The 71,482-nt window shown below is 40.5% G+C and overlaps 3 protein-coding genes across 12 annotated transcripts in view; 2 read left to right on the top strand and 1 right to left on the bottom strand.

The window, feature by feature from the left end:
* Positions 1 to 13,907: 13,907 nt before the first annotated feature.
* Positions 13,908 to 45,391, top strand: eea1 (early endosome antigen 1). Of its 5 annotated transcripts, none has more exons than XM_066705391.1 (31): positions 13,908 to 14,071; positions 17,370 to 17,447; positions 19,987 to 20,133; positions 21,165 to 21,292; positions 21,833 to 21,887; positions 22,188 to 22,253; positions 22,968 to 23,007; positions 23,108 to 23,221; positions 23,332 to 23,387; positions 24,042 to 24,197; positions 26,605 to 26,619; positions 27,669 to 27,785; positions 32,257 to 32,595; positions 32,806 to 32,955; positions 33,360 to 33,479; positions 33,868 to 34,071; positions 34,222 to 34,422; positions 34,778 to 34,891; positions 35,266 to 35,421; positions 35,616 to 35,755; positions 36,381 to 36,711; positions 37,145 to 37,246; positions 37,516 to 37,710; positions 38,551 to 38,733; positions 39,203 to 39,388; positions 39,730 to 39,861; positions 40,261 to 40,446; positions 40,561 to 40,799; positions 40,905 to 41,025; positions 41,482 to 41,580; positions 42,046 to 45,391. In XM_066705391.1, the coding sequence occupies exons 1-31, from the start codon at positions 14,048 to 14,050 to the stop codon at positions 42,166 to 42,168; spliced, it is 4,317 nt and encodes a 1,438-aa protein (XP_066561488.1). In that variant the 5' UTR covers positions 13,908 to 14,047; the 3' UTR covers positions 42,169 to 45,391. The 5 variants fall into 5 exon arrangements, with proteins under 5 accessions (XP_066561488.1, XP_066561485.1, XP_066561489.1 ...); XM_066705388.1 differs by having other exon boundaries at positions 23,332 to 23,453; XM_066705392.1 differs by lacking the exon at positions 19,987 to 20,133 and having other exon boundaries at positions 23,332 to 23,453.
* On the bottom strand, positions 37,718 to 65,383 carry plekhg7 (pleckstrin homology domain containing, family G (with RhoGef domain) member 7). Of its 2 annotated transcripts, XR_010816860.1 has the most exons (18): positions 65,202 to 65,383; positions 63,577 to 64,250; positions 62,599 to 62,621; positions 56,540 to 56,658; positions 56,072 to 56,112; positions 55,609 to 55,704; positions 55,117 to 55,266; positions 54,620 to 54,715; positions 53,888 to 53,989; positions 52,958 to 53,071; positions 51,867 to 52,041; positions 50,121 to 50,236; positions 49,247 to 49,334; positions 49,063 to 49,142; positions 47,816 to 47,969; positions 46,343 to 46,440; positions 45,998 to 46,163; positions 37,718 to 37,793 (listed from the first exon to the last, which is right to left on the bottom strand). XR_010816860.1 is itself a non-coding variant. In XM_066705394.1 (17 exons), exons 2-17 carry the CDS (start codon positions 64,228 to 64,230, stop codon positions 46,053 to 46,055), a joined length of 2,217 nt encoding a protein of 738 aa, XP_066561491.1. In that variant the 5' UTR covers positions 64,231 to 64,250; positions 65,202 to 65,383; the 3' UTR covers positions 45,719 to 46,052. The 2 variants fall into 2 exon arrangements, 1 of the variants encoding a protein (XP_066561491.1); XM_066705394.1 differs by lacking the exon at positions 37,718 to 37,793 and having other exon boundaries at positions 45,719 to 46,163.
* A 2,865-nt stretch (positions 65,384 to 68,248) lies between these two features.
* ints13 (integrator complex subunit 13) overlaps positions 68,249 to 71,482 on the top strand; it is a 15,654-nt gene continuing 12,420 nt past the window's right edge. For 2 of the 5 annotated variants that reach the window (XM_066705387.1, XM_066705383.1), the window contains exons 1-2: positions 68,250 to 68,567; positions 70,231 to 70,479. In XM_066705387.1, coding sequence (XP_066561484.1) covers positions 70,255 to 70,479 — 225 coding nt within the window. In that variant the 5' untranslated portion in view covers positions 68,250 to 68,567; positions 70,231 to 70,254. Of the gene's footprint in view, positions 68,573 to 70,085; positions 70,153 to 70,230; positions 70,480 to 71,482 lie in introns of all 5 variants that reach the window. The other 3 variants (XM_066705385.1, XM_066705386.1, XM_066705384.1) reach the window with 3 other exon arrangements.

Here is a 71,482-nt window from a genome sequence, read left to right as displayed (position 1 = left end):
CACCATCTGCACTCTTTTCAGCCTCTCCATTTTGCTCCCCCAGACAAACCGAAATATAATTCGGGTCACTAGTTTTGCGATGACCTTGTCTGGGGGGGAAGATCATTCCTACGTAGAGGAGTATCGGGAAGAGGATGGCCTTTACGACCAGCACCTTACCAGCCATCGTCAAGGTCCTTGTGCTCCAGCCGTGGATCTTCCTTTGGACCTTTGCTATGGCCTCCTCCCAGCTCCGGGTGCCCGTGTTGGTCCCGTCGATCGTGATCCCCAGAACCTTGATAAACGGCTTCACAGGGAACACGGTCGGCGGGCCCCGGCCGACAGGCCATGCCCTGGAGAGGTAGACCTCGCTCTTGGCCTTGTTCACAGCGGCCCCCGTCGCCCCGCAGAAGCCGTCCAGCAGTTCCTCGACCCTGGCCACGGACGGAGCGTCCGTGCAGACCACGGCCACGTCGTCCATATAGGCCAGGGCCTTCAGTTGCTCTCCGCCGGAACCCGGGAGATGGAAACCTGTCACCCGGACGTCCCGGCGGATCGCCTGCATGAACGGCTCCAAGCAGAGGACGTACAGCAGGGCCGACAGGGGGCAACCCTGCCGGACCCCCGACCTGACCGGAAATGGTTCGGTCAGGTGGCGGTTCACAAGGACCCTGCTGCTTAGGCCGCTGTAGATGATCTTGACCCACTTCCTCAGGCCAAGAGCGAGACCCATCCTCTCCATGACAAGCTGCAGGTATTCGTGGCCCACTCTGTCGAAGGCTTTCTCCTGGTCCAAGCTGATTAGGACCAGGGGAAGCCCTCTCTCGTTCGAGTAGGCCACGACATCCCTGAGCAGCATGGCGTTGTCGGCCGCCGATCTCCCCCGGGCACCACAGACCTGGTCGGGACCCACGACTTGAGGGAGTGGCCGCTGCAGCCGGAGCGTCAGTGCTTTGGCCAGTATCTTGTAGTCGGTGCACAGGAGGCTGACTGGCCGCCAGTTCCTCAGATCTTTTGGGTCTCCCTTCTTGTAAAGAAGGGAGAGGATACTCTTCTTCATCGAAGGGGCCAATCTGCCCTCTCTGTACATCGACCCCAAGACCTGGCCCAGATCTTCCTTAAGCACCTCCCAAAAGATCTTATAGAACTCAGCAGGGATCCCGTCGGGACCCGGTGTCCTTCCAGAGTTAAGACTCTTTATCACCTGGGAGAGTTCAGTGGTGGTGATCTCTGGATCCTCCTCCTCCTCCTCGTCCCCCTCATTGCGGGACTCCAACAGGGACAGAAAGTGATGGATCAGATTTTGATCCACCACCTTCTGGTCGTACAACTCCCTGTAGAAATCCCGCACCACTGTCTCAACAGCCTCTCTGCCCTCCACCTCTTGCCCCGAGGAGTCGATCATGGAGGACAATGCAGGCCGCCTCTCCTTCGTTTTCTTGAAGAAGAAGCGGCTGCATTTCTCATCGTCCTCCATGATGCGGACCCTGGAAAGGACCTTGATCTTCTCTTGCTCCTCCCGATAGAGGGCGGAGAGACTCAGTTTGACCCGGGCCACCTCCTCAGCTAGGTCGAAGCCTCTGAGCTGTAAAAGACTCAGGCGCTGGAGGCGGGCGTTTAGATGGGAATATCTCGCCCGCCTCTCGCGAGCTTTCCGTTTCCCCAGCTGAATGAAGTAGCCCTTGGTTCTTTTCTTCATCATCTCCCACCACTCTATGGGAGAATCAAAAAGGTCCTTCAGGGTCCTCCACTCCTCGAGGCGTCTGCTAAAGGTCTTAATCACACGAGGGTCATCGAGCAGAGAGGTGTTGAGCTTCCAGACCCCAGGCCCCGACTCCCGTGTGCTCGGAATGAGCACCTCTGTCGTCAGGAGCCTGTGGTCTGAAAAGAAGACCGCCTCCGAAGACATGGCGGTCCTCTCCAGTGGCTTACTGAGGAGGACGAGATCTATCCTGGAGAAGGAGGAGCCAGAAGAACTCACCCAGGTGAACAAGGGGACCAGGTCCCGACCTGCGTCGCAGAGTTCAAAGTCCTCCACGAACGCAGCGAGGTCCCTGCTGGATCTATCGTTGCGGGGCTTACTCCGGTCTACATCCCTCAGAGCACAGTTGAAATCACCTGAAATGATAACTGGCAAGGTGCCGATCAGGAGCGGGCGTAGCTGAGGGAGAAAGAGGACTCTCTCTCTCTGGCTGGTGGGGGCATAGACATTGACCAGCCTCAATACAGCCCCCTTGTATTTAAAATCGAGGCTGGCCAGTCTGCCCGCCTCTATTACCTTAAATGTTTTTACTGTTAAGAAGGGGTTTTTCAGGAGTACGGCAATCCCGTCCGCTCGGGACACATTGGACCCCGACCAGAAGGATTCTCCTAGGGTCCAAGTGTCCCGGAGATCTTTATATTCTTTTTGGAACGGGATGCCGCACTCCTGTAAACAAATAATGTCTGCCTTCATTCCAGCCAGAGAGTTTAAAACATCGGTCCTCTTTTTCACCTCAGCAATGCTCCTCACATTTATTGAAATAATGGTTAATGCCATAATGGCTGTGAGGGCAATTACCCGCTCCGTAACAATCATGTAAAGAAACCTTTCTCTTCCCCACTCCTCTCTTCTCCCTCACCTAGCTTAGCGCTAGCACCCATCATTTCAATCATTTGCCTCACCGCTTGATCCTCTAGGAAGACTATGGGGGGGGCTCGGCTCCCGCCACCCGGTAAGGCTGGCAAAACTCCACTGGGCTCAGGGCCCGTGGTGCTGGAGGTTCTCCCTGGTTCCTTTGAGGCCGAGGCCCGACGAACAGATGGCAGGGCAGAGGCTTTATGTACAACTGGGGAGAAAACTGTGTAGACCCCGCTAGTTGTTCTTTTAACTAATGGTGGGGGAGGGGGTGGTCTCTCCCATCACGTCCCTGATGTCTTTCTGGGAAAGGACACTGGCGCCGACTCTCATCTCCTGAGGACCTGCGGCTCTCCCACTACTGCCGGGAGGGCATACCTGACCTGAAAAATGCCTCTAAAGCGACAAGTCCCACCACAGCAACTGCAGCAGCCAGCTCTAAAAGCCGCCACGATCCACCACGGATGAGGACCCCACCCATGGTCTGCCTGCTGGGGAGAGCACGCCACCTTCGTGTCGGCTGCTGTGTAGAAGATATTTACTGCCAGGGCCTCATAGACACAGGGGCCTCAGTCACTATCTTGCGCGCTGATGTGCTGCACAGGGGCGGAGTTAACCCCTGCTTGTACTGCCACCAGAGGGAGGAGAACGACAGACGGGCCTGTGGAGTCTGGGTTATCGGCTCTATCAGAAGTGGAGGGCACCGGCGGGAGATTGCACTCTTTGGCAGTTAGTGGTACCCACTGCTATCCAGCCCTCCGTTTTAAGAGTTGCACATGGCCTTCCCACAGCAGGGCACTTTGGAATTACTAAAACCTTACAAAGAGTGCACCAGCACTTCTACTGGGTGTGCTGTAAAAGGGATGTGGAGAGCTGGTGCAGACGCTGTGATGCCTGCACAACAAGAAAAGGGTCCCAACAGCAAGCAAGAGCTCCAATGCACTAGTATAATATAGGTGAGCCTATGGAGAGAGTGGCTATTGACGTTATCGGGCCTCTGCCGACCACGGAGCGGGGCAATCACTTAGTTCTGATTGCTATGGACTTTTTTTCTAAATGCCCTGAGGCCTATGAACTGCCCAACCAAGAGGCGGCGGTTGTGGCAGAAGCTCTTGTGGGATGGTTCTTCACTCACTTCTGAGTGCCAGGTGAGCTCCACAGTGACCAAGGACGTAATTTTGAGTCCAGGGTTTTCCGGGAGGTCTGCAGATTTCTGAGAATACAGAAGACACACACCACAGCTCTGCATCCCCAGAGTGACGGCATGGTGGAGCGGTACAATCACACTGTGGAGGTACAACTATCCCTTTTCATGGAGCAACACCAGCGTGATTGGGACACCCACCTCCCTCAGACTACTGGCTGCACCCCTGTGCCCATCATGTGTGGGTGGGAGCTCATAATGCCCACTGAACTGCTTTATGGCAGGCTGCCTGATGAGGACACCACTACAGGGCCGGGACTAGAGTACGTGCACCAACTACAGGACCACATTGATAAGATTCATCAGTTTGCACAACAACATATGAGAACGCAGTCCAACCGTCAAAAACGCCTGTATGATGTGCGTGCCAGAGAGACTCACTTCGAGCCGGGTGACAAGGTGTGGGTTTACTCGCCACGCAAGAGAAGAGGCAGGTGTCCAAAACTCACCAGTTCCTGGGTGGGCCCGTGTACGGTGCTCGAGAGGATCTCTGATGTAGTGTACTGGGTGGAGATGCCAGGCAGGCGACGGATGGTCATATTGCATCAAGATCGGCTGGCGCCATATCGTCCGAGGGAGGCAGACAAGAGGAATAGCCAAGGCCCCATCTCAATACTGCCAGACTCATCCCTCGACTTACCAGCCCTTTTTCAGAATCCGGATGCCCCTGTTCCCCCTGGAGCTGCCACTGCAACTACTGACGACCCCGCTGTTGAGAGCGGGCCACAGGCTGTTCTGGAGGGGGAGGGCAGAAGGGGTTAACTCACTGGTTGTACCTGGGGATGTTGTCCCTGCCCCCAGTGACCTCTCCCCAGAGTGTAAGCCAAATGCTGCTCCAGAGCGGGAGGAAGAAGAGGAAAGCATATGTCCCATGGTCGAACTGGGACAACAGGAGACTACTGAGGGCATTTTACCTGGCACAAGTGGAACTGTGGCCCCACAACGACCAAGGAGGGCCAGAAGGGCCCATAAGGACTGTCCTTAACAAGGGTGTTTAGTGCTGTGGAAATGTTAATCAGTCTTCTGTAAATAGTTGATGCCACATCATTCGAGATGAATGAAGCTTGGCGGGGGGCAATGTAGCGTGCCACCTCACTGTATGGGTTAATGGTTAGAGATGGTGTGGTGGGTGGAGCGTAGAGAGGGAATAAAAGAAAAAGGAAGCGGGAGGAAGAGGAGAGTGTGACTGTGTAATGGTGTGTGCAGGGCATGTGAGCAGTGGTGGATTTATTGAAAAATAAACAGGACTTGTATTACAATCCTGAAATATGAGTTGGGCTCATATCTTGCAAAACCCCCCGAGCGTTACAGTATTTAGATAGGACTCTCTTGTATTACAAAAGATTCATTTTATTAAATAATAATGCGTCTTGACACTGTGTCTTCATCTGGGCTATAAATAAGGGAGAGTGCGGCTACAAAATCATTTTTTCATTATATATAATAAATATAAAATTTGATGTCGTTACGCATGACATCTTAAAAACGTTTGTTTTATATAAAGTGTAAACATCACCATGGACACGATTTCGGGACCTTTTCTCATATACAACTTATTTAAATCATAAAGTGAATAATAAAGTTAATGTCAAATAAAAATCAAATATTAATACTGTATCTTTTGTGCACAGCTGTCATTAAAGTAGAGCTGCTGTGCTGTTCACCCTCGCATTGTGTTTTGAATGGATGTGCTTGTTTAATGTGCAGTGATGCAGTAATGCATGCTGCTGGGACTCACGATGTTTGTTATGGGGCGCGCGCGTATACTGTGCGTGTGTCCACGGGGGGGTGACGTCACTTCTGATTGGTCATATTCTTTCCAGTCGCGGCGAAAACATCTAGAAAGTAGACAGTTTTATATGATGCTAACTTCCTTAAAGCAGTGTGGAGCTCCTATTGAAATACAGGCAGTTCTCCAATTTTCGCTCGCGTCCAGTGTGAAGCGCCAACACACCTTATATTCATGTCTGACGCAGGACGAGCTCACCGTTAAGGTCGGAGACATGAACCAAATGAGGGAGAGTGTAGCTAACCTCTGTCAAACCCCCCAACAGCCTCTGAATGCTCAAAAACAGCCTTTGTTGACGAATGCATGCATCAGAACAATCAATAACTCGCTCTGCTGGGTCCTTCAGAAAATAGAGACCTGCCTCTGAAAGGTTATACCGTGTGTCGCTCAGTGCGCAGTATCTGATCCGGCCGCGGGTTCGAGTCCATCTTTGATCAGGAAAAGAAAGAGCGATGAAGCGCTAATGGATGAGAGAGGGAGTGGATTTGAGCAGCGGATCCGGCTCACTGATTGGCTCACAACAGCGCTGCTCATTATGCTACAGTGTGATTGGTCACAAGTATCGAGCTTGTTAATTCCACGTAGACGTATGTAATTCCTCTCTCCAATTATAAAAACAGTAACGAGTCGTCTGTGGGAAATGGAGTTAAAAGTACATTATTTTGTTCACAATGTAATGGCGTAAAAGTTAAATTAGCCACAGATAAAAAATACTTAAGTATAGTACAAATACTCGTACTTAAGTACTTCGTTACTTTACACCCCTGATTAAGTGTTAAACCGGGTTAATTTTGAAAACATCCTTGTTTTGAGTATAAAACTTGTATCTGTATAACAGATTTCTTAGCTATTGCAGGTTTCTGTATTATTTCCAAAAATAAACAAATTATAGAAAGAATGAAAACATAAATGTCTTGCGTTTCTTGTGATATATATGTTTCATATGATCATTATAATGATGTATGTAAAATTAAGTAATTTGCTGCGCTGTGGTTTGTGTGAGAGCGCTGTGAGCTCTGAGGGTTAATAGAACGAAGCCTCGAATCAGTAAATTCTAATCGAGGATTTTTTGTAATCGAATTACTCACGTTACTGGATAAATCGTGACATTTTTTGTCTTTCTTTTGGTATTAAAGTAGTCCACAAGTGAATCTCAAGGGTTAAGTGTATATTTCTACTGACATACATGTTTTAGAAATGCAAAACAACAGGTATACCAGTGGAACTAACAAAAAACATACATTTTTGTCATCTACCTCTGTGTAATAACCGCTGTCTTGACCACACTGCGCCAAGCTACCTTCAGACCCTCGTCTCCCCATACATCCCCTCCAGACCACTGTGCTCTTCCGGTGCCAGAAGACTAACTGTCTCCCCTCCACTCCCCTTCCTCCAGAGCCGCTCCTTCTCATCTCTGGCCCCTAAATGTTGGAACGACCTTCCCACTGCAGTCAAGATAGCAGAGTCCTTGACCTCCTTCCGGCACTTACTCAAGACACATCTTTTCAGACAGTACTTGTAATATTAGTCCTTTTAAACCCCTATAAGATAGCACTTACTAATACTTGTATTATTGATTGATTTCCCCCTTGCTCCCTTTCCCGTAGCTCTTGACTGTGACCCTACATCTTGACAGCACTTTATTTTACAGGATGTAAGACCTCACTTACTGTACTTACCTGTGTAAATTGGAAGTTGTAAAATGTATTATACTTTGAATTGCTTTGTATAATGTAAATTAGAATTTGTAATGTTTGATGCCTTGTACTTAACTGTATTCTTGCACTTTGTATTGCACCTATGTTGTAAGTCGCCCTGGATAAGGGCATATGCCAAGAAATAATAATAATAATAATAATAATAATAATAATAATAATAATAATAATAAATAAGTCATCATTAAAATGCAAATTTCTATTAAAGTTTCTAGTGTCTTTTTCAGAATTCCTTAAGGGCAAGAAGCAGCTTCTCCAGAAACACATATGATTATACTTGCCCACATGTTATATACCTGTAAAACATAGTTAAGAACCTGGTAGTACTTTGCTACTGGAAATTGGAATGGATAGAAAAGACTTACTGAATCATGCTTTGTTGCCCCAGTGAACAGAGGATCCCCCAAAAACATATCTGCAATGATACAGCCCAGAGACCACATATCAATAACTTCTGAGTAGGGCAGGCAAAGCAAAATTTTTGGAGCCCTGCAGAGACATGACATAAAGAAACAGGGGATTCAGTGTGAAGGAGCAGAGGCAAGAAAGACACAGGATTTCAAACAGAGGGTGACTCTATAACCCCAAGGCCTACTGTAACAAAACCTACATCCCACAGTGAGGATAAAAAAAATAAAAAATAAACAAGGTGTTACTACATGAACCATTTTCAAATGATTTATTGGTTTCAAACAGCCATTTCAATATGCAAACCTGCAATAAACAGAGGCTTAATGTGACTAGTAAACCTGTAATGTGGGTTGAATTCCCCTACAAGCATGATCGAGTGAGAAGAGTCGCATATGTCAAATGACCACAAAACTTGAAGAATAATATGACTGTATTATTTGGCTTTAGTCCAAAACCTACATGTTTAACATACTTCTCCATGCTTTAATAATTTCACTTTGCTTTCACAGTAAAAATGTATAAGGGTACACAACAGAACCACTGATAAAAAAAAAACCCACTATATTAAAAAAGCACTATATTAAACCATTTTCTGACACTATGTGAGCTATATTTGCAATGAACTTTCATACATATTACATCTTAAGCTGCTAGGGGGTTCACAGAAGTTAAGGTCATTACAGGTTTTATTACCCAGTATGCATAGTTAGTATTCTAGCGTAAACACAAAACACTGAATACACAGAAGAAGCGGTGCCACATGGCCTTACCTGTAGATTTTGGTCTGAAAGAAGGCAGAGCTACCTGCTTTTGAAGGGTGGCGGGCCATGCCAAAGTCAATCAGCTTGACTCTGTATGGCTGTCTGTCCTGGTCCACCAGCACAATGTTGTCAAGCTTGAGGTTGGCATGGATGATCCCCAAGCTCTTCAGTTTCATCAAGGCAGTGGCTAACTGCTGCAGGATGGGCCAGATGAGCTCAAGTGTCAGTGGCCTGTGGTTGATGAAGTTTTGCAGGTTCATGCACTTGTGGCCCTTGTGCTGGAACCATTCGATAGCCCGGACAATGTTGTAGTCGTTAATGTTCTCTGTTTTCAGCCTGTCCAGGATGCTGACTTCAACCTGGCCCTGCCAGTCATAGTCAGAGGATTTCTTCTGAACCTTGATAGCCAAAATCTCATTGGTGCCCCACTTCAAGAATTTCAGCCCCACAGCCAAAGCTGCCATGTCCCAGGAGCCCCAGCACTTCATAAGTGTTGGTCTCAGAGCAGAGCTCATGCAGCAATGGCCCGTGTGTAGATTGTTTGTTGGAAGGTGTAGAGGTGTCAGAAGTAGTGGCCTCAGAGGTTGTAGAGGAGTATGTCTCATCTGAGTTGGAGCACTCAGTGGACATAAAGGTGATGGCCTCATTATAGGGCCCCGAAGCTGTGGAACGATCTTCCAGCCAATGTAAGAGATGCCCCCTCTGTCTTAGCCTTTAAATCACGTCTGAAGACTCATCTGTTTAGTCTCTTTTTTTCTAGCCCATAGTGCCGCAGGTGTGCCATGGACATGCAATTGCACAACTGTCTTTGGAAATGTCCTGCACTGCATGACCAGTATCTGAGCACGACTGCCCTCTTGTCTTCCAGCAACAGCCTCCTCTGATGGTCCAACGAGGCACCTCGTCCCCCACCATGGAAGTCTGATGAGGCACAACCCATCCCAGAAGCACCTCACCACGGAGGGTCAACGGGGCATTCACACCCAAGGTTTGACGAGCCATCGCAACCCAAAGCCTGTTGATGGTCCAAACCCTCCACCAACGATGGCCAGCGAGAGGCCTCCTCCAGAGGGAAGAGCACAGCCAGCAGCACCGATAAAGAACTTTCTGATCTCCTTGCTGCTGTAATAACTATACTGCCTGGAGGGGAGACAACCATTAGGCCTAGGCCCTAAGCCGTGGACGCCCAGAGATTCATTTTCTCCTACATGCCACCCATAGGAGTTTTTTGTTTTTCTCTCCTCCGTGCCTAAATGGTTTATTTACTTAAATGTTCACTCACTTTATTCTAGATCATGTAAAATGTTTACAGGTCTATATTTGATTTTATTGTATTTATGTTTTTTATTTTGCTATACATTTGTTGTATGTTTACCAGTCTGTAAAGCGCTCTGTGGCTACCCTGTGAAGGGCGCTATACGAATAAAAATGGATTGATTTAATTGATTGATTGGAGTCTGGAAACATAAAGCGAAGGTAGAAATGTGAGATGCAACAATACACTTTGCCTGCTTTCAGGAGTTCATAGCAGTTCGATCACACTGGCCTCAACAAATATTCGTTACTGTGTTAAAGAAAGTACAAAACCTACTTAGAAATGTACTGTAAAAAAAAAAAAAAAAAAAAAAAAACTGAGCCTTTACCTCTTAAAAAGATTGATCTTACTTACTCAAAAAGATCTTGAATCTTGAATCTTAATTTTAAATAAATAGATACATTTACACTGTGACAGAATATGGCATTGTCTGATGCATGGGAGTAAGTAGAATATCCAGGTGATGTTGTATAACTGGGGTGTGGTGTCGGTTACTCTGGTCGATGTCACTTTGTGTAAATGACATGTCAATTTAAAAATATGCAATTATAATGTTGCCTATACATCAGGCGCATCTCCAGTGGGGCTTCAGGGGATGTTAATGTATTTCCGCATAACCTCTTCGCTTCTGCAGTGCATTTGTGGCGCACATGCAATAGAGACAGGTGGTCGGTCTTAGCAGCCCCCATACAAATTGCTGGGGACACCTCTGATTACAGCCTGGGCAATACATGTACTACAAGATAAGCATCAATGTCTTTCAATTACGAATTGTGTTACAACCAAATTCAATCGTTAACTGATTAGGGTCTACATTTGAGTATTGTTGTTTTTTTTGTTTCCCAAATAAAATGTCATTGTGTACATGTTTAACGTGAATGGGAAGTGCATTAAAAATAAATACAATAAACAGAATAATCATGACAAAATAAGAAGCATAAACAATGTAATATTTTTGTAGAAACCGTAGGACAATGTGCTCCTATTGTTATATATGTTTCAGTTTTGCAAGTGTTATGATCATCATGTTGTGAAATAGAATAGAAAGCATCTGTTAACCTAGTTAACACAGTACTTCCACTAATCAATCTGTAATTTTCAGTTGGGAGTTCACTGCTGAATGTAAACACAAATCCAGTACGTTACTGTCTGCAATCATGTGATTGCAGCTACACCGTGGCCCTCTGGTGGAGGGATGTGGATCCTGTCACTATTGAAATTACCACATTCATGAATTCAAACATATGCCCAGCACATAGCACATGTGGCATGGATGGATTTTTGCTGAATGATCAAGGCTGAAAACACAACTGCCATTAATATCTGCAGTAGCCTTTGAGATTTTATAATGAAAAATGCCCTCATTGTCTTCTTCTGGGTCATTTTCTGAGATGATTAGCACTTTTCAATGCCCTTAGACTGTATGCTGTACAATCCTGCAAAATCATTCCCCTTTCCATCAACTAAAATAGAACAGTGTTCTTAGAATTCAAAACAATGAAAATACATTGTCTCTTGTAGTTAAACTCAGCCAATCACAAAGCCTGTTAAGCAAGTGTGCGCTCTCATTGGCTCATCCCAGGATAACTGTGTCCCAGCCCTTCCTGACAAGGGGTACTGTTAGGAATTAATCTTCCTGACCACTGATTATAAAACAGGCAGACTAAGATAATATTTATTACCATTGTTCAAGTACAAGATGTGTACTTTAGCATACAGTGGGTGGTATGTTTATATACTCTGCGTATCACCATCAGATTCAAGCAATTATCTGCTAGTTGGAAAACAAGATGCAGCTTGGTATCTGGAGTTATAATTTTCTGCTTTGTTTCCAGTTAATGATCCTTAAACTAATCTGGGTGAGAAAGAGAATAATAGACATTCACACAACAAACTGTATCCCAAATTATGGGGGGCAATTTATACACTAAAAACTATAGTGATTACTGTGGAACGAAGACAGTCCAAAAGGGAGCGATGACATCAGCACACACACAAAACATGCTTTTCGTTGGTGTCAAGATGCTTTTGGGGTTGAATGACGCTAGAATGTGCTGAGCTCTTGGGCAACGAGGCAGTGCATTCTTGAAATGACAGCAGTACAAATGTTACAGTTGGTTAATAGCATTCGTATTCGATATTTACCATTATTATCTCTGTGTTGTCATTTATTTGTGACCAAAGCAGTGAGTCCTCTATATTTTTCTTACTGCTCTAAAACTTCCACATGATGCCACTAGTTGACATTAATGCAGACATTGAGGTTATTAGCTGAATATCACCCATATGTGATATGAAGTCATTATTCAAGAGATACGTTTATAACAAATAAATTAAAAGAACAAATCATTTTCCAGCCCTTTTCTATTGCTGTTTGTTAATTATTTTGTTTCCCCCACCAATAGGTGGCAGACAACCCATTTGGAAAACAATGCTCACCTTATGCCTGATCAGTTTTATACTGATACTGAAGTAATAATAAACAGTTTTCCACATCAGGGTTAAGCTGTGTGTTGGTGCTGTCTTACCCTCTGTTGGCACCTCTCAATAAAAGCAGAGGGCTCTTTCTCCCAAGAGCTGTGAAGTGTCCAAGGTCATTCACATGACTCCATATGTCATTTCTGGAAATATCTCAGGCCACCTACTTGGGACCAGTAATATTAGTGAAAGGGTGTATAGTGCAGCATATGGCAGCTGATCTATAAAATATTGAGCATAATTTGAGTGAGGAGATTTTAATATGGAAATTGATAAATATGTGTGCCAGCTCTTAAAAATCCCAATGCCCACTTTCACATCTGAAGGATTTTTTTCCCAGGACTATAGTACTTCTGTAAGATGTCTATGCCAGTGGTTTGTATTGCACATGATTTAATGACTGAATAGGCTGAAAATCATAGCAGTGAAAATACAAACAAACCCAAAAAACACTTGAAATGTGAGTTTATTTATATTCATAAATAATTAATATTGAAGTATCAATACCATAACCTTGGATCTCCTTAATACTATTCCTTATTATTTTGCATTGAAGTATTGATTAGATGTGAAGTAAAGACTGTGAACTTCAACGTGGAAAATGCATATACTGTAGGGACTGTGGAAAGTAGGTTTGAATATTTAAACTACTACATATTCTAAAATGAGGGTGGCACAGTGGCACAATAGCTTCTGGGAGACTGATTTTATTCCAGTATTTGGTATCTGCCTGTGTAGAGCTTGCATGCTTTCCCCGTGGCTGTATTGTTTTTTTCGCTAGGTGCTCCAGTTTCCTTCTACATCCCAAGGTCATGCTGCTTAGTTTTATTGACTATGCGGAATTGACCTGTGTGTGGGGATGTGCTGCCCTACAATGGACTGGCATCTCATCCAGGGTGTACCCTGCCTTGGGCACTGCACCTGCCGAGTTAGCCTCTGGCTCATCATGACCCTGTACTGGATGAAGTGGTTATTGGAAATTGATGAATATTCTAAATTTTAGGTGGTCCTTCAAATTTTGATGTTGGGTAGGTTTGGGGCTCTAGTTATTGACAGGGCTCTTAATATCCGACCACACAACACTAGCAATAGCTACATTTCCATATTAGTGCAAATTATGTTCCTAACCCTGCCCTTCTTAGTAATAAAGCATTTTATTAGTTAACCCTGCCTTGAACTTTGCTCCCACTAAATCACAATCTAAAACCTTCTTAGAGCTGGCCTGTTCCCTGAAAATAGTATGTTTCCTTTCATTCTATAACTATTTAACACAACGTTTGTTTATTAGCTTTTTAATCATTTATAGACCTCAACACAATTCGAAACAACTGTAACTAGAAAAAGCTTCCTTTTTCTGCCTTTTTAAAATTAATTAATGTAATCATTCCTCTCACTTCCCGTATCTTCATCTGTCAGTCCGGAGTGAAAGCCCGCCTCACGCAAGCCCTTTGACCAATGAAAACACCGTAGCGCCTGCCGTTCATACCGCGTTCTTGTAGCGCAGATGTCCGCAGAGCTGCACAATCTCGCCAATGCCGTTGCTGGATCAGCGCAGATCTGCGGACATCTGCGCAGCACGAACGCGACCTTCGATCTGTGGAATTGTCGTCCCGCCCCCGTGCGAGACGATCCCTCCCCCAGTCTTGTGTTCTGTATGCGGGGCTGTCATTTACCAAGCGGGCTTGGTCAAGTGTTCCCGAGGAACGGAATAAGGAATAAAGTTTTTCATTTTGTTTTACGTTTTATTTTTCAACACAAAAGGGGGACACTTCCGCAACATGCTCAGACGAATATTGCAGCGGGTAAGGTGAACGCCACCACAATGGCAAACGTGCTTGAGCGGTGCTGTCTCGTCTGTGATTGAATAAGCTCCCCGTGCAATGCAAGGCCTGTCCTTCCTCTGTGTGTACAGGCCGTAGAAGTAGGCCTGCTGTTGTGATCAACTGCAGCTGGTCAATGCATCAAATGACAGGCAGCGATCGATTGGATCAATATGCGTTTGACGTGCAAATACAGCTTTTTGGTTTTTTTAAATTTGAACAACAGTGGACTGCCGAAGGACTGTAATTTACGTCTTTTACACAGTTGCAGCGGTGTCTGGCTGACAGTAATGTGTGGTTCGGGCTCAGTAACTGTATAATATAAAATCGCACAAGTTAGTGTGGGCGTTTCTTTGTATTCACATTTCACGCTGCAATGCTTTGTAATGGTTTCTTTTCCAACGTCGATTGAATTCATTCGAATGAAGCGAGAAATCGTGTTATTGGTCTGCTACCCCTGTCTCCTATGATATCTGCGCTGTGTCATTAATTTTTCCAAGTCTGCAGTTCCCGACGTTTTGATTACCTGAAACAATTCAAAATGTAAATGTAATTAATCTCCCAGCACGTTTAGCCTTTGCACATTGTTTCAGCACTTGTTTTATTTTGTTTTATAATTAATCAAGTCCAGGTGTCGTCTGTATCAAACTGCCCTTCATAAAAGTAAACACTGGTATTTTTAATATATAATTAGCGTGTCAATTCGATTCCAATGCAACATCGAAACAGACATTCAGAACAGCGGGGTATTTCCGCTGTCACGCATTTCACATTTGTACACCTACCAAGCTCAGGAATTTTAAATGTCTCTACCCCTCCCCTCCCCTTCTATACATTGGCATAGCTTGTCTTTTTTGCATGCTCTGCTTTGTGCCAGGTGTTTTGTTGCAGTTGACACTGCCCATTCTAATAAAGTAGAGAAGTATAGGCCTATTTCACATTCTGCTTAAAATATGATCCATCATAATAGTACAGTAACAAATGTAGAACAGGTAGTGTAACCGATTCAGCTTTATAATCCATATTTTGTGTCATTATCCTATATGAAAATACCAACTATAAGTGTGGTGATAACACAGGTAATTCATTAGGAAGTTCCATTTCATATAATGGGACCAATGGACTGACTTGCATGTGCACAAAGATCAGGATAATAATTATACTAGAAACAGTCAGAAAACAGTGTTGTAAAGCTGCCAACCATATATAATAGGCCTGTTGTACTGTTCTGCCATTAAAATGCTACTCTTTCTATTACATCTGTAATATTGTACAGTAATCTCAAGTGTTTTTTTTTGTGGAAATTTGGTTGGGGGAATTCAGAGACAGCCACAGCATGGTGCCCACAGACCGCTCTACCTATCAAAAGTGCAGCAGTGTCACAAGTGGCTCCATTGGGAGGCAGAACTGGTTGAGTGGTATGTCTAGGCCTCTGTGGTGAGTGCGGACCAGGTTGGTAGAGCTTTCACTCAGACAGCTGTGGAGCCGACATACACAAGGTCAAGCACAGTGACCAGTTACAGAAAATGCCATGGCAGAACCCCTGTGCTGTAATGTACAGCGTATGTGCAGAAGGGAAAGGGAGTCCTATTGAAACACTAACTTTAAAAAGGGCTGAAAACAACTTGCTGAATTCCATTAGGTTTTATAGTTCAGTCCTTTAGCTGCTTTCAGTCATGTTAAGCTTCAAGTGTATGGTCAAAGGCAGAGGTTTCTGAGGATTTTTGTTCATGGCAGTTTCCTCTCCCACTACTCTTCCGGTTGATCTAAGCCAGTGCTGCCCAAACCCAATCCTCCAGGGCCCCTATCCAACAGGATTTATGGGTAACCTTTAATGAACACCTAGAACTTTAATTTTCAGCCCACAATGACCAGAATTCCCTTAATTGAACAAATTAATTGATTAATTGAATGGTTCTCAAAACTTTCCTGGAGTACCACCTATGCTGTTGGGTTTTGTTCCAACTGAGCGCTCAATTACTTAATTGAACCCTTAATTGAACTATTTTCCTAACTTGTAGCCTTTAAATTATTTTTAACAGTACAGGATTTCAAGTTAAGTATACAATTTGTATATGGAAATTATTAAGGAACCAATTTTCAGTTACACAATTTGAAGAGTCAAATCTAATCAAATTCAGGGTTCAATTAAGTAATTGAGAGCTCAGCTGGAACAAAAACCAGCAGGGTAGGTGGTACTCCAGGACAGGTTTGAGAACCACTGGCTTAATTGATCAATACCTTCCATGTGGTTCCAGTTTCGTGAAATTAGAGATTTAGGGTGAGTGACAAAACATACTGGATAAGGGCTCTCCAGGACTGTGTATAGGCACCACTGATCTAAGTTCAAGTCTCCCGTTGTCTGATTTTATTTTTGCTGGCATAGTTGTTTGGCTATGATGAATAACAATCTTAAGAGGAAGAGCCAACAGCAGAAAATAACTGGAGGTGTGCTAGTGACAAGGACTGGCAATCATGCACATTTTGTGGCTGTCTGAGCAGGTGAAAGAAGCAAAATTAATGTTTGAGTCCAATGCTGAGACTTCTATAGAGGCCTCCAAATTAGATTATAATAAACTTGCCCGACTGTCTTGTTTATATTTTTGGTTCCTCACACTAATTGACTAGCAATTTTCTCAATCTAACAACTGAGATATCTACAAGCTCTGGGTTGCATCTGGCTGTCATAAGCACTCTCCTTTGTGTACTGGCAGTGATTCAGATTCAGATTCAGCAGGATCACAAGAAGTTGTATTACAGCACTTCTCTACAAATGCAACCGAAATTCATACATATATCTGCTATTTATGCCTTGGCCGCTAATTAGCAGAATGGTTATAGTCAGTAAGGCTGTGATACTGAATTTTTGATTATATATAATGTACATATACAGGTATATAATTGAATTACTTATTTTGGTCTTGTCAGAGCCAACTCTTTAACTGCAGTGACTGCAAAACATTATACCCTGTTCAATCAGGCTTCAGTTTTTCTTTTTTGTGATAAAAATGTTTTCATTGAGTGTATGCACTACGTTTTAATTTTCTCCTTGTGCATGTGAGAAATTACATATTGTTCATTGAAAAGGAATTTGGCATATTTACCATGCTGTGATTCTCCCCGCCCTCCAGCTAGCCTTTCAGTTGATGACATTAACATCTTGACTTTATTACCCACAATCTAATGAGCTTGTCAAATGGAATAACAGTCGTCCACAAATGGGGCCTGCAGTGTTTTGCTCTGTGCTTCCTAAACCCTGTTTGTTCCCTTTCTCCTGCAGACTCCGGGCAAAGGAGGTTCGCAGAGCTCGGACCCAGACCAGCCTGCTGCTGATGTAAACAATGAGGAATCCTCTGAGGTACACCTTTCCTTATATTGCAGGAGAGCAGCTTCTGTGTGGACTGTTTATTGGCACAGTTTCTGCAGTGCATTCATAATCTCGGCTCTGCCCTATTCGGAATTAAAGAAAAGGGAAGCACCTTTAGAATTTTCTTGAACTTTTAGGAAAAGGTCAAAGACTGCATCAGAAGGGAAAATGATGAATCTAATAAAAGTTGTTGGGATGTTAAGGATAGGTGGATACAATATGGGTACATCGTGACAATTTGCAAAATATTTTATTGTTTAATTGTAGTTTCACTCTAGCTGAAGATTGACCCACCTACAAGAGGAAAAAGCACAATAATATCTGTCTGCTACAGTAATAGCCACAGTGATGGAAAGTATTGATGCTGCAGTTTATCTTGGAACTACTCCAAGGTATTCAACAGAAATTACAATACTAAATTCTGATACTGACATTTACCCCAAAGAAAACACACTATACCAATACATCTTCAGTCTAGTAATATTTTCTTTGATAGAGCAATTGTTTTATGTTTAACTTTGTAGGAAAATTGCTAAGTTAAGCTTGGTTTATTGAGGATAATAAATTGACATCTGGCTGTATAAACTGTAAGTGGAAGAATATATACATAAAATTGAGATCAGGAGATTAACTTTTGTCCCGTTTATCTCTCAATAAGATGATATAATCACAAATGTTTGTGCTGCGAATTTTTCACAGAAGCATTAGCGGCATTATTGCAAATGGATCTTGTGCTGCTAAACTTTCCTGGTATCAAATCTGAAATGATCTGTGGTGCCAGTTGGGCTTCTCGCAGATCTTGTTTTACCCTACCATGCTGTGGGAGTGGTCACATTCTAGGTTTATTACTATTAAATCAACAATACTTGTGGGAAAACACCCTGCAAATGCTCTTGCAGCTGCTCTTGTTAAGACAATTTCAAAGTTGTCTAAATGCCTCTCTTAGGCCAAAATGTAAACAGAGCACGTTTGGCAAGTGTTACCTAGGCATATATCTACATACCCCGTGCCGCCTTGTGTGTACGGTGAAAACATAGATCGCTTACAGTAAAGGTGTGACACAATATCAACAAATTAAATGTGGCTCCCACCATCCATACAAACTAAATGCATCGCTGTGTACAGAGAGAGAGAAAATAATGTTGCATGGTGTGTTATATGAATTATGTTTTTGTATCAGTTTGTTTATTTAGTTTATTAATTCAGGGTTGCCCATTTCAGAAACCACAATGGCAAAGCTTTTCTCCACCATTTTTGCAGATTGATATCTTGGATTTAATATAGCCGGAAGTGGTGCTGTGATATTCAGAGCGCAACTTTTCATGTTAGTGGCATGTGAACATTTTTATAATTGGGCCCATAGGCTAAGTACTGATTCGTGAACTCAAGACATCTTTGTATTGGTAACATTATTAATAGAACTCCGAACTTTTCAATAAATAACAACCCTTGTACCTCGCTCTTATGCAACACAAAATGCACTTGTCTTTTGATTTGATGTGATGCTGGAGCTTCAATTAAAGCATCTTTCTCATGGTGGTTATTTTTCTAACTTGTAGGAGGCAAAACAAAACAAAATCATAAAACCAGTCAGACAGGAATGCACTGTAATAAATATTCTTTTGATTAACATTTATGCTCTTCTGCTGTGTTTGCCTGGAGTGAGACAGGTTGTAATACACAACGCATCAATAAATAATGTGTTCTTTATCAGGCACTTGGAGTGAGAGGAAATTAGGTGTGTGGGGAGTTGGGTTGAACAGGCTGGAGAAATGCCACCCTGCCTTTTTAATGGACCTGCTTGGGTCGGCAAAGCCACCACTAATCCACATGGTTCTGGGATACACTGTCACTGTTGTTTTCTGAAGGACTCAATGTTTTGATAGCAGGTGCCCAAAAGAAACAAACAGTCTGACCATATAAAGGCCAAAGGTTAGCTTTGATTCTGCTTCACGTAGGAGACTGCAGTTGGAACACAGGTGGACACTTTAGGTTTGCCTAGCCCAGACCGGCCATATCTTCTGCAACCAAGGATTTTTCTAACTCCAACTTTCTACCAAGTTTCTGATCGATACATTTGAAACTAGAGACCAATACTAGAGATCTTTAGTCACACATTCTATCCCCATTGTATGTTAGCATCTTATTTATTATTATTTTGTATATACTGTTGGAAATAAGAACCCCCTAGAAACCAAAAATCTTCCTCTGAGATTGTAATTTTGCAGCAGTGGGTTGGGTTGAAGTTTTGATTGAAACTGTAGGCACCCAGATAGACAGAGGCTTGTTAAGTTGCAATAATCAATTTTTGTCAAGCCTGTTAAATGGTTTTGACCTATATACGTCACAAGGGTCTCTTAACAGTTATGTGGACCAGAGATTGGCATCGCTACTGTCCCAGCCACCGATCTTGGCAGGAACTGCCAGCACACAAACGGTCTTTTGACTGTATGTTACTACCTCACCTGACTGTGGCTTTCCACTAACGTTTCGTGTATTGCTTTGTTTGCCTAACATTGCTGTTTGACAGGGGTTCATCTGCCCTCTGTGTATGCGCTCTTACCAAACCTCCACTGAGCTATTTGACCATTACCAGAGTGAGCACGGGGAGGCAGACACAGAGCCAACGGAGCAGCCAAACCCTCCTCCTCCTACTCCTGCACCACCACCCTTCACCGTGGGTCTCTCCATTTATTTACTAATGGCGGTGGCGGTGCTTCTTGGGTGCTAGGAGAACTCTGCTTTGTTTCTTTCGCAAAACTCCTTTGGCTCCTTGCATGTTGCCTCGTAGCGCAGCCTCTGAGCTTTACTTGCAAATGAGCCACGTTTTTTGCCAGCCTGGAGTCACCGTGTTGAGGGGTAGCAGGACCTCTGAGACCAAGGACCTGGCAATAGTTTAACCTGATAACTGTAACCTTTCCTCTGAAGCTTTGCATGCCTTGCATTTGGGTACTCTGTTGTTGTTGTTTTTTTATTTTCATTATTATTATTTTTAAATAATGTTTTTTTGAGTATTTGAGGAAGTGAGCTACATGGGATTCATTGTTGTTGTACTGGTCTTGCAGGCCTGACAACATTAAGGACCGTTTTGATGACTGTTGATGTATAGCAAGTGGAAGTAGTATAACTCAAATCGCAGTAGCTGGTAGCCTTTGTGAAGATTCTGATATGAGATGGTTTAGGAGATGGATCTATAGTCTATCGCATAAAAGGATGCTGATGCTTCCTTAATTTGGGGAATTAGTCAAGTTTGGGATTTTTCGAAATAAGTTTTCCATCATTAACAAAACTGGTTATAAGGTAATGCATCGTGGAAGCGGTTATCCATTTTCTTTCTCATTTCCAGTCATGATGGTGTAGTTAATTCCTTAGCTGGTTCCTGCAGTAGGTCAGTTCAAGGGGAAGTTATTTTGTAATGCCCTTTCATTAATAAAGATGTTTATGATTTCCAAAAAACATAGCTTTTTTTGGTAGCTCGGAAACATGTGTAGCGGCCATCAAAGGCTTGGTTATTTGGATTTTTTGGTTTAATTTACAAATTTGTGGTTGAGTCTTCTGAGAAGCATGGGTCTCTGTCTTGCTGTGAGAATCTTGCCTTCCATCACCTCAAAGAGGGATTTAAGTGCATTTCCATTTGTGGTGTTTAGAAGCTGGCACAAGTGTGTCGTCTTACATGGTTAATTTCCAATGTGTGCTTCTTGTCTGCAGGGTTTTATCTGTCCCCAGTGCATGAAGTCGCATGTCTCAGCTGAAGAGCTTTTCAAGCACTATGAAGCGGTCCATGAATCTGGCAATCAGTCTGGTCATGGAGGCATAACCAACCAGTCTCCAGGAAGGTAAGTAATGTAAATGGCTGGCCAGGCATCAGGTATCAAAAATGTGTGTTATGTAATGCTTTTCAGAAGTGTTTCCACTGACAACTATAGGATGCCCTGAGTAAGGGTGACTGCTAAGAGTTTATATATTATTAATAATAATAATAATAATAATAATAATAATAATATTAAAAATATGAGTTGGATTCCCTTTTATTTGCAGAAAACACTAAGTTATGATGTTGCATTATTGTTTCTGTAAAATAGAAATTGTTATTATTATTATAACTAGTAATACATTGCAATATTTGGTCATACAATTTTACAAATTCATTGTAACTACTTAGGATCCATCCAGCTGCACAATATATCAAAAAGTATGTTGTGCGTTTATGACATCTCATTCGTGTTAATTTTCTGCCGTTTAATTTGTCTCAAAGTTTTCAAAAGCTGTAGCTTTTAACATTGGTCGTATTCCAAGCACAATTCCATGTGCATTGTTGATAAAATACTTGTTCTGAATATGATGGTTCATTCTTCTGTGTTAACATTTCTCTACAGGGAGGATTTAGCACACCTCCGCCAAGAAGTGCAGGATCTCCAAGCCTCACTTAAGGTTAGACCACCTGCTCCCTGTCACAATTGAAGCTAATTAACTCCATCTGTAGTGCTATTGGCCTGTACTGTTACACTGCAATTATAGATGATATCAAGATGGTGAAAAACTGACATTGAAAGGTCGCTGAATAATATTACTGCTCGTTTTACTAAGCGCTTCAACGCAGCAATGTGCGTATTGGATTCAGTGTCTGTACTGTAGTTAAGAAAATGGCAATAACACAGTTATCATTGCAATATATACAATATCGCCTTTTTCCTAATTTGTGAATGTTGTGCTTGCTCGTTGCTTGTCCAGGAGGAGCGCTGGTTTTCTGAAGAGCTGAAGAAAGAGCTGGAAAAAGTTCAAGGGCAGCTGAAGCAAGTAATTCCTTTAAAATGCCTATGGAGATGAATAACCAATAAGCCTGCAGTGTACATGGGAAGATTTTTTAAAGCATCATTAGTTTTAAATCACGTTTGGCTTTAAAATAATAGAACTAGCATTTCATCCCTATTAGCTCTTACTGGTTATAAGTTGGCAACTATTTGGATGCTGTAAACTCAAGCCACGAAGGTGATTAGAGCAATAGTAGAAAGCATAATCAGTATCTTAATTGTTTCTGCCACTAGCTTTCTGTTGAGTGGCTGAATCTAAGCTGAGAAACGTGTGACTGCCACTGAATGATTTGGGCTTGTTTAAATCATGCATTACCTTACTACCCAGTGGCCTTGGTTCGTTTTCAGGAAAGAGTGACATTTGCGGCACCCCCGCCTGCAGTAATGTCATTAACGCAGCTCCCTTGTGTGTCTGCAACCGCAGTCAAGATGCCACCCCCAAATTCTCCTTGTCAGACTGTCCAATTTGATCAAAGCCTCAGCGGGAAATAACAGCATGTAGACCATTGGCCTTCTCGAAGTGACTTTGGTATTCAAACATCTGACAATTAGTGGAGAAAAAGAAAGAATAAAGTGCTAAAACTACATTGGGTAATGTTAGTAAATGTAATTTGTTTCTGAAAACCCTCAACTGAACATTTGTCAATTGTTCTTGAGCCAAAATACACATTTGATTACAGGAATGATTTCTTCCTTTTAGAGTCCACAGCCCGATGGAGTTGCAAGTGCAGAATCATCAGGTAAAACACACTATTGAGGATATCAACTGTTTTTTTTGTAATATTTTTATAATTGTAATAGCATTTATGTAAAGGTAATACTGCATCTTGTCAATTACAGAGCTGCAGTCGCTGGAACTCAAGCTGCAAGAGGCAGAGATGGAAAAGTTCAACATTAAGCAGATGAAAGATTTGTTTGAGCAGAAAGCTGCACAGCTGGCAACAGAGATAGTAGGTAAGTAGGCCGCACATTGGAGGTTTTCTTCTGTGTTGGGAATGTCTCTTACACCATGTTAGTAGTGTGTGGCAGGATGGCCTGACGTGAACTGTCTTCGTTTTTTGTAGACATCAAGTCCAAATATGACGAGGAGAAAAGTCTGCGGGAAGCGTTGGAGCAGAAAGTGAGTAGCCTGACCCAGGACATGCAGAAGGAGAGAGAAGAGAAAGAGAGGCTCCACACTGAACTGGTATGGTTATCTCACCCTGGTGTGCCCTGGTTCTCCAGTATGGCTGGCCACTCACGGGTTTGGTCACTTTAAAAGAGGGCTTCCCAACTTTACACTTAGCATGACGCCATTTAGATGTGGGCACAATTTTCAGACACAAAAAAGCTCTACAGACAAGATAATTATCTCCTCAGTACTATTGGATTACAATGCACTTTAATGTTTGGACCTCAGGAAAGGGGTGGGGTGGTTGCAACTTCCTCCAAGACATTTGCATGTTCTGTGAGGTAGATATGCATGTTCCATCTTCCATCAAATGTTGTGTCCTTAACGTTCTTAACTTTTTTGTGTTTACTGTTTGCATGATAGAAAAAGAAAAGCTTCTAGATTTTCTCGTGTCAATTCATGTTCATTGTTCCCACTGATTTTCACAAATAGAGAAAAATCGGTCCAAAATCACTGAGTACAAAATAGAAAGAAAATAACTTGTTACATTGGTCATTTCAACAGCACAGTGATGTTTTAAAATGCCAGAATAGACAGCAGTGTTAGTCATCAGTGTTTGTGGCAGGGCTGTGACGTCCCTCCGTTCTCTTGTTCTCTCCCCAGCTCCAGCGGCCAGGAGTGGAGGACGTGGAAGTGCTGAAGAAAGAGCTGATCCAAGTGCAGACGCTGATGGACAACATGACACGCGAGAGAGAAGATGAGTCGGAGCGCCTCAAGAGCCAATACAAGCAGCTGCAGGCGGACTTCACTACTTCAGAGGTATGCTCCATTACAGAAGTTAGCAAGTTACAGCATTTATGCTACAAACTAGTTTTCCAGTGTGAAAGACCTGGCCCAAACCGTGAGACGTACACATACAATGTTTCTCACCCTGGTTTTCGCTGATATCTTGCTGTTTTTGTTGTTTTTTTGTTTTGAAATTTCTCCTGTCTTCCCTTGTGTCAAACTCCTCACAGGCAGCTATTTTATATGACGTATAATTCAGTGATTTATTTTAAATTATTGAACCCAGAAAAAGCCTTATATATGAGCGAGAGAGAGTTTTAATATTTAAAGAAATTACATGAGAACATCGCAGCAATTTGGCTTCTGTTGAAGGCGGGTAATTCTTTATATCTTTAGATGTCTGTGGTTCCTTGCTTCCTCTGCCCCAGATATGGCAACAGTTATTACTGATGTAAAGGGTATCCTACTTTAATTAAACATACACTCAACTAAAGGATTATTAGGAACACCTGTTTAATTTCTCATTAATGCAATTATCTAATCAACCAATCACATGGCAGTTGCTTCAATGCATTTAGGGGTGTGGTCCTGGTCAAGACAATCTCCTGAACTCCAAACTGAATGTCTGAATGGGAAAGAAATGTGATTTAAGCAATTTTGAGCGTGGCATGGTTGTTGGTGCCAGACGGGCCGGTCTGAGTATTTCACAATCTGCTCAGTTACTGGGATTTTCACGCACAACCATTTCTAGGGTTTACAAAGAATGGTGTGAAAAGGGAAAAACATCCAGTATGCGGCAGTCCTGTGGGCGAAAATGCCTTGTTGATGCTAGAGGTCAGAGGAGAATGGGCCGACTGCACAAGCTCACCAAAATTGGACAGTTGAAGACTGGAAAAATGTTGCCTGGTCTGATGAGTCTCGATTTCTGTTGAGACATTCAGATGGTAGAGTCAGAATTTGGCGTAAACAGAATGAGAACATGGATCCATCATGCCTTGTTACCACTGTGCAGGCTGGTGGTGGTGGTGTAATGGTGTGGGGGATGTTTTCTTGGCACACTTTAGGCCCCTTAGTGCCAATTGGGCATCGTTTAAATGCCACGGCCTACCTGAGCATTGTTTCTGACCATGTCCATCCCTTTATGACCACCATGTACCCATCCTCTGATCGCTTCTTTCAGCAGGATAATGCACCATGTCACAAAGGTCGAATCATTTCAAATTGGTTTCTTGAACATGACAATGAGTTCACTGTACTAAACTGGCCCCCACAGTCACCAGATCTCAACCCAATAGAGCATCTTTGGGATGTGGTGGAACGGGAGCTTCGTGCCCTGGATGTGCATCCCACAAATCTCCATCAACTGCAAGATGCTATCCTATCAATATGGGCCAACATTTCTAAAGAATGCTTTCAGCACCTTGTTGAATCAATGCCACGTAGAATTAAGGCAGTTCTGAAGGCGAAAGGGGGTCAAACACAGTATTAGTATGGTGTTCCTAATAATCCTTTAGGTGAGTGTATGCCTGCATTATTTAAAAATGACAAGGCCCTGAGAGTGAAGTTCACAGCAACTGCACCATTTTGTCCCATTTTTCAGGAAGGCAGTGGAAATATTTTTCATGTAGCAGTGTGTTATTTTTAAATTTAATGCATTTTCGTATTATAGTCTTAACAATTTGCAAAACAGTTGGCTCTGGGAATCTTGCTGAAAACTATGTTCTTCTCCCTACTTGTTCATACATTTTACATAGACGTACACTAAAACAAATAGAATTTTAAATGCATTGAAGATTTGCAAATACTTAGTTTATGGTTATTAAAATAATAAATTACGTAAAAGAAAAACATTGGTTTTTTTTCTTCTTCTGATTAAACCAAAATATTGTTCAATTCAATTTAGAGCAGAAAACTAAAACATTTTAATGACTATACCTATCTGGTGTAAAATTGATTAGTATTACACTAATCACCTTATGTGTTTGTAAGCATTTATAGATTCTGTAAGTATTTTAACATGCAGCTTCTCAATCCTGCATGTGATGTTTAGTGTATTTTTGAAAAGGATAAAAAATGAGAAGTTGGTTGCAAAGGTATTCCTGAAATGTAGCGTGTGTCCACTTTCTGGACCTTAAAATATATTAAGTGATTCACATTAAATAAAGATTTAAAAATAACTGTAACCAGTGTATCATGCCCACTGTTCAAATTCACACTGATGATGTCCAAACTAGTCTGAAGGCATCTCTTTCTTTGTGTTTCCAATTTTAACTTGCCTTGTAGCTCAGCTGTGCTGCCTGTTTCGACAGTGTGCCTTTTGTTCTTTGCTTTTCTGCAGCTTCTTCCCTGTAAGATCACAATGCATCGCTGCTGTTAATTTTCTGTTTGTCTTTTTTCTTCCATTTTGCATCCGTTTGTTTTCTTCTGCTTTCTTCTGGAGATACGTAAACTTGAGGTAATCTTCTCCATTCTGTTTCTCTCACAAACGTTCCTTGATTCTGTTATTGTTCGAGTTCTTAATGCTGCAATTGACACAAAACTGGGCTCTGGAATTTGGTTGTTCTTCTCAGTGTCGCCCAGATTGTCAGAGATTAACTGAAATTGTTTAACTATCCTTTCAGTATAGATTACAGTATACAATTTCAGTTATGGTTATTTTTGGCTTTTGAGATCATCACGAGAATGATTAAGAAAATACCTGAAAACCAGATACCTAGAACGGTGTCAGAAAATAGCTTTATACGTCATTAAGAGTTCCAACAACTGTGCAAATACAAGGACAGTAATTTATCCTGCCATTGTTGACATTTAAAAAAGTAAACTTGCAAGAACAGCATGCACACTGTTTCCTTGTGGCTGCTGTCTGTCAGACACCTCTGGCAGCTACTGGATGGAGGCCAACTGTGTTTCACGACCCCATTGCGTCACATTTTACAGGCATGGTGTTTCCGTGACAGCTGTGAGTGATGTCAGACACACGGTGACCTAGAGGCCACACCCCCTGCACGATCACAAAATGACATTTTGAAAGGGGTTTGGATTACATTTACAAGCTGCAAATGTCAGAAGGTGAAAAATGACAGGAATATCTACAGGCATAGTAGCTAAACAGCTGAAACAACATTTGGTGCCAATTTTTGGAAGCCCACTATTTGCATTTTCAGTCGTTTTTTTTCCTATACAGTAATACAGTAATTCAGATGCTGTGCCTTTTATTAATTGGCCCATATCTTCTTTTTTTTTTACCTGTAGACTGGTGGTCCCCGACCCTGTATCTGCTGGTTTTCATTCCAACACAGTTTTCAGCTACTTCCCTGGACAATATCCACATTTTTAAGAGCTGAAAACAGTGATCAAGATTGAAATACGACAAACAAAAGACCCAGGGTTGGGAACCACTGTTGTAGAGGATGTTTTGGATGGGCAACAACATTTCTTTGAATGCATTTATTTACTTGATTATTCCCTTAAAAAAAACTGAATACAAGTTCCCTCTCTGTGTAGACGACGGTGTCGCAATTGAGGGCTGAGCTGGAGAAAGGACCTCAGGAAGTAGCTGTGTACTCCCAGCAACTGCACAAACTGCAGAGCTCTCTGAACGGACTGCAGCAGCAAAACCAGGTAAGCCGGAAAAAAAAGGCCGTGTTAATCAGATATGCACGACAGCAATATTAATTTTCCTTGTGGTATAAATAAAGCTGAAGCCTGTGCTAACACATGTGATTGTATGTGTCACTGTGTTGCTCAGTCAGAGTAATTAGGAATTATTAGGAAACTCCGAGCATTACCAGACACAAAATGAATATTCATCAGAGAAAAACCCGAGTGGCTTCTGGGGATTTTGAGTACCTGCATTTGGTACCATTTTCACCTTGCAAAACAAGTATAAATACAGTGACAGATTTCAGTACGTCTCCATACATTTCTTTACTGGCGGTAGGTAATGCAATGAAACAAATTTAAAATAGAGCCATGGCTTCATAGGCTTGAATCATTAAATTTATATATCTCATTTAGTAACCCTGTCATCGTTACCCATAAGATTGATAGATGGCACATTCTTTCCAGAATCCATATGTGAGAATATGCAGGAAGTGCACTAGATCACTGGTTCTCAAACCTGTCCTGGAGTACCATCTGCCCTGCTGGTTTTTGGTCCAACCGGGCTCTCAATTTACTTAATTGAACCCTTAATTGAAGTAATTTGATTACATTTGAGTCTTTAAATTGTGTAACTGATAAAATATTGGTCCCTTAATAATTTCCTTAAGTGGAAGGGGGCATAATCAAATGTGGGAAATCAAAATATTAAACAACACAAGCACTAGCAATGTAAAATCAAGTAGTATGACTAAAATGTTATATAAAGTGAAAACTTTGAGCCACACTGGGGGAAAAAATACAAAATTACAGATACAGTCTGTAAGACCAGAGGTCTGGAGGGGATATACAGAGAGATGAGGGTCTGAAGGTAGCTCGGTGTAGTCTGTTCGAGACAACAGTAGGTGAGGGTCAATGTCTTGAACTGGATGCAAGCTGAGATCAGGAGCAGTGGAGTAGCGTGTGCGAATCGGGGGCAGAGACGCCAGATGAGCCGCAGGGTTCTGGATAAGCTGTAACGGGTAGGTCATAGTTGTTGGCAGGCTGGCCAGGAGGGAGAGGACCAGGGACTGGACGAGCAGCTGAATTGAGTAGTCGGTGAGGAAAGGTTGGATTCAGCATATGTTGCTCAGGAAGAATCGGTAGGTGTGTCAGCGTGGTGACGTGCTGAGATGAGTGTAGGAGAGTGTAGGGTTTAGGGTGACTCCTAGGTTCCTAGCGGAAGAAGAGGGAGAGAGTGTCGTAGATTCCAAATGGATTGTGATGGAGAGATCAGCAGAAGATGAGGAGGAATGAGTGCATCCAGGCGGAGATAGCACACAAACAGAGATGCGAGAGGGGATGAGGGGGTCAGAGAGGGCAAAGATGGGAAGATCTGGGCGTCATCTGCATAGAAATGGTAGGAGAAACCATGCAATGCTATAAGGGGGCCCAGAGAGCATGTGTAAGCACATGTTTTTAACACTGAAAACCAACAACAACGAAACGGAATTAGTTACATATAGTTCTTTTAAATATTTAATTGTATTTCAAATGCTTCTTTTAAAGTTAGGATTTTTACTTTATAACAATTGCACATCGTTCTTTTAAATCTATATTGTATTCTGTTTGTGTTGTGTAGACTATCTGTTAATATTTCATTTATTTTGTAATTGTGTAGTTCTACTGTTCATTTGAAGACTCCCCCTACTTAAGAATTTCTGAACCACACCATGCCCCCACACCCATGGTAATATTGAGCAAAGCTATAAATTCTTCAGCGATATATTGATACTAAAATCAGTCACCGGAACAGCCCTATTTTGGAGGTGAAATAGTCAAACCTTTGATCCAGCTGGTAGTTTATATGGTCAGTGGTAAAGGACCACCACTGTTAAAGGGGAACTCCACAAAAAATCCATATTTTCTCTGGTTATTCTATAAGTAGAAACATATTCTGTGGAGTGAGATTTTTTCCAGTGGCAGTGACTGGAAAAAAGTAATAGCGTGGTGGTGTTGAAATGAACTTTTTATGACTACAAACCAATGGATCTTTTTTTTTTTATTATTATTATTTTTTTGACTTTTCTGATTTTCTCAGTTGACTTCCAGCAAAGCAGCTCCAGAGTTAGTACCCACGTGATGTCATGGCATTTTTTTCAATCTCTGATTTTTGGTACATAGAATGAGCTGGACATGAAAAACTCTGTTTCTACTTATAGAATAACCTGAGAAAATATGGATTTTTGGTGGAGTTTCCCTTTAAGTAAGCATATTTAACTTTAACTGATACAGTGCTCAGTTTTATGCCTTCAATCATATTGTTATAGGAAATACAGGAAAAAATCTACTGGGGGATGATTTAATTTTTTGTGTATAGTGTTCATATAGTGCCATTCAGGTCACACTTCAGCCATATAACAACATTTGTGTTTTTTGTCTTGGTCTTGATATGTTAGATATAATTTGTAATGTCATATGGTGGGATAGTTTGCCATGGAGGCTGATTATAATGTAGTTTAATATATGTGTTAAGGGCTGCATGTGTTTGTGTGTCACTCTCCCTGATGGTTGTCAAGGAACAACACTCCAGGGATTTTGCTGTAGCGCCAAGCGTGCACTCATGACGTTTTTATCCCAGGAATGAAGGAAATGCGCACACGATATTTTGCGAGTGAGGTGAGACTAGAAGCCCAGTGGATGAATCATTGTGCCTGCTTGTGGACAGATTACCACTGAGCCCCTGCTTCTCTGGCACAGAGCACATAACATTTCATGGAGAAAGTCTCTATAAAAAGACAACAGCTGTAGCCCCCTCAGCTTCTGCCTTCCAATACAGAGGGGGAGATTTAATCTAGTAAAGCTTTGAGAGAGAGACAGAGCACACACTGCAACAGCCACTCTGCTGCAGACTTTAATCCAAGTTTAAAGTGGAGGTCCTGAGCAGTCTCTTCCTATTGTGAACTGCTCTCTCTTTCTCTCTCTCCGATTGCACTGGTTTAGGCTTCTTGATTGTGACCCTCAACTGCCCCCTCTTGTACCTGTGTTGAGCCACTTTTCTGACAAATTTTGAAACAATAAATCAGTATTGTGAAGTGGATATATGTTCTTTTGACCAATGTTTTGTTGTATCGCCAATGCAAAACAAAGCGTTATTTTATAATAATTATTGTCAAATAGTGCCAAAAAGAGTTTTGTTTTTTAACCAATGCCTGACTGTCTGATATTGTTTTAAAGGAAAGTGCAGTCAGGAGAGAATCTCTTAAGTGTTATTTATGAAGCCTGACCTTCAGCCATCAGCACTGTCACAGTAACAACACAGTCTGAAGAGCTTAACAGATGTATTTGCATCATATGGAGCATGCCGGTATCTATCTTGAATAACAAGATTAAGTTGGGGATCAGATTGCCTTTCACTAATTGCAAACCTGCTTCTGTGGCTAAATACACGATCTTAATGTTTTCTAAACCTGCTTACAAAGTTCATGGAAATGAGCCTAGTATAAACTCTAATGCTGAGGCTGTTTCTGGTTATAGATTTGGATAGATAGATAGGTAGACTACACAGTGTATGAGTCAGCATATAATTCCAGCGCTATTAATTTATCATTTATTTTGTACACAAACAGATTGCTTTTTCTAAGCCAATAATTTAGATATGGTAAGAAATGTTATGTTTTTAAGGTAATTAATGTATAAGCTTTATATGTATGACTTTGAGCAAAGCGTATATTCTAAAACTTCTTGTGCAAAATACTTTGTGATATTAAAAATAGGGATGAGACCAAATAGTCGAACATTCGACTATTCATTAATGAAGGCCAGTATTGACAAGTGAATCTAATATTTAGTGGTAATGCAGGTTGACTGGAAGGTGGGATTTGTTGTTTTTTGTCTGTGATTGGCTAAACTAGAACTTACCCTGACTAATGTTGGCTTCATCACAGAAAAGTACAGTATGGAAATAAGTAAATGAAAACACAGTTAAGTATAAAATATGTTAAACTAATTAAACTACCACAAATTTACAACTGGCTTTTAGATGGGTTAATATACCGAACACAGACACTAGCAGTGACAGAAAAGGAAAGAGGACCACAACAAACAAATTAATATTATATACCTACATACATAACCTGCTATTGCCTATTGGCGATCATTTCTGATCATCATCAGAAAGATGACACTATCTTCCAAATCATAAATGTAACCGCTACTATGTACATATTTGTAGTTTTCTATTAGCGGGTGGGTCAAAGTTTTGATTTAATCCAGCCCTTAGTCTCATTCTGAATGAGGGGTGCAACTTTTTGTATAGTCACCGACAACAGCTGTGGAATTTTCGATTGAATCAAAATATGTGTCATGCACATCCCTAATTAAAAGCAAATTCTCTTAAGGATGTCACAGAAATGGATTCCATCTGCGTTCTGAGGGAACGTCACAATAGTTCTTTGAGAACAGTTTCCCCTTCAGTATTCACTGACCCTTTCACATGTGTGCCCGTTTCCAGACTCTGACAGAGAAGCTGTCCAAGAAAGACAAGGAGTACCAGGAGCTGGACGAGCGGCTTGGCACAGAGCTGGCCAGTAAGAAGAGCCTGCAGACCAGCCTCCACCAGAAAGAGCTGGACTGCCAGCAGATCCAGGCTCAGGCTGCTTCCACGGAGACCTCCCTCCATAGGGCCCAGGCGGAGCTCAGCGAGAGGGCAGAGGCGGGCCTCAAGCTGAAGCAGGAGCTGTCCGAGCTGGAGGTCAAACACCAGCAGCTCAAGGCTGAGTTCAAGCAGCTCCAGCAGCAGAGAGAGGAGAAGGAACAGCAGGGTCTCCAACAGCAGAGCGAGATAAACCAGGTAGGCCCAGTCTGGACTGAACTGCCAGGCTTCGGTACCAATGCTGACTACCATTGGATCGTAGCATGCCTCTGTGACGTACTGCAGGGGTGCTTGTATCTGAGAAGTGCTCCCCTGTGTCACTGTGACAACGGCCATGTTGTTTCATAATCAAGTAACGCAGAGTCCCTTGTGTCTGTGCGTGTCCGTGTACGTCCATTTCCCCTGCAGCTCCATGCCAAGCTGCTGGAGACTGAACGGCAACTGGGGGAGGTGCAGGGCCGGCTGAAGGAGCAGCGACAGCTTTCTGGGGAGAAGCTGAAGGACCGGGAACAGCAGGTGGCTGATCTCCAGCTCAGGCTATCCCGGGCAGAGGAGCAGGTAGGCTGGGCACTGGGTCTCACACTCCCAGCATGCAGCACCCAGCCTTCAATGGGGCTGCTGGTCTGACAAGCACACACACAGGACATTTAGGCCTAGAGGTCTTTCAGAAGTAACAACGATCACAAATGGAGTTAACTTAACCCTTCATGCATCATGAAAAAAGTGGCACAGTATTTTGCCCAGTGGCTTGTCCCATCTAATGTCTAGCTTTAAATATCCTCTTTCCCCATAGATGGTCACTTGAGGGCACAGTAGAGTTGTCCTCCCAGGGCATTTCTGTTCTATACCTTTTTTGGTTTCCATGTCCACACAACTGCACTAAACAATGTGTTTTGGGCCAGTTTACATTATAGAAGTGAGTTTAAAGCTTTGTAACATTTGTTCTCGCCTCAATTTTTCAGTTGAAGGAAAATGCAGCAAAATCAACCGACTTGCAGCACCAGCTGGAAAAGGCTAGGCAGCAACACCAGGAGGTGCAGGCTCTCCAACAGACGACCAATGCCAAGCTGAGGGAAGCTCAGGTGAGTCTTTGGTTTCTCCACTGAAATTATCATGTCATGTAGTGGAAGTGTGGGTCAATATCACAGTGCAGTTGTATTCAAATGAGTTGCCATGACCTAGCAGAGGTCAGAAACACCAAGTGCAAGGTGTAGGGATCGCAAATGTGTCATTGACTGGTCCAATGTAGAGAGTCGGGGAGAAGATGCATGTTTGTATCATGGGGGCTGACGTAAACTTGTGGGAAAACTGTATCCTTCATTCACATTTGCTAGTTTTAATATGACTGGGCTGTGCAGGACAACAGTATTAATACAAGAAAAGAAAGATATAAACATTTTTTTTTATGTATTTTCATGAAGAGCATGCTCATCATCAAACCAAATCGGGTGTGACCCATGTGTCTTCTAGAATGATCTGGAGCAAGTGTTGCGTCAGATTGGCGACAAAGACCAGAAGATCCAGAACCTAGAAGCGCTGCTGCAGAAGAGCAAGGACAACATCAGCCAGCTGGAAGCCGAGAGAGAGGACCTGTGTGCCAAAATCCAGGCAGGGGAAGGGGAGACAGCTGTGCTCAACCAGTTGCAGGAGAAGAACCATGCATTGCAAGAGCAGGTACTTTCTATAGGCACTATATGTATTTTTCATGCTTATGTTTTTTTGTTCTTTATCTACAACTGTGTTCAACCATTTACTTTTTTATATCCTCTCCACCCTCGATGTCCAATTCCAATCTGTGTTGGTGAATGCTGGATTGTGTTGCAGGTCACCCAGTTGACGGATAAGCTGAAGAATCAGTCTGAGAGCCACAAGCAGGCCCAGGAGAACCTTCATGAGCAGGTGCAGGAGCAGAAGATCCACTTGCGCTCTGCCCAGGACCGCTGCCTCTCACTGGAGGCCTCCATCACGGAACTCAACGCTCAGCTGACCGAGAGCAAGGAGAAGGTGGCCCAGCTCGATACCCAGGTACACATATAATTCCAGAATTGGATCCCTCCCGCCAAAACTCCAAGCCACAGTTATGCTTCGATTTTCCAAAATTGCTTAATGATTTACTATTGAATAAGAGCAGTACCAATAGTTATTAAGATTTACTATAACATACTTAGAGCTGACCTTCTCACTCAATGGTTGCTTAAAGGTCCAGTAAATGGTGTAAATGGCTTAAAGGTCCTATTGGTTAGGAAATCGTAGTGTTATCAAAACTGTTCGGGAATAAATACGTAAAGTTGAATGTATAAAGCCAATGGGTAGGTTCTCAGCAGCCTGGTAAAGCAGTGGCAAGGCTGAAAAGCTCACTGGGATTGGTGGTGTGTTTCAGCTGAAGGCAAAGACGGAGCTGCTGCTGTCTGCTGAAGCTGCCAAGACAGCCCAGAGAGCAGACCTGCAGAATCACCTGGACACAGCACAGCATGCACTACAGGACAAGCAACAGGTGAGGAAGACGCTTCGTTATCATTTTTCTCTCGTCAAGCGTGGTGTGTAAGGTTTTTCATGTTTCCGGTAGGAAGTTGACATTAGCAGTGAGGATTTCAGGAAAAACCCATACAAACTCTGAGAGCTGATAAAACCTGATACGTTGCCAATGCCTGCCGCTAAGTCTATTATGCACCTCTGTCTGTTTGATATGTGACTTGAGTTGGCCTGCAAGCAGTTAATGTAAAATAATTGTCTGTTATTTGTAAGCACTGACTGATGCATCCTTCACTCTGGCACCTATCCATTCATCCTTGTTTGTGTTTTGTTTTTTTAGGATCTGGTATTTGGATAATTTTTGTTTACTTATTTATTTTTCCTTGGCTTTTCCAGGAGCTGACCAAAAGCAAGGCACAGCTGGAGGAGCTGGGTGCCAAGCTCCAGGACAAGCAGGAGTTCTGTGGTCAACTGGAGGGCAGCCTGAAGGAGTGCAAGGACAAGCTGCTGCAGTCGGAGCAGAAGGTGGAGCAGCTGGAGTGCCTGGTTAAGGTTCGTATCGACAAAATGAAATGACATAAAAATCAAATTCATACACTGGAAAATCCACCCTGGATTAGATGAGCCCAGTCCAGCCTGTATTATAGGTCATTTGTCCAGAGAAAGTGTGTAAATCCAGCATTATACAGGTTATGGGTGGCAGGGGTGACTATGGCACTGCAGAGCTGTGTTCTTGCTGTCAGCAGAAGCTGGAGGTGGACCTGCAGGATGTGAAGGCCAGCAGGGAGCAGACCCAGCAGGACCTGCAGAGACAGAAGCAGCAGTGGGTGGAAGCTGATGGGAGAGTTAAGGAGCTCAGCAAACAGCTAGACTCAGAGAAAAAGGGGTAAGACTGACATGTTACCCTTTCTTTCCTGATAAGTATATATAATGACACACAGGAATAATCTCTAGTTTTTGTAGGATGTCAATCTCAATGTGCAACACCTATTTCTGGTATTTATTTATTTTTTAAATTATAATTTCAGCAATTGATAACTTTTTTTAAATCATTGTGCCCCTTTGCTCATATATACAAATTAATAAATTAATAATTTCATGTATTTACTCAAACTGATAAGGGTCATGGAAAACAACTAAAGGAGATGTCAGGCTACTGAAGTAATGATTTTTAACAAGCTTTTTAGTTTTTGCTGTGAGAACCCATCTTCAGGAGACTGCCATGTTGAAGAGTCACTTCTGATCACATGACGTCCAGGACTTTTCACTCAGGCACTAGAGAATACTCTCTTCTCTGTACCAACATAAAATCTCCTGCTCTTCTGTTGAAATTGGTCCCTGGTCCCTGAGAAACCAGAATAGCTCAAGTCAGTGTCAGGCAACACTTAATTTTACAATTTCTTAATTTGAATATCTGCATTTACATAATTAACATCCTCCAAATTCAAAACCCCTCCCTCCACTGCCATTACTGAACATTATCATGTTTTGGGTTTTTCTTTTTCTTACAGGATAGTGGCTCTCGAGGAAGAGCACCGGAAGAAGTCCAGTGCTCTGGAAGATATGAAACAGCAGCTGAGCAAGCACGAGGAGGAGCGGACCAGCCAGAAACACATCCTGGAGAAACTCACCCAGGAGTCGACGGCACGGCAGGCCGAGCTCGAGAGCAAGTCACAGGCCTTGACGGGAAGCCTGCAGAAAACCCAACAGGAGAAGGAGTCCCTGTCCAAAGAACTAGCGACTGTGAGGGAGAACCTGTCCAAAGCCTCGCAGTCCCTAAAGGAGATGCAGACGCAGCTGGAGAAGGAGAGAGTGAGCGTCAAGGCCTCTTTGGGTGAAAAGGTTGGCTGTTTTATTTTTCTTCCAATTGTTTTGTACCTCCTGTAGTTTTTTCCTTTTCTTGTTCTCTATAAACATGACTCATCAGTGATTGAGCAAGGGCAGTGTCATTGGAGAATAAAGGGCAGTGAGGCAGTGAGATCATTTGAAGTGACTCATCTGGTTAAAGTGAGCCCAGAGTTCAGGGACCAGTCTTGCTGGTTAACTGACTCAGGATTAATCAGTAGGAACCACTGCATTGTCTTTAAACTGTCCTGTGAAGTCAAATGTGGGTTTGAACTAGGCTTGTATCTTCCCTCAGCCAGCAATTGCAAGACACCTGTAGTCTTACACCTGGTCTTCTCAGGGTTTGATGGCACTTGAAGCTTCTACTTCTATGGCACCCATATACACTTCAGAACTGCAGGACTAATTCTTAAACATTTAAACTTTCTAGGAAAAATCTCATCAACAAGTGAAACAGGAACTCGAGAAGAAGGCTGAGAGTGCTGCTAGAGAAGTAAACGAGGTGAAAAGCCTGCTGCAAAAGAAGGAAGAGGTAAACTTCTAACTGTGAAATGTCATCATCTTAGATTCAGGGTAGCACTGTTCCTAATCTGTGCATATTACAGATTCTACGCCAGAAAAATTAGTCTGTAGAGGGTCGTGTTTCTCGCTTAAGCATGGCAATGGTGTAACAACTGTAATTGTCGGGTAATTTAATTACACAATTGTAATTGCTCCCAGGTCTGGTATGTAACCTACTTGTTTCCAAGCTTGCAATTGTGTGTGTTTTGGAAAACCCATGTGTCGACCTTGTTCTTATAGACCGAGAAAGGCCTGAAGTCCCAGCTGACGTCGGTGGCTGCACAGCTCTCGCAGACACAGGAGGCTCTAAGACAGAAGGAGAAGGACGAGCAGCAGCTTCAGGGGAAGCTGAAGTCGGCCCAGGAGTCCTTCACCCAGGAGGTCAAGAAGCTGGAGACACAGTTCACTGACCTGCAGGTCCTCCATTCCCAGAAGGCAAGTGGACCTGTTCTTTAGGACTGACCGATTCTCTGCAAACATGATCTTGGGGCAGCTTTCACTCCTTAAATGTCACCTGACTGGTGATGAGAGAAACAACAAAGGCTCTTAATAGTGAATAGTTGTTTGTTTTTCCCAGGACTCTGGTTAAAGAACTAACCATTCACTAACAGAATACCTCTTTAGGTGTAAGTGCTGGGTTACAGTATGACTTTATGTGGCCAATTAGTCAAGCAAAGTTTCAAATATACAATGCACAGCAAACATGCTAGAAGAGGTCATTCTCTGGATGCAATACAGAAGAGGAACAGAAACTGTGTGAAATGCAACATGAGAAGTCTCACAGTGCTCCAGAACACCTTCTTTGTGGGGTTAATTTGGGGATTTTTTGGGGTTTCTGTTCAATAATTTGTGATGTACAAGAGAGACGTTAATCTTTCTGTTTATAAAATACCCTCTAACTCTGCGAGTTAAGGAAAAAGCTTGGAGGGGAGTTGCATTCTTGTGGTTACTATATGAGAGTTTAAGGTTTAACCTTTTCAGACTAAATGGTGAAGAACTGTGTGTAATTGGATATGCTATCAATGCCATTACTGTGTGTGTTTATTTACATGCCCCAGATGAAACCAAATGAAACTTGAAATGAAAATGAACCTTGTTCAAATCATAAACCTGATGGATATATACAAATGTAAAAAAACAAAAAAAAAAAACAATGCTTTTCTGCTCATTATCAGTAGGCTAAACTATTTTATACACTGTAGTACGACACCGCACACACAAGGGTGCTTAATCAGTTTCTTCTGCTTCTGTTAACTTATGGTTGTTGCTTTAAAGGTCGAGGCAGAAGAAGAACTGAAGGAACAGTTAGCAGCATTGTCGAAAGAGCTGAGCACAGAGAAGAACAAGAGTGCCGACCTGCAGAAGAGCCATGGCAAAACGACGGAGGACCTTGCCAAACTGCAGTCCGATTTCTACGGGAAAGAATCTGAGCTTTCTGCCATCAGGCAAGACCTCAAGGTGGGCAGCATGAACAGTGATTATATTAAATGTTAATGGATTTATGCATATGAAAGTACGGTTCATACAAAATGGAGGTACATATTATCTATTAGTGCTGTGCTAAAGTAAGATCAAAAATCATATATATTATATTATATAGATAAATGTAAAATAGCAAAGAGGTATTTAATTTTCTTTTCTCATAAACAGTACTGCCTTGTTACAGTTTAACTATAGCTATAGCTGGAATAAATATGTGTTTATATCATCCATTTGCAACCGGCCTGCCGTATCCCGTACCAACAAGCAGTGTCCAGAACAGATTACTGGGTACTTTGTCCTCTGCCATTTAATGATGCTGGCAAGATTTTGTTTAAACAATAATAATAATAAAAAGCAACCTTCCCTCAATCTCCACTTTTGTTTAGATTTGCTTGAAGTGGTTTTCATGAGAACTGAGACCCTGTTCAATGCATTTGACCCATAGGCCTCGGAGGACAAGCTGGCTCTTGCTCAGGAAGAGGTAGTTGCCAACAGGAACCAGCTCAGCAGCCACGGTGAGTTGATCCAGGAGCTGAGAGCTGGGAAGAAGGCCCTGGAGCAGGAAATAATGGAGAGGGGCGAGCAGCTCAAGCAGCAGGAGGAAGCTCTGCAAGGTGCTCAGAAACAAAAGGTCAGTTTTGGCCAAATGGGAAAGTTTAAATATATTTACCTGAAACTTGACTGGCTTTGGCATTCTAGTGATTATAGAGGAGGTCGGCAATACTGCAAAAGTGCAGCAAAGCAGTTGTTTGGAATGTCAGTTGTTTTTATTTCTCCTTCATTGTGAGGCGTCCACTTTGATTTTCATTGATGTTCAGTCTTCTCTTCACTTGCTACACCTGAACAAAGTTCTTTTTGAAAGCAGTCGGTTTGTTAATGGAGGATCTGTGCCATTGTGTCGGGTCATAGAGCTCAGATTGTGATTGGGTGGAATGCTTTAGCCATTGTGTCCGTGTTGTGTGTGTCCCGCAGGTTCTGACAGAGGAGGTGTTGAAGAAGGAGAAATCCAAAACTGCCGAGGTGAGTGAACTAAAGTCCAAATTGGAGAAGGAAGTGAACAGGCTGAGCGAGGAACTGAAGGCCTGCAGAGACCAGTTTGAAAAGGTGAGTCAAAGTACTCCCATACTGGGGACTTCACACAATGAAAACACCCAATATTGTTATGTTGCATGTTTTTTCTCCAGCTTTCCCAATAACCTTTAGAAATGCATTAGTCAGAATCCTCTCTAGAAAGCGTGCTCCTACTTCTTAAAAATGCAGTGGACAACAGCATTTTGCAAGCTGAATGAGCACTAACAATGTTGTTGCAATGATATCATGTTGTGAATTTGTTGAGATTGTGTTGCAATAATGTGAATTGGTTGTTCCGATTGTTGTGAATTTGGACTTTTGTAATGCTTTAAACTGTATTTTGTATTGATTTGTATTACTGTAATGCTTCCAAAAGCTCTTTGTGTCAACTGGAATTCGAGTGTTACAATTGTGTGATGTCGCGACTCCCAGGACCTGACAGACCTGCGCGATGCCAAGCAGCTGCTGATCCAGCAGAAGTTGGAGTCGCAGGGGCAGGTGGACAGTTTGAAGACGGCGCTGGAGCAGGAGAAGAAGGAGCACCAGTCCACCAGGGATGGTCTGAGTCACAGAGAGGAGGCGCAGAAGAGTGAGAGAGAGCAGATAGAGGCCAAGCTGGTAGAGTCTCTCCAAGATGTAGAATTTTCTTGTCGCTTGTTTTTTCTTGAATTTTGTGGAATACACCCCTCATCATATCCCTGCTTACACTCTTCTTTTTCTTCCCCCGTTCAGAGTGCCGAGCTGCAGTCTAAAGAGGAGCAGAAGAAGAGGCACGAGGAGGCTGAGGCCAAGCTGAACATGCAGATCACAGCCCTCAACGAGAACCTGGGCACGCTAAAGAAGGAGTGGCAGAGCAGCCAGCGGCGGGTGGGCGAGCTGGAGAAGCAGACGGACGATCTACGGGGGGAGATCGCCGTGCTGGAGGCCACGGTGCAGAACAACCAGGACGAGAGGAGGGCGCTGCTGGAGAGGTGGGTTTGCCTTGTTTAAAGACATTGGGGAGAAAACATTGTCTGTTCAGGTTCTTGTTTTTTTTTTTTTTGTACTGGGATTTCAACTGTTCTGTAACACATCAGGTGTTTGAAGAGCGAGGGGGAAATTGAAAAGCTTCAGGCCAAAGGGTTGGAAATACGGAGGAAGTTGGACGACACTACAGCGGCAATGCAGGAGCTGGGCAGAGAGAACCAGTCACTACAGGTGAGACGACAAGCCTGCACCCTCATGACTGGGCTGCAAGAAGCTGTTCAAATTGGGAGGAAATCTCTGGCAATAAGCCGTGGCCTAATGTTTTTTTATAATGCTTTTAATTGTAACAAATACCAGAGCTGGGCAGTTTTGACAACTGCTGTGTTGTAGAACTTAAGGTTGCACATTCCAAGACCATTTTATTGAAATTATGACCATGTGCTTATTATAATTTTTAATCACGAATATGGGAGGTTTTCAAAGATGGGGAAGGAGTAGCTGCCCCTGTTGAGAAGAAAGCATGATGTTTTCAATTGATTTCATCCTGTGAAATTAAATGTAAACAAATACGTTTTGTCATAATTGCACTGTGTGTTGCTGCCAAATCTTCTATTAGAGGATCCATCCACAGGACAAGACATGCAGCAGATGAGTTGGTGCTTGATTGTTCCGTCTCTCTCCTGACAGATTAAACACTCGCAAGCACTCACTCGCAAATGGGCCGAGGACAATGAAGTGCAGAACTGTATGGCCTGTGGGAAAGGGTTTTCAGTAACAGTCAGGAAGGTACGTATATTATATTGTATTGTATTGTATTTTAACTGTCAGACGGTAAGCTAGTGGTATAGGTTTTGAAGGGCTACTTAAAATCCAAAATTCTCCTTTTGTTTGTGTTAGGATGATGATTATGATGATGATTATTATGAGTAGTAGTACTATTATTAATTATTATTACTACAACTAAAAATTATATTAATGGTTTTATTTAGGTGCAAAAGCTAAAGTCACCACTGTTTGTTGTATAGACTGAAGATGAAAGGACACCCTTTTGTAATCAGACATGGATTGTGCTTAACATCAAAACTTCATGTGGATCGAGCCTTTGAACGGCACAGTATCGTGTACAATCTCCAGCACCTTAACATGTCTCTGTTTACAGTAAACCTTGGTTTAATTGACGGTAACGTGCAGGTTCATTTGACACCGATGTATCAGTATGCGTCAGTGCATCTCTCCCCTGTCGTCCTGCAGCACCACTGTCGGCACTGCGGGAATATCTTCTGCGCTGAATGTTCTGCCAGGAATGCCTTAACGCCATCGTCGAAGAAGCCCGTGCGAGTCTGTGACACATGCTTCGATGAGCTGCAGGGATGAGAAGGCCGGGAGATCGCCCTCGGAGAATCCGCGACATTTTATTATTTTATACATGCGTTTGTATGTACTTTGAGGAGGGAAAAAAAAAAAAAATAACTTGCTATTCCATTTTAACACTGATTGCTGTATTTTATAGAGAAATTGGCATAGGATCACAGGGACTAAAGTTTCATTGCAGTTCATTCTCATTCTGCTGTTCTGCGTTTGGAAGGTCACTGTGCTTAGGAGCATTGGAGCCGGGTTTATTTGGCACTGCCAGCCTCAATGAAGCGTTTGTAATGCAAGGATGGATGGCATCAAGCAAAGGGGAGGATATAATCTATATAGTGCCTTTATTGCTGATGCAGCCATATCAACTTAGGACTGTATAATAGAGAAGAAAGGAATTGTTAGAACAACAGTTTTAACATTTTGATTTCTGAAACAGATGGTTTTATTACAGAAGAACCAGATCAAAATATATATCCCTTCAAATGTGTTCATACCCTTAACCAAGTGTGACTAAACATTAATTCCCCAGTATGTTTATACAATATAATATACAAAGCATGTTTGACTGTCAATACCATATACACACAGCTCTGGAAAAAATTGAGACCACTCCAAGTGTGTGTGTGTATATATGTGTATATATATATATATATATATATATATATATATATATACACACACACACACATACAATTAATATATCCACCAAAAATGGCTGTGAGGAAAGGTTCAAACTGGTAACAGCTGGAAAGGTTGTGCACTGAGGAGCTGTTCAAAAAAACAAACTCCTGAGAAGCCCTTTCTGAAGGTTAAGTAAGCCAGGTTAGGATCAGGGAAATACTGGGAGTGAAATAAATAAATTATGTAACCTATTCATATATTGTATATGATTACATTTTATTTCTGTTGAAAAATACTTCAGACACCTGTACCATCTTGGCTCAACCACCTTTTAGTTCCACTTTAGTTGCACTGGTATGAATATATTTGGATTCAGCCATACTCTTTAGGCCATAGATTTAGGTGTTTTTAAGTTGATGGCAGAAGAGAGGTAATGAACTAGATAAGAAGAATGAACCATTGTTTTGAGGCTGGCCATTTTTGTTTTTATTTTTTGCTCCAGGCAGATCTGAGATTTCCAGTCAGAGAGGTTTTCCTGGCTTAAGGCACAAGAGATGGTGTCAGCTATGGAATTTAATTTTATTACCAAAGAATGCCATGTATAGTTTCACTGTATTTCTGAGCTCAAGTCCTTAATTTTTGCTTCCTTCAATCCCAGAGAACCAGTCATAGATGACCGATCATTCTTTGCTCTTATTTAGTTGCATGGTAGTCCTGCTTATTGTTTATGGTTTCTTTTGAATGTTGCAGCAGTTTCTAAGAAAGAGGATAGTTATGGGACATCATTTAGGATCTGACGATTTAGTTTACATGCATACTCAAGAACTTTGGCACGTGTAGAATTGTGATCCACATTAATGTACAGTATTAACCTATTTTGCAATGCTGCTGTTATTTATACAAAATGGAATGTCTTTTTTTGCATTTTCTTTTTTGATATACAGAATTTGGTGCTTGTATTAAAACCTAGTAAGGTATATGCAGACTGGATATAACTGGTTTTCAACCGTGTATTTTAAGTTACCTGTATGCATAAACATTAACAGCTGTTTATAGCAATTATTTGAAAGCTGGCGGTACTTCTACACCTACTATATGAAGCAATAATCATGGATAACTTTAGTTACTGTGGGGAAGTCCAAGGAGACATATGCGCCAGGAATGCAGTGTGTAAGGCATCGGACAACTCCGGACATCCGGGCATCCATATCAGATTGAAGACATGCTCATCTCAGAGCACCTCTCAGCTGCATTTTCCTGTTTATTGACAGGCATGTCCCAGCACACGCTAAGGCCTATATCGAAGCAAAACTGAAATCTACCCGCCAATCGCAAATGATAAATGTGTACCCTACTGCAGTTGCATTAATTGCGGGAAGCCACTTTCTATTGCTTTTGTTGATAGGTCTATGTTTTGACTGGCTTTAGGCCTACGCCTTGAGTGGGTAAAACTCAGGTGTCACATTTTGGGTGTCACGGCCCCGACAGACAATGAGCCTGTGCAGTTACATCGTTATGACCCAGATATATATCAGTGATGTCTTCTGTAACCCTTTGGAAGGAATATGTTCATGCTTGTCAGAAGTTCAATCATGCTTTACTGCTAATTGGTCAATTTTCAAATTCGGCTTGCTATGGCAGTTTACAGTGAAGCAACCTTCAGAACAGATCTGTGTGGCTTTATGTTTCAGTCTACCTCTCGGTTTTTTTTACATAGGATTATGGTAACCCTGCAAGAATGTCTGAACTCATTTGCTGACAGTCCCCGGCCAGTTTCCATATGTGTGTGAATTACGTTCGACACTGTATTGAATTGTTTGGTTGAGGAATGGAGTTCCATACTACCTATGTGTGTGTTCGCACTTTTCTGCAATCTTAATGCAAAATATCGCACAGCCACTTAAGAGAGACCCTCGTTTCCCCCTTTCCCCTTGAGTCCCGCAAGACTCTCGAAATGCGTTAGAGCGGAGTCCTTTGGCGGAGAAATATATTTGTATTCTTTTATTGTGAAGACAGTGCCAGACCATTGAAACTTTCCTTCTAGTCCTTCAATATGTTGATTTTAAGTTTTGGTTATCACTGCAAATGATGTTAATATTGTGTAAAGAAAAAAAAAAAAAGAAAAAAAATATTAAGATGACTAATTTCTGTACAATAAAAATAAAAAAGGAATGGTGTAAAATAACATTGATTTCAAAAAAATCTATTTAGTGGCTACAGATTGATTCTCCATGTTGTCTCACAATATATTGTTTATTTAAATGATGACACTACACACTTAATTGTTGGTTACACCTTGATGTAGATCGTTGTGCATGAAATGTCAATGTTTGAACTGGCATTCATTGGCCATTTCCAAGTCCAACGTTATGTTTTGTGTTCCTGTAGTTGTGCCTTAAGCCACAAAAGGTTTTTCTGTTTGATCTTTCATTTGTTCAGCTCGGTCCACGGACCCTCGTGTCTGTGCTTGGCCAGGAGACTGCCACTTTATTTGAGAATGGGTAATAGAACACGATTATTGTCATGAAAAAAGTGTTATTTATGTCCAGATGTAACCGTCATTTTCTAATTTGCCATCATGGCTAATGGTAAATAAAACTAGGTGTTTCTATGTTGTCTTTGTTTAGTCTTTTTTGTTTTTGCTGCAGAAGTCTTATTGAGTCACAGCTCTCGACAACATTGCAGCTGTCTCATTTGAACACATTTGGAACCAGACTGGTCATTGTACCCGCAGTGTAATTTTACATTGAATTGTGTACCCTCAGAAGCCTGGCAGTGCTGCAGCAGGTCCTCAATAGGGATACTTACCTACAATATAGAAGCCCTTCCACCTGCTTCAGATTAATGTAATGTTGTTTATACAGCTAAGTACACTTAAGCAACAGCTCCTGTATAGCAGTCATATTGGCTACTTGAGAGCCTTCCAGACAAAGTCTACCAAAGCTAGGAAGGTGGGAGACATTTTTATACATATTTTAATTTATTTATAGTAATTTATAGTAGCTTTTGAATGGTGTGCCCCATCTTCAAATGTCAATACAAAGCATCACGAAGACATTTGTTATTATTGTTAATATCGTAAACAAGTCTGATATTGCACATAAAAATATGCTTTTATCAATTTCATAACTTTTTTTTTCTCTCCTAAAAAAAAAACAGGAAAAACTTGAATAAAATATCAAAATGTTACTTTTGATGATTTACAAAACTAAATCACCTGTATGTCTTCAATTTGCTGCATGGTCTCAACAGAACTGGCCCTGGGTGTTGAATTAAATCTGTGATGATTCCACCCATAATGAGGTGCTCGTGCCACGTTTTTTCTGAGAGTCTGACCCAGACAGCGCTGCCATCGCTTTTTCGATTTCCGAAATCCATGTTTTCTGGAAAACAATGTTTTGCTACCCTGTTAATCATACTGAGGCAGTAATAATGTTATTGGCAGTAAAAAATAAAAAAAAGATCTACAAAATACAACAAGAAATAAGTGTCTCCATGTTCTCAAAAAGCAATTATTACTAAACCATATAAAGTAAATCAAACAAAAATATTTCCATGTTACCTTAACCGATTCGGACTGCGCCTGTAGGATGAAGACTCCTATGCACTGCTGGTATCTGTTTTGGTGCATTAGGATGAAGGAATTGTGCAGTCCAGTTACTGAAATGAATCATTTACAGTGAAAAAGTAAAATCAATAAATGAGGTCAACTGGAATTATGACCAAGGTAATTCAGATAAGATTAAATAAGCAGTCAAGAAGGGTCTAATACAAAAGTCAAATGGATAGGTCAGTGTTGCATATCTCTGTAACAATTTCTCTGACATCTCCAATATCATCTCTCATCTTTTTTTTTTTTAAGATTTCTCCGCTTCAAGGTCAGAGCTGGCGAGATGTGTATCACTCACTCTCACTCAGCTGTATGTGGTGACATACACATGTACATCAGGAGGTCCAGCTCAGATGTCTGAAATAGATGACATCTTGCTCTTTTTGTCGGTTTATCACATTACAGCTGGCTGCTAGATGCTGTTCTGCACAGTAAATGTACACATAGGTAATTGCTGGTGACACTCACTTCAACTTTGACATTTTAAACCCTTCTGGTCAACACTCTCACAGGTTATGTGTTACAGTTCTTAATAAACTGCTCACAGTGCCCCTCCCTCCATGACTGTGTATGAGAATTTGGAGAAATCAGATCCCCTACCAGCTTGACCAATGGTCATTATCTGTGGCATTTCATTATCTGAGCAACAGATAAATATATGTATGTGTGTGTGAATATATATACAGTCACCCTTAAGCAAAAAAGGCTGTATAAAATTAACAACACAGATAATGGGGAAATACATTTGGGGAAACTATATTCTTTTATACTATTTTTATCAAGTAATGTTTGTTTTTATTCTCAAGAAGATAGGTGTCAAAATTATAAGCAGCCCTAAAGATTAATATAAATAAAATCAAACTAAATTTGTATTAATATTCATTTATTTTAAGTACATCTCAGTCTTAAGGGAACTGTATTGTTGCCTTCCATTGCTTCTTGTTTCACTCAGGTATATAAATTAGGTAACATGCAGAAAAATCCATTTGTCATCCATCACCATAGGGAAAGGCAAATGAAAAGAGACAAATCTACAATAAGATGCCACTTCCATGCTAATAGCCTATTTGGAAGGGTTGTCAGACAAGTGCATGGCGTTTGTTCAATGACAGTGGCACTTGGAATGGAACCAGGTGCTATGGTCAGATGAGATGAAAATAGAGCTTTTTGACCTTCAAGGGGAGGGTGCCAATAACTTACACTTATTTTTTTCTGAAAATAAATGCATCATTTGAGAAAAGTGTGATTTTGTGGTCAATATGGTCTACCTGTTGGAAAATTACAATATAGCTCATTGCCTGTTTTGCTCATCTTTATCAAGGGTGCCAGGTATTATTACTATTATTATATATTTTTTCTAATATGGGAAGAAACTGGAAATCAATGGAAGAAGAGTAGTGTGAAAGTAGTGTGGCCCTGCTTCACCTGTCGTATTCAGCTGATCAATGTTTTTTATCTGCAGTCGGTCCACAGAAATGGGCTGGTCCAGTACAGTGAAGGTGCCACCCTCTTTAAAGATTCCCTGTAACTCTTGGTTCACTGTGAGACGCAGACTGTTCAGCTCTGACCCCAAAGATTTCTGAAAGTACAGAGGTGTTTGTAGCTGTCATGATTTGAGCTCTGAAAAACAGTAACTATTATATAGCAATTCTGAGGACATTACAGAGAAGGAAAAATTATGTAATGTAGAACCAATTTGTTGTGTTATCTATAAGATGTCCATTCCTAGCTTTCACAAAAGGAAGTGAAATACTATCTAAAACAGGCAAATTATAATTATAAGGAAACCCTATTTACAATGTATGTGGACATTCATAAAATTGTGCAATTATAAGCTTCCAAGTGTCTATGGCAGGTGCTGGTTTTCTTCAGATTGTATGATTTCCAGAAGTACTGGAAGCTGAATTTGAATGCTAAGAAGGACATGCTGATTTTCAGCATTCAAATGTAGCTTCCAGCACTCAGAAACTGAGAAGGACAACACATACAAACATACAACAAATTGGCTTGACATTTCAAAAGCAATGTTGTTCTTCAATGAACTGTGATGATCATACATATAAAAAAGAACAATGAAAATCAGCAAGAAATAAGAAGATTAACAGCCATCTACAACCAAAGCCATGGAGCTGCAGTACACACTGCCCCCAGTAGAGGCTGCTGTTGCTTTACAAGTTGTTATTTTCTGCTATTTTAAACTTAGAACAAGAGGGAAACCGCCCCCTTTTGGACAGATTTCTGCACATTTCGAAACCTTATCTTTGTGCAAGAGATTTGTGTTTGTATCTGTGTTGAAATCAGTTGGCTGCAACACAAGAACCTGCTTTAATACAAAGTGACAGAAGTATCGTTGCCAGCTTATGTGGAAAGGTTGTTACACTTTGCTTAAAAATATGTTATCGCTTGCTGAGTGAGCACTGTGATATCATAAACAAGTACTTTTTTTTTAAAGCTAGTACAATTATATTACCAGTTCACCTTTTCTCTTGTAATCTGACTAGCCTTTGTAGGATTGTAGGTCAGTAACAGGTTAAATGGCAGAGTAGTTATGTATTAGTACAGGAACTATTTATAGTCCATTAACAATGTTGGAAGTAGGATGGGACAGCCAACAACAAGAGCAGTATCAATACTGATACTCCCAGGTCATATTTGTGTTCTTCAGTTATTACCTTTTTACTTCTTTTAATCTTGGTAATCAGGAGGAATTCATCAAACAGGAACAGGTAGATATCTTGCAGCTTTGCATTTTCTGTTGATTCACATGAACACGTGTTTTAGGTAAAGGTATTAGTCAAACCAGATAAATCTTTTGATTTGATCTCTACCAGCACACCATATGACTGTCGTACCTACCTGCAAGAACTAACCTTCCCTCATGTAAAAGTGTATGGTGTGTTATCAGGCTTTCAGGAGTCACCGGCTTCAGGAGATATTTCAAATTCTGTGGATATAAACACACTTCATTTTCTAAATGATATCAGAAGTAACAAACATGATCAATGCAAACCTGCTTGCTGAACATAGTTTAGAATTGAAAGGTATTAAAAAAACATTTTCCTGATATCAAAATTACATTTAAAAGAGTAAAAGAGTTACAGTTTAATACACAAACAGTCTTGGATGTATAGTTCTCTTTCCACAAAGCCTATGTAATGTAAGCCTATTTTTGAGCTCCATCTCATTTTTTATCACCTGCTTATAATTATTTCAAACCATATGACCTTGCATTGCTCTCATTTGTGAGTGTGTGTGTTGTGTCTGTGTTTGTGTTCAACAATCTAGCTTTCCCATTTTATAACTGGACAGGTCATAGATAACTTAGAAACTTCTCATTATAATAAATTACCATGTCTGTGCATGATTTGATTCCCAGACAGGCTGGTTTAATTTTAAACTGTAATGATAATTAGGCCTAGACCAAAACTTTGACCTACCTGCAAATCGTTAAGTGCAAACCACAACAGGTAACATGTATGCAATTTGTAATTAGGGGTTTGGGGGTGAGACCAAATAAAGTCAATCATATATTACAAACTTGCCCTTATCACATTATTATTTATTAATAGAAAGTAGCTTCTGACAAAACATTAAAATGCAATAGGGTACAGGTTTGCACTTTGCAATTCATGGGTAGTTCAAAGTTTTAATTTGATCTGACCCTTCATCAACATTTTGATTTGCTCTAGGCCTTTAAGGAGAAATCTCCCAAGCGGTAAGGAGAGTATACCTCAGGGATGAAGGCTCTCTTGTGCTGCTCCCAAAATGAAGGCCAGATGATCATTTCTTTCAGTCGCTGGACCTTCTGGAAACTATCAAGCCACTTCACCTTCCCTTCAAGGTCTTCTACAAAACCATGAGGGTAGAAACATTCAGAACAGCATCAATAATACTCCATAATAGTCTTAAATACCCCTAGATTTGTTATTATTATTTTTCATTACTGTTTCTTATTGTGAAGCCCCAGATTAACAGGAGATCAGATTAGACAAGCAAAGCACAACATATCCTCCTTGAGATAACAAGATACCGATTACATATCTCTATTTTCACTTTTGGCTGTGGAGCTATTCTTGAGTAGTGATCTCTCTCTCTCTCTCTCTCTCTCTCTCTCTCTCTCTCTCTCTCTCGGAATTTCAGGAGTTCAAGCCTTGAAGAGTGAAGCAGTTTTTCTCTCCAATACACAGGTTAACAATTAAACAGAGACAATTTATGAGTGTAACAGTGGCAGTTCTGCAGTTTCCTTGTACTGCAGTCACCAGACCCTACATCCTAAGCAGCAAAGACATTTTCACCAGGTGTCGCTTGGACACTTAACATCGGTATGAGTACTGCCATTTTTTCTTCTTACACTGCCTTGTAACAGCCTGCTGTTCTGGACACACCCTGTTACTAAAGCACTGAGTTGAGAGAGCTGTGGTTTTGCAGGAATGGTATCAAGTTAAAAACAAGCCAATTACCACACTTGCTTCCCATAGCCTATCCCTAACAAGACAAAGCCAATCATGAAACCTGTTAAGCTGGAAATGCATCCACATTGAAAACGATTAATTAACTCTTCAAATGCCTAAACTCTTGTGCTAGTCATCCTGCCACTTCCAACTATCTAGAAATCAGCTGGAAATTAATCATGAACTCCATTTGTTCCCGTTTCTAGACTACACGCTTATTCTTTATCGCCGAGATGAGAGGGAGTGCAAAAGTGTGTTGAAGTATGCTGCCCCAGAGTTGGTTACCAACTCTGTTTATTTCCAGGTAAGCAGTAACTGTATTTGCTCAGTAAACCAGAACCTAACAAACAGTGGTTATTGACCCAGCTGGCTATGTTAAACTGCCTGTTGGAAATCTTTAAGGACAGTTATTTTCAAACTCCTTCTCTGAAGCACGATAGGCATTTTGTAATGTTGCTAGGAAAGTGTGATAACCAAAAAACAGGTGATCTTTTAACTTGACATGCTTTTATTTAAAATGAAGATCAGAGGTGATTACTTACTGGAATTGTCTGGGAATAACTTCTGAGTCAATTCTTGGAACTACAGCCCACTTCTCTTAACCATAATCAATATTTTAGAAATATAACGTTATCACAGTCTGGACCCTTGACATTGGAAACTAATGCCAGTCATGTAAATTGTTCATGCACATAAGAAAATCTATGAAGGAGTGCCAGCGAATGCTTTCCATTTCAAAATATTGTGTTGCCAAACTTTCCAGCTTCTGCTCATAAAGTTCCTTAATTTTTCCGCCGGCTTTCGCATTAGCCTGACATCGGCACCCTGCGAAACAAGGTGATGTCTGTTGACCAAGAAATGAAAAGCAGATCTGAAAACACCAGAAAGCATCAAACATCCACTTGTTGAGTTTCAGCCAGCCGTAAACAGATCCCTTATGGCTGAAAGGCACCAGAGGAAGTCTCTCACCTTTCAAAAATCATACATAAACACAAAATAAAAAAATAAAATAAACAGATGCTCACGTATGGATCTCTCCACCAGCTCCACCAAGGACTGGACTGCACTCTTGTCCTCCTCGCTGCTGCTCCTCTTGCCAATGTTCTTCAGTAGTAAAGGGTAGCGGGTGAACCTCTGCATTGGTGCTACCAGGAGGTCAGTCAGGTGGAGGCGTCGACACTGCTCATTGCGCTCACACCACTGAGGGAGAGACGAGTGTGGCTGTCATTGCAGGGCCCACACTGGACTGTGATCATGCGGGGGGTCAAGGTGTCAATTTAGCCTAGGTCTAAGTGTCTTATCATAAAGTCAGACAATGCTGTGAAAGAAAGATCTCCAATTCAGTGGCGCCCCTAGCTGTACGCCAAGTACAAACTGTGCGTAATTGTGTTTCTGCCCTGAAAATGTCATGTGATACGTTTATATGTACAACTATTATGTTTTATCCAACTTTAGAATTTTTTAAATTTTTGTCACACAGCTGTTTTATAAAGGAGTCGCACGTTATGCGGGTGCGGTGGTTCTATGCAGTACGATATGTCGATATCTTCTAGTATTAATAAAGATAAAGGTATTGTCTTTGTAGTCCTATGTTTTGTTAGTGCATCTGTTGTGATGTGTATGGCTAAAGCATGAAATTGGCAATGATCGTTTTGATAGGCTATTGTTAATGATGCTGCAAACTGGCCTGTATGTCAATATAGATTTATAGCCAAAAGATGTGGACTACCAGGCTATGGAAGGCATTTCGGGATTTTCTTGTGCATCTGCGAATGGACCATGAAATACTGGATATTACTAACTAGGTGATTGTTGTATTATAGTGTATTAAGGTGTCAAAAGGCTGTGTAGTTAAATTAAAACTGCCTTATTGTTTCCTTTTTGTATATCATGGGAAGAAATCCTGCGGGCGCCCCTGCTCCAATTGATCATGTGTGTTTGATTAACCACCTTGATCTCTAAGATAAATGAATAGCTGAGTTAAGGTGTTGTTGTCTCCTCTTTCTGTTTTAAAATTTGCAAACCAATAGTGACAGAAAAGTAGTCAGTTCAAAGATCAATATCGTTATAATAAAGCAAGTTTAAATTTCTGAAATGAAAGAGAGCAGAGTCCTACTTTCAGATAGGTCCCAAAATCTTCCCTCTGCTTCAGGTTGTCGAGGTAAAAGACTGCGGATGAGTAGTTGAGGCAATATTTTTGCTGACAGTAACAGATGCCTTCTTGAAAAACCTGCCAAAAAATAAATAGAGAATTTTATGAACATGAAGCCTCTTTGCCTAAATCTCTCATCTGGTTGTCCAACCACAGACCAAGAGAGAAGATAACCATAGATGTCCTAGTGCAACACAAGTGTTGGGAAGTATTGCACAAGAAAAAGCAACAGAGGTGTCTGCTGATATGCCACATGACAAGAGGATTTTATTTTCAGGTATCATTTACAACTAAGCATTTTTCTATACTATAGTCGTGTCATGTTATGAATGTAGCAGGGCACCATTCTAACTGGATCACCGTGCAGTGTTACTCAGACCTATTCATTCATTACTCACCTTTGAACAACAATCTGTTGAATATTATTACACTCACTGAAATTGTATTATAGCCAGAAGGAAATGATTTAGTATCAGACATCTTAAATCAGATTTAGAAAGCCTGGCACCTCAAGCAAGATTTGTAAGATTACAGACCAGTTCTAGAATGTATATATCAGTTTTGCATGAAGTCCTGAATAATGAGTAGAATTCACTTTGCTCTGCCTGTTTTTTTTTTCTTTTTTTCAGTAGTTGTTTTTTCTATTACTATTCGAAGGTTATTGCTGAAGAAAATGGGAGACTTTCGCTGTCCTCAGATACTAAATGTGTGGCTCTGTTTCATGAGTCTTTAACCTTTTGATGTGACACAAAATAAAATAAAATACGTATCCTAATGCTGTCATTACCGAGCGAGTTACATTTCTCCTATGATTGTCTCTACCACAATAAGATTTTAGAAGGACGTTCTTTCTGGTATTTGTCAAAGCCTCACCACAGTTGCTGCTGTACTTGCCTTGGTAAGTAAATTTCTCAGAGACGTAGGACTTTTTGTGTCGGTTAATTCCCAAGATTCTTTAACGGCATGCAAGAGGTGGTTGAGGAAGCCGAAGCTCACCTGATTTGGAAACAAATATGTAAATTATGAATGATAAGCAAAACAACAGTCAATATATCTACTCAAATAACAATACTTAATATTAACAAAGTGGTGTTTGTTTCATAGTGTACTGACTAATATTATTTAGGGACAAATTTCACTGACAATTTGTGCTAAAAAAACATGACAGACTGCTACTGTAAATATTAAATCATGCAGAATAGCATTCAAAAAGGCTATCTGAGAACTAAATGATTATACCCTTTCTTCATCAAGGTAAAGCAAAATAAACCCATGTAAAAGTGCAACAACCAGAAGTAGTAGCTACATTCATCAGCCATTATCAGATGTAGTTATGTTGTCAACAAGGTCACTAAAAAATGTAACTTTTGAATTAAAACCAGACAAACTCTTGTATTCATTTCAGTGCATGGGCTGATGAGAAATGTGTGAAAAACACGTTGTCTTTCCAGATGTACAAAAACAAAACAGGAGTTGTTTCCTTTAACCTCTCCCTAAAATAACAGCTGCTACTTTCACAATAGAAAGAAAACCAGTCCTGTCTAGGAATAAAACTGTGCAATTAATTGCTGGAAAAATTGCCCACACACTGTAGTTCCAAAGAGCTCTTGCAGAACAGTCTCTTACCAGGCACAGCTCATTGAGATTGGCGAAGAGTCGCCAGACATCGACATCGAGAAGACAGTTCTTGCTCTGCAAATCCGTCAGGGTGCTCAGAAACACCTGCAACAGAAAATCCCGACTTTGATGGTGATTCAGCAGAAATCCAGTTTCATTTATCAGTCAATAGCTGCACACAGTATGCAGCACATACATATTAAAATACCATGCTCGCACTTAAAGTGGAAGGCTGGGACATGAGAGTGTGATGGCAAAGTCTAAGTCCCCAGTCCCAGTCCTGGAGAGCCACAGTTTTACAGGGATATCTGAATCCTCAATGGCTTAATGATTGGAACAAATAGTAATTTTGAGCAAAACACTGAGATGAAGAAACTGACAAAAATGTACCACACACACATGCCAAGTCCAAAGCCTTTCCTTGTACAAAACAAAAGGTAGAATCAAGCAAATTTTTCCATCACAGGGTTCAAAATGGAAGACACTAGGGTTACAGACAATTGTACCTCTTTCAGAACCATGAGCTGATCTAGAAAGTAGACACATTCACTGGTGAAGAGCTCCCACACGGCCTCTTCTCTCCTGTAGTCCTGGGGACAGCCCTGAAACTCCACCTCGCGATGGTGCATCTTCAAAAACTCGGCCAGTGTGCTGTCCTGAAAACACAAGGAAAACGTAACCAGCACTCGTATCACCAATTCCCAGTATCCCCTGGGCTAAGCCTATTCATTTTTCTTTATCACCATGAATCGTTTTAACACTGTTTTGGAGAAAGAGGTAACCATAAGTATAAGCAGGAAATTCCTGGTGTGACTTTAAAAAAGTGTAGCTTCCCCGAAGGATTTTAGTTTGCTCAGTATCTTTAATGCCTTCCCTAAACACACTCTGATCAAGTCTGTTGTGTCTTGGTGTGCCTTGAGTAGCAATGAGTAGCAATGAGGTTGTTGTCATGTATTTATCGGCTCAGAGTCTGCATAGTTAGAGACAATCCAGAGCACCTTGTACTGTTGGAAGTCACAATTCCTCCAGTCCTGGATGTGTACTGAAGAAAGGCACTTCTCCACATCACATAACAACTTCATCTTGTCTTTAGCCTGGAATTAAAATAAAAGAATCCCAAAAAACTGTTAACATTCGGGTCTATCCATGGTCAAAGTATGGGCAAGACCATATCAAATCTTTGGCCTACCCACAAATCACAAATTACAAACCTGTACACTACTTTATTTATTGCCAGGAGTGGCTTTCTACAGTTGTATCAAAATGTGACAGGGTACAAACTTCGTGGGTAGGTCAAAGATTTGATTTGGTCTAAGCCTATGTATGAACAGAATTCACAATATAATTGTACTGGAGTAAATAAATCATGAACACAGAGCATTTTTAAAAAGTTCCCTGTCGTTGTCACTCAAAACTCAGGGAAAAGAGGGAGTTGGGTAGTTGAGGGGGGGCAGTGCTTACCGTCCAACGTTTCGAAAAAGGCCATTTTGATTTCTTAGTATCTATGGAAACAAAAGATTAATTAATGAATTCATGTTTCATAGGAAATCATTGTAATAATTTTGCATCTATTTGCATTTTTGCTTTGCACTTTCTTTGTAGATTCTTACAAAGATTGAGGTTGTTTATTCGCAGCAAGGGAGAAATCAGGGGCTAGCTTTTATTCCCGAATAATCATCATGAGCTGTGTGTGTTCTAACTGCTGGTAAGTTTGTCTACTTTAAAGGATATTTTATTAGCAATAGAATACATGCCAAATGCCTGGAACAATTTACCCAGCCTCAATTCTCTGGGCTCCTTAAAGAAAAGGATAGATGGCATTCAGGGATCACTACTTAAATCCAATTAACAAACTATAAATGGCCTCATCTCGTTTGTAGCCTTTCTTATGTTTTTATGTCTTTATCCCAGTATGGCGGGGCCCCTCACCTGAGAATGTGGATTGGCTAAGGTAATCTGCAGCTCCATCAGACACGAACAGATCCCCTGGAGAAACATCCAGCCCGGGTAGACTCACCACCACAGAGCTTCGCCGGCGCTCCTGCAGCCTAGAGGGACCAACCACAGTTATTGCAGCACATGGGAAAACATATGGCAACTTCAAAAGTATTTGAACTCAGGCCTGGGCCTTGTGCTTTATTTTTAGAAGACCATATGCACATTATATGAAAAAGGCAGATGGTAGACTGACCCTTTTTCATGAAAGGAAATGGTATAATCTGATACTCCTCTCTAACCACATTCAATTCAATTCAATTCAACCACCTTCAGTCAAGATCATTGCATTTTATGGCAAATATATATATGGATCAACAGTTTTATGGTGATTTTCAACTTTTATTACCCTGGAAAGGAGGCAACGGATATGGAGCTTCTGACTGGAATGATATATACAGTGGCTTTTATATGAATCACAGAAACTGACCATCTTGGTGCAACAGAAAAAAGTAAACAATAAATCTAATTTTGAATGAAAAAAGAGGCTGTGCTCTCTATAATAAACAGACACTATCAGGAAATTACAAAATTCCTTTTGACATTACTGCACTAGATTTTTGAAATGCCTGAATTACATAGAAAGTGAATGAAACTTTAACTCTTTTGTGAGTGAAAATATCATACGTTATCTTTTTCACTTGATTGGCAGTACATTTACAGGATACACCCTTTACCCACTAACAGGTGATACATATGGGTGGGGACAAAAACATGTTTATTGGATTGTTATTTATAAAACACTATAAAGGATGAGTTTGTTGTGATTATGCAAGATCCCCATGGATCCCCTTCCCATACTGAAGATAATATCAACAGAGCCCCACCCTGAAACTACACACACTGTCTAAATAATCAAACTCTGTAGGGTGTTTTCAAGGTCTTACTTCTGGACACGCACACACAGTTCAGTTGGAAATGCTGATGTAACATGACCTTTAAAACACCAGCATGCACTGCTCTATTTGCAGTTTTTAGACATAATTTTGTATTACCGTCTATCTATGAAAAAAATATTGTATTCAATATAATTTTATTGTTACTTAAGAAATGTCCCTATAACCTGTGGTTTGCAGTTACACTAAGGGCCTGGTTGGTTAAAAAAAATTAAGATCAAATAAAATGTCATACATTTTGCACATTTTCAAATAAAGACATTTTATGGGGGCTTTTAACAACTATTTTGTGTGAGTAAATAAGCTATAATAATATTGCTGCCCTTACATAATAATAAACCCCTTACCAACTTCAAAATCAAGCTTTCATACTGGTCGAATTGGCCTTAAGACCACCAGTGGTCTACATTTGTCCTTCCAAGTGAACCAGGGAAAAGCTATAACATTTCAGCTACAGGGTTTAGAAACTACAATTATACAAGGCAGACATAATATTTAAAAATATATTTTTTAACATGAGAAGGTTCAGTTTATGGCTTTTGGAGTTAGGTGGATGCTTGAAATGTGTTTTTCACTTCTGAGTTGTTTTATCTGTTCTCAGGTGCTCTTAACTTCTGCTGTTAGGGTCAAGGTTCTGCTTCTACTTGTTTAACTAAGACGCATACAGTTGCAGATTAAGCAAAGCTTCAGATCTTGTTGTGTTGCCTAGAGCTAGAGTTCAGGTTGGGGTTAGGACTTGGCTTTGATATTGTATTTAGGAATCTTGTCTTGTCACAGGTCCAAATCTTTTACGAAAACAATGTTTACATTCTCCTATATATCTATAAAAAAAAAACTGAATGTGCTTGCAGACTAGAAGTGGCAATCAAATTATTTATTTAGCAGAAGGGCCCAGGAACACATCTACAAACGTATCAACACTCTCGTCACATTACTCTCCTGATGTTTTGATTGTCAACTGTGGAAGTATAATTTTGCACAAAACAAATATAATTAGAGATTACTGTTACTGACACTTCACTGAGTGAAAGTCATTGTTTGAAAATAAATAATCTTAAAAAAAAAAAAAACTTTATTCAATATCCATTACATAAGCCTACCTTTTCCTCAGTTTTACTATTATTATGATTGGATAAAGTTATTGCAAAGTTTGTCCTTATTTATCATCTGTAGATGCTCTCTAAAATGCATAACAATCTTGCAAGGAATATAGTGTCAAAAGGAAGACTTTGAATACATCAGACAACAGAAATCTCTCCATGGCACCCAGCACACCTCACACCTATCCACTACTTAGTAACCACACCATTTTTGGTGAATGCCTGTTCATACAGTAAACAGTGCCTCTTGAGTGATATGAACATGGTTCTTATGGTTCGAGTCTCTTCATGGCTGGGACCCACAGTGTGTTACTAAATGCCTAATTGCACCTACAGTGGGGGAAAAAAGTATTTGATCCTCTGCTGATGTTGTACGTTTGCCCACTGACAAAGAAATGATCAGTCTATAATTTTAATGGTAGGTGTATTTTAACAGTGAGAGACAGAATAACAACAAATAAATCCAGAAAAATGCATTTCAAAAACGTTATACATTGATTTGCATGTTAATGAGGGAAATAAGTATTTGACCCCTTCGACTTAGTACTTGGTGGCAAAACCCTTGTTGGCAATCACAGAGGTCAGATGTTTCTTGTAGTTGGCCACCAGGTTTGCACACATCTCAGGAGGGATTTTGTCCCACTCCTCTTTGCAGATCCTCTCCAAGTCATTAAGGTTTCGAGGCTGACGTTTGGCAACTCGAACCTTCAGCTCCCTCCACAGATTTTCTATGGGATTAAGGTCTGGAGACTGGCTAGGCCACTCCAGGACCTTAATGTGCTTCTTCTTGAGCCACTCCTTTGTTGCCTTGGCTGTGTGTTTTGGGTCATTGTCATGCTGGAATACCCATCCACGACCCATTTTCAATGCCCTGCCTGAGGGAAGGAGGTTCTCACCCAAGATTTGACGGTACATGGCCCCGTCCATCGTTCCTTTGATGCGGTGCAGTTGTCCTGTCCCCTTAGCAGAAAAACACCCCCAAAGCATAATGTTTCCACCTCCATGTTTGACGGTGGGGATGGTGTTCTTGGGGTCATTCCTCCTCCTCCAAACACAGCGAGTTGAGTTGATGCCAAAGAGCTCGATTTTGGTCTCATCTGACCACAACACTTTCACCCAGTTCTCCTCTGAATCATTCAGATGTTGGCAAACTTCAGACGGGCCTGTACATGTGCTTTCTTGAGCAGGGGGACCTTGCGGGCGCTGCAGGATTTCAGTCCTTCACGGTGTAGTGTGTTACCAATTGTTTTCTTGGTGACTATGGTCCCAGCTGCCTTGAGATCATTAACAAGATCCTCCCGTGTAGTTCTGGGCTGATTCCTAACCGTTCTCATGATCATTGAAACTCCACGTGGTGAGATCTTGCATGGAGCCCCAGACCGAGGGAGACTGACAGTTATTTTGTGTTTCTTCCATTTGTGAATAATCGCACCAACTGTTGTCACCTTCTCACCAAGCTGCTTGGTGATAGTCTTGTAGCCCATTCCAGCCTTGTGTAGGTCTACAATCTTGTCCCTGACATCCTTGGACAGCTCTTTGGTCTTGGCCATGGTGGAGAGTTTGGAATCTGATTGAGTGATTGCTTTTATACAGGTAACGAGCTGAGATTAGGAGCACTCCCTTTTTGAGACTGCTCCTAATCTCAGATCGTTACCTGTATAAAAGACACCTGGGAGCCAGAAATCTTGCTGATTGATAGGGGATCAAATACTTATATCCCTCATTAACATGCAAATCAATTTATAACTTTTTTGAAATGCGTTTTTCTGGATTTTTTTGCTGTTATTCTGTCTCTCACTGTTAAAATACACCTACCATTAAAATTATAGACTGATCATTTCTTTGTCAGTGGGCAAACGTACAAAATCAGCAGGGGATCAACTACTTTTTTCCCTCACTGTATATATGCTGCATAGTTTTCCCCTGTAATTTCAAATTGTGGAAAACTCTCAGTCCTATAACCAAAAGACATATTTAACTCTGCCAAACATGCCAAAGTACTTAACCTGAGTTTCCAAACTCTATTTTTCAGGTTTTCAACTAGTGACCATGCAATTTTCTGATACAACATCACTATGTGAATAAGCAAGGGTTACCAGAAGGGATTGAACAATGCATTGAACAATGGGCCATCATTGCATTCATACTAAAAACAAAATTCTTGAGAATTTTCACAGTTGCTCAAAAGACACATGCAAATTGTCTTTGAGAGAGTTTATATGCCACTGTCATAAAGTATGTTAAATGAACCACTGATGAATGGGTCGTCAATCTTATCAACTATATTGAGAACCACAATCAACTATATGAGTCAGGATAGGCTTTCATTCTGCCTACTCCATACGTTGTGCTCAACTCAGCTATTTTTATTGCCATCCTGATATACTTATAATATTGTTACTTGATATGTAAGCATATTAAACTTACAGAGGCCATTTCTTTTTATGAGGTAATGCTACACACAAGCCTGGAAAACCACAATTATGTTTGACTTTCTCGCTGTGCGCACTTATTTCCAGTCCATTTGCTGCTATTTGCTAACTGCTCATTGCATTCCTTGTATTGACCCATCAAACAGAAATGATAGGCAAATATTGGCTTTAATATTGTTCTGAGGCTTTCTTGGCAGCAATAGTTGATATGGTCTAACTGTCCAACTTCAGAGGGACTAAAACAGTGAAATTCAGAGTCATGATGGGTGCTGACCCTGAACAGTCAAGGCGACATTAACTGGTCTTTAATTTCATAGTTTAAACTCATTACAATGTAGGTCTATTGCTTCAAAAGCACACTGCCTTGAGACAAGGAAGATGCAAACGCCTGATAGCTACTTCCAAAGTAAATATACAATCTTGGCACTTTAATTCAGAGTGTATCGTCACGCTTATAAAAACATGATCACTGTGATTTCTTGATAATTTTAATTAAAATTAAAAAGGTCATCACACAGTGCTGTGTTCACCAGAGCATAACTTTTAATTTTTCATTGCATTCTATGCATTTAACCACATGAGCATGGAGAATCTGCGATATTCAGTACTTAGGTGTTCTTTGTATATTCTGTATATGGTGTTAATAGAATATGTCTACTAAATTTGCTAACTAAAACAAAAAAGGCATTACATTGTTAATTGTTAGTAGCTCTATTAATAATAATAATAATAATAATAATAATAATAATAATAATAATAATAATATATTCACTTTAAGGTTTTCTTAAAGTAAAATGCTATGTTGTCTCAGAGTCTAATGTATACTTTTCATTTTGGAAGTAAACTGTTGCTGTTATCAAATCATCAGTGGAGTATTCAAATGAAAAGTAAGCAGTGGAAACTTCCACAGAGCAATTATGGAGAGAAGCAAATCAAATACAATTATCTAATAAAATATAACAGAATAATTGCAAAATTTTGTGAATCCAAACTGGCCCTATTAGTCAACACAATGTTAATGATTGTCCTTCTGTCTTACACATTGCTGAGCAATGCGATTCAATTCAAGTCTCGGTGCAAAACAAGGAGCAGCACAATGAACAATAAGCATTTTCTGGACTCGCTGTGCTTTTGGTGAATAGAGAATCTGTGTGCAGTTGTACACTTTCCAGACTTTAATTTATATCCTTATTAATTACTCATTTGCATTAGTGCATTAGTAGATCAGTCATGTTGGTAAAACTTTTATTTGGGATTTACAAACAATTTAATATACTAGGAAGTGGGGTATAAGAGTGGAAGTCCATTGTATCAGTGGAAAATGTCAGCATGAACACAAGTTTCAGCTGTTTTGTGCATGCTAGTTCTCATTTAAATGTGGACAGTCCTTATCAACAGGATAAGCCTATATTTGGACAGTGAGTTAAAAGCCAGTGGTGTCATTTAGATATTAACATCTACAAGGTAATATGAAAATTCTTCAGAATGTATCCAATCTGTCCTATTTCATCTACAGTAAAACACAACACAATTATTCTTTCATAAAATGCTGAATGGTCACCTACCCTTTCTGGTTTGATTCCTTCATCTAGAATAAGAAAAAAGGAAAGAAAACAGTATTCAATTAGTATTAGTATTACAAAGTCTGCTTATCTGTGGAAGCTCTTTTAATTCAAAATCTAATAACACCCACACTAAATCCCTTGTTAGTGCTGTGTGCTAAATTAAATCAACCTTTTGTTCATCAGGGGGTATGCATTTAAAAACAAGCCTGTAGACAGAATGTACCTAGCCTGCACCAAATTACCGATTCCTTTTACGGTTTCTGCAATGAAGGGGCCCTATTATGATTACAGCAGGGAATCCTCTGCAACAATCTTGGATCTGGGGCTGGTTGAAGCTGTCAGTGTTTATAACTGCTGATTCATTTGCTGTCAAAAGATTTCTTTATGGGCCGCTAACCCAAGAGGTCAAGCATGATTAGGGCACAGGGTTGAACAGGATATGAGGGGACTCAGCAATCTTCTTTTCAATATATCCCAGTCTCCAAAAGTTGTAGCTTGCAGAATAACTTTGTAATGTGGTTTCTCATTAGTGCCATGACTCCTTATTTACCACTAGCATGGTAGTACTATATATTGCTTAGCAGACTACCTTATCCAGGACAATGTACAATATATCTCCTTATTGTTGCATACAATTACCCATTTATACAGCTGGGTTATTACTAGAGCAATCTAGGTAAAGTATATTGCTCAATGGTACAACAGCTTGAGATTGAAACCACAACCCTCTGCTCTAGGAAGTCCAGTTTGCAATTCAGCATTCTGTTCCTTATAATGTCCTAGTATGATTACATCACTGTTAAATTGGCCATTTACAATGTAGCCATTTATGCATTGTATTTTCCTGTGCTCTTACCTGTGTAAAATGAAACAATTTAAATACAATAAATGCTACTTTTGTATTTTTTTGCATTCATATTATATCATCTAATTATATATATATATATATATATATATATATATATATACACTATTTACCTCATTTGAATCCTCTGTATGGTCAAACCTGACACTCTCTCTTGCAGACTGAGGTTCCAGCATTCTGCCAATCACTCCATTATTTAGACTGTGTGCATTAAATTCATCTTTCTTTCCATCGGAAGGAGATACACTAGGCAAATGTTCTGGCAGAAATTCTTCTGGAAAACAGTTGGGAAGACTTCCTGCCACTGGGCATGTCTGTGTGTTTCCAGGTGATGTCTGACTCCCATGATATGTAATATTCCCTGTACTCTTTGAATGAGATAAATTAGGCTCCGGGGTCTCTTTCCCAGGGTCCCTAAAATCCATTTGAGGGCGTCTGGTGCTTCTCCTCATGCGCCTCAGGGTAGGGGAGGTGGAAATCCGGGCAGGTGCCTGTCTGTCAAACTGGAAGAGTGGTGTTACCAATCCATCGATTTCCAACGAGGATGCATGGTTTTGTCTGGAGGATGCCCTGGTGGAATCCAGTCGCATTATCACAGGGTTGCTGGTCTGGGTCTCCTTCTCCTCGGTGGGAATGGAAACCGTCTGTGTTTGGGCAGTGCAATGCCCAGTCCCACTGTCGGTCTGTTCGCTCCATGGAAAGTCAGTCCAGTCCACAGCATCTTCAAACTTGGGCTCGGTCTCAAGAGCGTCCTCAGGCTGCTCCATGCTGGCTCCTTGCAGTCATTCTGTGCAAGAAGGACAAAACAAGGGATTATTTTAGCTGAATCTATTTTTTTCTTCTTCTTTTCAATGTCTTCCCTTCATGACCTGCTGTTATTATTTGTGTGTGTGTGTGTTTTAGCCCAACCTCGAGTGATCCAGGCACATTCCTGAGAACAATTGAACAACGTTTTAATGAAACATTGACAATAAAAGAAAGCACATCAAGTCACCTTTATTCTAATGGTTGGGAGTCACGCTGAGCACCGATTCAGCCCTTCTTTTTGTCAACTTAATTTAATTTATTTTGACACGCAGGGCTGTCAGAAAACATTAAACACCACGTCGGTAACTGTAAGATATGTCGTCTCAAGCCAGTAGACGTGCCGTCATGAAAAAAGAACAACAGTTTGTAGTTTTTTCTTTCGCTAAAACACATTACATGTTTATAATAACAGACCTATCCTATGGTTACACTGGTGACATTGCAACATTTTAACAATTCATTGCCACAAGATGTCAGTACTGCGTGGGAAACTTAAGACTAGTAGAGAATGTGCACCTTCCTTACACCATCAATACGTGTTCCTGAACCATGACTTACATTCAAATTACGTCTATATAATCAACATTTTAGTCAACTTTACATGTAAACAGCAATGTAGTTGTTTCTAATTAAAACATGTTGATATCGCGACTATACATTCATAGATTATATATGACCTATTTCAATCCATCCCCTATTAAATACATTCAAACACAAAGAAAACAACAAGACTTTACATGTCGTCTATATGCCTCAATTAATAATATATGTTCTCGCGATACAATGTAAACAAGTAGCCGGCGTTACAATTAGTTGTCAACTTTAACATCCGCGTTAGCGTTATGATTTTAGTTTTTATTTTATTTTTAAAAGCATAACAACAGAACATCGACAGCCGTAAAGAAGTACATCCATATCTGAACAAACTTACTGCGATGTTTCTGGCTGCAGTGTTGGGAAGGTGCGCACAAAGGCACTAGCGTGAGAACAGGGCGCTCAGTGGGAGCGAAGTGAAAGTGGCGCAGTGTGGCGCAGTGTGGCGGAGCTGTGGCGCTGCTGGAGGACCTGGCACAACCTGCTCGCTGCTAAGGCATCTGCACAACTCCCTTTGACAAGACAAAGGTCGGGGATGGCGAGTACAGTCATTGTTGTTGGTTTATGCTTGGCAAGCCTTTTTTTTTTCTTTTCTTTTTTTCTCAACTCATTAAAAAACCACCTGTGCAGTTATGCGAATGGCAACAGAACTCACCAGTGGACTTTTATTGTGACTATAAAACACTAAAACGATATGTTGACGCCATTGATTTATAATAATCGGGGAAGGTGGGGCATAACGGATGCATATTTGTTTGTCAACATCTGTAATTTCACTGTTTGAGAAGGAGGCAATGACTCTGATCCTAACTGCTTTCTTTTTTCTTATTTGTTTTCCTTTTGGAGGACAGGAGCCGGGAATTAAGCTGAACTATTTCAACAGTTTTACTTTGTGTACCTGGCAATAATATTCTGGACAGGAACATATATTTGCTCTTGCTTAAAGCTTTCTACACATGAAAAACTGTATACGATTAAATTGATTTTATGCGACCAAGCCTCCCTCGTGTGTATGGCAGTTTCCTTGGTGATTGCATGTTGTGTTTGATCTATTTGAGAAAGACATTTGCCCATAAGACTATTCCAATATAAGCCTTATGAACAAAAGTAACTAGTGCATACCTGAAAATAATACAATAAACCAGTATATTGTAATGAAATGAGAAATATACATCACTCCAGTGTGTTTATTATATTGCACCTTTTTTACCTACAGTAAAAATGTCCTGTCAATAGTATCAACAAACTTAAAATGTCACTATGCATGTTTTTATGTTAATAAAGTCATTTGTTTAAAAAATAAATGCATTGCTGCAAGATCACTATAATGAAGAGGGGGGGAAATCAGCTAAGAATATGATTACCAATGATTAATTCAGATTTTTTGAGGTAATAAGGAGATCTCAGTGCCTGTCAACTTGTTATGGCATAAACCTAGTTTAACCAGGTATACATCCCAATGCAAATGAAAGGGTTCAACCTGTTCCTTTGTGAATTCTGTCCCTGCAGTGTACCCACCTGGTGGCTGATAAATTACACTACACCTGGCATATGATTTAGTAATACTAATTCAGTTTAGGTGGTGCTGTATTTAAAAGCATTAATTTGTCAGGACTCCTCCGAGGAGTTTTATTTGACAAACATATATAGTGAGAGAGAGAAACAGAATCTCTGCAGAATAGAGATTTGGTGTGCATTGTGATCAACATAACAATAACAAACAACAGGTTGATTAATTTATGAGAAGGGGAGTTGTCACTGGTCGGTAACCTGAGAAAGCAGATTTAGTTATGGGTGTAGTCGGCAGCCATTGACGTCCCACATTCCTTTATACTACATTCTTACACATGGATCTGTCAGCACCTCAGTCTGATAGTTGGATGTTTGCTTTGATCTGTGCTTTCTGCTCTGACAGGTGTATAGTCTAATACAGTTTCCTAAATCTCTGCCATGAGACATCAGCCTCTTCTCGTTCCCTCACACTTAGCCTTGATAGAACCCTTAATTTAAGTATTAATATGCTAATTGTACCTTTTAAAACATGTGTTTCAGCTGTAAACATTTGGATATTTCAAGTTACATATCAGCTTATTCCTATGATATGGTTTAAATTAAAAATATAAATTACAGTGCCTGCACAGTGTAACTGTTTATTCAGTCTTATTCAATTCTGTCTCTTTTGAATGTTTTTCTTTTATTTCTGAACCTTTTTAGACACAACTTGACATTTCAATCTTTTCTTTACCCCAATGCTGAGGACATGATGATCAACATTTTCAGAACAAACATTTTTGTCTCCCCCACAACGAATGCAAAGTGTGGAAACGATTCAATTTCTAAAGTTCACAAAGTCCACTTGAAGTAATGCATTAGAGGTAGTTACTCTCTGACCAGGGCGTGGAAAAAAATAATTGCTCTGTTTGTTCAGTGTGCATCATCAACAATTATTTTAGTTTCTAAAGAGAACCAAAGAACAGCAGGAGAACTTAATGGCAATGTGTTTTTATTCAGTTCCTGTCTACAGGTTGTGTTAATTAATGGGTCCCTGCTTTTGTTTTCTGAACAGCTGGGTGTCTAAATGGTTCATTTACAAATTAGTGTTTTATATTTCACTGTCGGGACAATCATTCTTGCAGGACATAACCAAACTGTCATGAGGCATTCCTTTACCACACAAGACGTCTACCTTAACAATAGGCCTACTTATTGACATTTTACATAGAACTACTGATAGACATTTGGCTTTCAAAATGAATACAAGGAGTTACTAATGATCCAGAGATGGCAATCACAATGTTGGCTGTAATAATTTTACTACCACACTTAACCCATTAATTCTGTGCATTACTTTAAATGAGCACTATATTCCTCAAAAGTAGATTTTGTTTTGGTTATAATATCAAAGCTTATACATTAATGAATATAATAACAATTTATAGCTTAGATGATTAATAGTACTCCACAACAGTAAACATACATAAATACATGGACATAAATCTGAAGTAATGTCGTTTGTACATGCATAACTGCGTTATTTTGACTACTTATTTAAAGATTGGTATATCCTAAAATTATATATGTAATATGTACAACTACAAAAAAAAAGCAGTTTAATTTTTCATATAAAAAGTTGATGTAGGGGTGAGTGGTGAACATTTGCTGGTGGTTTAGTTCATATTAATGACTTTATGAGCATTGTTTATTATATAAGGCATGCTTTTTTTCCTCTCTCTAACACAAAAATAACTGTATGCGAACACCACCTGCAACCAAAAAAAAAAAGGCCCACACATTTTCTGCTTTGTGTTGCTGAGATCCTAAGAGGAGTCGTTCCTGTACCGTCCGGCTTCTAGCACTACAGAGGAGGAACCATTTACAAACAACAGTGTACCTCCCGAGCCGTAATCGGGGACGGACCAGAATGCTGTCTGGGGATGTTTTCCCCTGAGTTAAGATGCAATAAAACATGATTAAAATATATTCTTAATCCGACAGAATATTAAAATTACAGCATAGTTTCGTGGAATCATATGTCTGAAAATGACACTCGCAAGAAAAACTGGCTAAAAAGGAGAGAAATACTGCTGATGGTTGTCCTGGACTGGAGCTTCTCTGATGATGATAAATATTCTGTTCGTTTCCTAACACATCGGTCGTTTTTAAACCCAGACGTGTTGGTCTTTGGATTTGGTCGATCGATAAGGTAAAGTGAGTGTCTGTGCTTCTTTTGCGCCTTTCGTTTCCAATGCATAGTTTAACGTGATGCATTAAAATTTGATTGATCTGGGTAACTTAATATGGCGATCAACGTGAATTAAGCTTTGTGTTCAGTTTCCCCTTCCACCTTTACGGGAACACAATATTTGAGACACGTTTCGTGTTGTGTTGCAGGTTCAACCTAGAAAAAATAAAAGGATAATAAGGACGAATGAGTTTCTGTTTTAAAGACCAATACCAAACATAAATATAGTAATTTGAAGATTGTGTAACATCCAAATGTGCGCGTCATTGGGCAAGTGACAAGAATTGAATGGGTTGTTAATTACAATTACAGGTCAGTTTAGGAACACGACTTTTTCCATCACACATTCAAATCAGCTGATACGAGTAGCGCTATTCCTTTTACAACTGAAATAACACTACAGCGGAAATAGTCTCCAAAATTAATTAATCTACATAATTAATTCAACCTGTAAATACTAGCCAAAGAAAGAGAAGATGCCCAAAGCGTCAACATATCCATTACAGTTGATTTCTAATCCAACACCAAATTGGGATTAATCAACAGAGCTCCAAGAAGCATCTAAAGAGCAACATGAAAGCAAGAACAAAACTGATTAAAAAAAAAAGAAAAAAAAAGTGATTGCATGTTTAATTTGTCAGGTTTTGACAAAATGCTTGTTACACATCACATATACACAATTGTGAAGAAACCCATGATTACAACCACAGTGGCTCCTCCTAAGTGTAAGAATAGGAAAGTTATAACAATACAGGAATACTGTATTTATAAATAATAACAATACATGATAAACATTAAAATGTATTTCAGAGTTGTAATTCAAGATTACTGCTGCAACAGAGGTATTTATGTTTGTAATGATGAAGTTAAAATAATAAAATAATCAGTCATGGCTCCCGATGTGCATTACCTCATATGGGATGCGCACTTAAAGTGATATTAATTTAATTTAATGTCTTCAACTTCTAAATACTTAAATGCATATCTATTAGGATGCTGTGTTTTTGCATGCATAATTGTTGCCTCCAAGTTATTTTAAGCAAAGTTATACTTCTTTCCTTTCAAATAAAATGCTGCAATAAAATAATATACTAATTTGGCCTAATTCAGGTGAAATATACTGTTCCTCACACTATTAAGATGGATTCTGTTATTAAAACATTTTCACACCAGAAAAAAAAATAGCCTGGCCAAAGCAGTTAATTTGTGGTAAGGTTATACTTGGTTTTAAGCTAGTTATAGTGGTAAGATACAAAGGCTCAGACCAAATAACAAAACTTTCACCCACCTGATTGCAAATTGCAATTCCAATATTCGGTGGCAGTTTCTAGTTTGACAGAGGGTTCTTCCCTTCTAAGGGCCAAACTGTGTTTTTAAATCATAGTAGAGTTGAAATTCTGCTATGGTATGGAAAATTGGGATGTATTAACAGGTATTATTTTCAAAGTCAAACTCGAGTTGATTTATCTTCCCAAAAAGTGCAGCAAGATTTCCAACAGGAAGTAGCAGAATTTGCACCAGGAAAGGATGATATGAAAGTAATAAAGTAAGTTAATCATTTGTATATTGTATATTTATGTACCACCCATGCATGTTTTTTTTTCTTTCTTTCTTTTCCTAAAAGACTTACTGTTTTATTTTGCTGAAGATGAAGACTTTTTCGGCATCTCACAAGACTGTGTTTGTGGTGGACCACTGCCCCTATATGGCCGAGTCATGCAGGCAGCAGGTGGAGTTCGACATGCTGACAAAGAACCGTTCACAGGGCATTATCCCCTTGGCCCCTGTCTCCAAATCCCTGTGGACCTGCGCGGTGGAGTGCTCTCTGGAATACTGCAGAATACTGTTCGATATCTACCCCACCAAGAAACTGGTAAGGTGGCAAGTGCCTATCAGGGGTATTATATTTATATTATATTATTATTATATATTGTTTTTGGTATTATAATATAGCAAAAGTACTTTTGAAAGGATACAAAGTGATTCTGCAATACGTTATTTGTATTATTATTATTATTATTATTATTATTATTATTATTTATTTCTTAGTAGTGCAATACAGTTAATACAAGTGCATACGAAAATATACAGTACTACATCCTAGATTTGTGAGCTCATAATTGCAGACAAGATGTGAAGTCATGGGAAGGGGACATTGGGGCAAACAATGTAAACAACATAAGTACTAGCAATGTGAATGTGATAATGAAACATAAAGTTCTCTCATTGTTTTCAGTATGCTTCTATAGTCTGTTATGTGATTTAATTCCTTGTCAGGAATGTAAAATATTTACCCACTGATTTATTTATCAACTTTAATGAGTGGTGACATTATGATATATATCCTAGTTGTATTAAAATAAGAAACAATAGTCAGCACTACAACAGTGTTCCACACTACAGGCATGGGCTCACGGGGGACTCATGACATAAAACAAAAAAGAAATCGCTAAAAGCAGGAAGGGTTTTAGAATTTGCCCACAAAGGGTTGGGGCAGAAGGCTCTCCTACTACATAAGTACAGAAATGGCAACATTTAAAAATAAGGCACACATAAATTAAAAAGGTATAGACAGCCTTTCATTTCCAAGTTGATTTCACTCTGCTTGTAAAACAGTTAATTCATGAACAAAACATAATACAGCATTGGCATGTATATGGACAATAGAAACAATAAATGAATGCAATATAATAAAACCAGTTATCCTCCCCACATTGTATTTGTATACCTTTTTACATGCTTGATTAGAAATGTTTGGCCTTTTGAAATTGCTTAGCCTGCTTATGCCTAGAGCCCTCTCTGGAACTGAATATGTCTGATTTGTGATTTACAAAGCCATACATGTTGCTGAATTCTGGTAAGTGATCAATAATACT

The sequence above is a fragment of the Amia ocellicauda genome, chromosome 5 (assembly GCF_036373705.1).
Source record: "Amia ocellicauda isolate fAmiCal2 chromosome 5, fAmiCal2.hap1, whole genome shotgun sequence".
NCBI lineage: Eukaryota > Metazoa > Chordata > Actinopteri > Amiiformes > Amiidae > Amia > Amia ocellicauda.
Note: the sequence above shows the minus strand (reverse complement) of the source record. Positions and strands in the feature narration are given on the sequence as shown.

Coding starts and splice junctions, on each gene's coding strand:
- eea1 (XM_066705388.1), top strand. CDS start 14,048: ATGCTCAGACGAATATTGCAGCGG. Junction 14,072..17,369: donor TCAGACGAATATTGCAGCGG/GTAAGGTGAACG, acceptor TTTCTCCTGCAG/ACTCCGGGCAAAGGAGGTTC. Junction 32,956..33,359: donor TATCCCGGGCAGAGGAGCAG/GTAGGCTGGGCA, acceptor TCAATTTTTCAG/TTGAAGGAAAATGCAGCAAA.
- plekhg7 (XM_066705394.1), bottom strand. CDS start 64,230: ATGGAGCAGCCTGAGGACGCTCTTGAGACCGAGCCCAAGTTTGAAGAT. Junction 54,716..55,116: donor AGCTCATGGTTCTGAAAGAG/GTACAATTGTCT, acceptor TTTCTGTTGCAG/GTGTTTCTGAGCACCCTGAC. Junction 46,441..47,815: donor TGATCAGCTGAATACGACAG/GTGAAGCAGGGC, acceptor GATTCATTTCAG/TAACTGGACTGCACAATTCC.